We start from the raw sequence: 63,322 nt of genomic DNA on the forward strand, positions 1-63,322 counted from the left end.
GAAAAAGAATGTTGCCTCCGAAGAGACAAAGGATCTCTGTGGCAATAGGACTGTATTAGTCCATGTGAAAAATACTGCTGGAATTGATGATTTGAAAACAGGTGAGAGCACCATCGCAGCTTCGGAGACTGTGGAGCTCAAAGAGAAGAAAAAACGAAAAGTATCGGAGGCGCTGGTGAAAACGCAGGACGACCAGAGGGACCATGACAGCAGGCACAAGGGTTTCTGGCACAGATTGTTTCGTAGAAGGAAGACGTGTGACCTCGATCAATAAGAAGCTGCTGTGGGACCCGTCACTTCTATCGTCCAAAGCAGGAAGTTTGGGGGCGCTGGGGGTTGCGATACCCTGGCTGGAGAACCAGAAAGACAAGATAAAAAAAGAGAGAAAAAGAAAGACAAAGAAAAAATTATAGGAAGAAAGACAAAAAAAAGAGAGCAGCAGAAAAAAATAAACATTTACATGAGGGGGCTAGATGGGTGGGAGGGGGTGGGGGTTGTAATACCCTGGCTCCGAGGGTATAAAGATGGAGCACAGGTGGGGGGGGGGTCCATAGGTTGCACGATCACGCAGATCTTTAATCTCTCAGCACTCTTCATATTCTGCATGTGGTGAAGCAGAAAAAAAGAGAGAAAAAGAAAGACAAAGAAAAATTATAGGAAGAAAGACAAAAAAGAGAGCAGCAGAAAAAAAAATAAACATTTAAACCCATTTTACACTGTCTGTGTTTCTGATTCAACAGATTCCCAAGCGATCCAACAGCTCCATTGAGAGAAGTTTAATCGAACACTGTGACGTCGCCTGGTGGAACAGCCGGGGCGCCAACCTGGAGACAGGCCTGGCCACGCGAGCACCTGGTGGCCCGGCCTAAAAACATGTAATGATAGTGTTGGTGTTGATTTTACGGGTTAAAAATGTACTTAATTCAAGATTTTACTGTTAAAAAAAAGTATAGTTTAAAAACAAGGTTAACCTCAAAATTTCTATTAGAAAAAAATATTTCTATGATAAAATACTGGAAGCTGTGATTGCCAGAAGTATGAAAAATGTGGCCATTTTAATGTTTTAGCGTAATATTTTACCATACCATATTTCACATGATCAGCTTGATTTCTTTAATACAAAAGTTAATGAACAACACTCGAATATTTATGGAATTAAGCCAAATATAATTTGTTGGTCACCTGATGGCATTATTATTATTTTATTTTAATGTTTTCAGGGTTGATCCAAAACGAAAGTCCATTGAGATCTGCGGTATAAAGCAGATGAGCAGTTTGGAGATACATTTATAATTACTTTTTATCATGTTTTATCACTGATTTGTATTGACTTCTGCCGTTTGCGGCAGAAGAATAAGTTGATTAATAAAATTAAACCCGGGACCCAGTGTGTGTGTGTGTGTGTGTGTGTGTGTGTGTGTGTGTGCGCACGCCCCCCCTTTTTTTTTCTCAGCACCCCCTGGTGAAAATAAGTTCCCTCGGCTATGCTCATGGATGTTGTCACTAAAGCCTTACCTCCAAAATAAAGCGAAAATTATCATTTTTTTCTAAACTTTCACTCATGGATGGTCTTACTATAGCCTTACCTCCAAAGTAAAGTGAAAATTTATATATTTTTTTCAATTTTCACTCAGCCTTCCCTCCAGAATAAAATGAAAATTTTTCGCACAAAAAAAAAAGTTTTTTTTTTTTTTCAATTTTCACTCATGGATGGTCTTACTATAGCCTCACCTCCAAAATGAAGTTACAGTTATCAAAAATTAATTTTTCAGTTCTCACTCATTGATGGTCTTACGATAGCCTACCTCCAAAATTAATGGAAAATTATCAAACAAAAATGTTTTTTTTTTTCAAATTTCACTCTAGTATAGTTCTTACTATAGCCTTATCTCAAAAATAAAGCAATTTTTTTTTCTCAACTTTCACTTATGGATTTTTTACTATTAGCCTCACCTCTAAAATAAGGTGAAAATTTTCAAAAATTTTCTTTACTATTGCCTTCAATCCAGAATAAAGTGGAAATTATCCTTTTATTTTTTTTTCAATTTTTACTCATGGATGGTCTTACCCCCTTACCCCCAAAATGAAGTGACAATTTTCAAACACTTTTTTTTTTTTCCAATTTTCACTCATGGACATGGCCGCGGGAAGTAGGGGTGCGGAGGGTGCTGCAGCGCCCCCTCGCGAATGTAGCAAAAACTTCCATTAATTGAAAACTACATCGCTTAATTTTATTTTATAAATAATAATTAATTTAGCTATGTTTTCATGGCAACCTAAATTCAGTCACGCCGCACGGTGCCTCATACTCAGGGCCGGCTCTGGGCATAGGCGAACTAGGCGGCCGCCTAGGGCGCCACGTCCCGAGGGGGGCGCCGCGGTCGTACAAGGGGCGCCACGACGCTCTGTGTTCCGTGTGCCCCGCTGTGCAGCGGTCCGACGCACCGCGCTCCTCGTCCTCGGCGCTGCTCGGCACTGATCGGTATTGTTCGGCACCGCTCCTCAGCGCCCCCGCCCGCCCCCCCCCCCCCCCGCTCAACAAATGTCGGGACCGCTCGAAAAACACGCTCCCAAAGGGCGCTCATCTCGGGCTCGCCTAGGGCGCCTCTGAAGCCCGGGCCGGCCCTGGTAGGTTGGGAGCTCTGTCTCTCCCTCTCTCCCTCCCTCCCCCAGGATCCCTGAGGTTCGTCATCTGAGGTCTCCTGTATTGATCCACCTGCATCGAAGTGGAGCAGCGCTGAGTTGATTCAGAAAATCTATTTGTCTCTACTGTCTTTTTCAACTGGAATAGCAGAAAACCTCTGTGAAAGTGTCTAGAAATGACTATGTTGCTATTGGCGCTTTATAAAGCTGAACTGAGCTGAACTGTTGTGGATGAAAATTCTGCCAATTGTACTGGTGCCGCTGGTGGTACTGGTTCAACTGAGAATTCACAGTACCATGATGACCGAGGTCGTCGGTCAGCAGATAATATCTGCCGAACAGTGTCAGCAGATATTGTGTCTCTGGGACCACAACAAGAATGCACTGTCTGTGAGGCCAGGGGGAAATCTGGGTTTAAATAAATAGGAGTGAAGAGAGAGAGAATCCTCCTGTGCTCCTATTTTATACAATGTTCTCCAAACCTTCAGTGTGCACAGGGCCGCACACTGTGTGCATTGGAGGAGGTTATGGTCCTTCCCTTAGTTCAAAACCCATTTAAAAAAAAAAACAAACAAAAAAAAACTAAGCAAAATACAAAATATTACAAAGAGAAATTGGATCCAGAGGTGCTGCTCCAGTACAAAGCCCAGCTTGCACCAAATTTTTTGTTTTCTGAGTTGATGGATTCAAACTACCAACTCCAGTCGGTCGTATATTTCTGGGATGTCAGTTGCTGTCAGTCGTGTGTGGAGATCTTTGTCAGTGAGGGAATCCCCATCACTGCAGATTACTGACCGATTGCACCATCACCATCAGCGGCTCGCGTCCCAAACAAGGCAGAACTACACGGTGACACGGTGGGGGGGGGGACTCGTTCTTTAAAATTGATCACATTATCGTCTGCGTTCTCCTCATTTCATTCACTGTCAAACAGTCCTGCATAAGACACAACCAACATATACCTAAACGCATCGTCTGTTTTCCACAGTGTCCCTTCGTCTCTGTAATGACATGGCAGTCCTCGGATGTCCCCTGTTTTTCAATGGTTCGCTCCGTTGCTGTGGGCTGCTGTGTGGACACTCTCCGAGGTGAAGGAGTAAATGTAACGGGTCGATCCGAACAGACAAATAACGTCAAACCATCGAGTTCCATGTGAACCGTGACAACAGTCGCAATGGCCGGTTTAAGGAGGGTTAACGGGAAACTTTCTGGGATCAACCCTGCTGTCAGGTAATGTTTACATCGAGCTTCACCGGGAGAGGCGGTAGCTAACCTGGTGTTTCGGGTGTACTTGTCCCCGTGTTAACTGGTGTGCAGCCGCTTGTAGCTGCAGATGTGAATATCAGATTCAAACTTTTTTTTTTTTTTTTTTTGCAAATTCTGTTAAACGGCGTTCGCGAGACAGCTACGGATTTCAGTTTTTTTTCAAACAACGTCTGCTGTTCCGCACTGTAAAGGACGCCGGTCACAAATTCACAGGGAAACCAGTTAATTCGAAACACCGGCTAACATCAAGCAGAACCGCTCGTATCTAGCGCATTTAAGCCGTCTATTGGTCATTTCTGCTTTTGATAAAACAGGTTGAAGTTAGCAGGATTGTAGACGTGTCTCCCATAACGAGGCAGATATTATCCCCCTCCTCAGATAGTACAGGTGATGCTACCTGTGGTCTCATGAACGGCTGTGTCTGCGCAAATCTACCGACTGCGCAGCGCAAATAACAGATTCTCAGTGTGGTTAGGGAACATTCCACATGTGAAGTTGGCAAAATGCAAGCATAAACCTGTACAATAAATGGATTGCGACCACAGAGTGATCCGCGCAATCGGTGGATTGTGCAAACTCCCCAAAAGCGTTTCATGTGTTCATCCATCCAGTAAGAAACTGTTAGACGTAATATTTTTTAACAGACTCAGATGAAATCCAGTCTGCCATCAAACCTCCCGTATTAATGTGACTGCGGTGAATTACAGTTCTAACATCAGTGCTACATTTTTAATTCGATAATTTCATTCTGTCTAGATCAGTGGTGTCAAACATAAGGCATGTGGGCCAAAATCGGTCCGCCAGACACTCCAATCTGGCCAAACCACCAGGAAAATGGTAAAAATGTCATAGAAAACATGGGTTTTTTCAGAGCTGAGATCTCAGTGATGACTGGCTGCTGTCAAACGAGCCTCAAAGCCGAGCTGTCGGGGGAGTTTGGGAAAACACCCACAATGCAACAGTGTAAGGAGAAGTTTCAAGGATGCTTCACTGGATTTAACATCAGAAGCCTTCATTACGATTGGCTTTACGCTGAGATTGGAGTCCCTATTATGTAGTAATGGTTTGTTTTTGTGAAAACAGACATTTTTAATCAGTGCATCACAGGAAAGGAGAACTTTAAAGTTTTAACTTTCAGGTTTGGCGGTCCGGGGCTCAGGTTGGCGTTAGGCTGGACGCCCCTGCCGTGCGCGCTCTGTCCTCCTCTGTGGCTGAAGGACAGGCTAATCGTGCATCACAGGGTGATGAGTCCGCTTCACCAAACGCTCGTCTTGTGTCTCTGCCCTGCAGGAGGACGGCGTGCTTGAACCGGGTGGTGCGAGTCCACCGACCCCCACCGCTTTTAAAGTGACTGTGTGATTTCTGTTGCCCCTCAGTTGCTGCCGCCTGCGGCAGGTCCAGGCTCTCCTGTGCGGAGGTGGAACGTCCACTCCCGACGGCGTCCTCTGCTCTCTCGGTGCGTCTTCAGGTCAACCGCTTTGAGTCCAGTTGGACCTTGAAGTGTTGCTGATCGTCCCCTCTCCGTTTCAGGAATCGACAGCAGGTATAATGAAGGCTGCACCGAGCTGGCCAGGTATCTGTTCTACGGTTTGTACGAGCGCCGCCCGGTGAATCTGGAACACGTGCCGGAGGAGTTCCCAGAAGAAATGCTGGACGGTGAGATCCAATGGCAGCGTCATTGATCCAGGTCTCTGCTGAAGTGAGCGTTGTGTGGACTCTGACCGGTGACCTGTCCGCCCGCCAGACGTCATCCTGCTGATCAAGGCGGAGTGTGTCCACCTGTACTGCAACCCGCTGAACTACAGCTACCTGCTGCCCTACGTGTCGCACTGGAGGAACCTGCGTCTGTACTGCATGACGGAAGCGGAGGTGAGCCGTTCTTCCTCCTCGCCTCGCGTGAATGCGGATGTGGACGAAGTTCCTCAGCGCTGCGTTCCAGTGTGGAGGAGTCTGCGGAAGGACAGGTTCACATGTGAAGCATTCTGGGTTTTTTTCCCTACTCCTGCAGTATGAAGACGAGGAAGCAGCAGAAGAATTCAAAATCTCCAGTTTTGTGACGATGGTGCAAGATTGCTATCATATCGGAGTTCCCAACAGCGCCCAGGGTAAATATTCCGTTCCTGCTCTGCAGTCGACCCGTGAGCTTTAGAAATGCTTCTTGATTCATGCCTCCTGCTGCGAACCGTAACGACCCGTTCTCCCTTTTAGGACACTTTCAGAGGTTCGATATGTTCATGGTGGAAAAGTGGCCCCTCATTCAAGCCTTCGCTCTGGAGGGTATTGGGAGAGGAAGCTTTTTTACCATGAAATATAAGGTGAGTGTTGCCGACGCCGGCGGTCCTTCCCCCTCCGGCCTCACGCAGCGTTTTCTGGGCTTGGCTTTCGCAGCTCACGGACATGAGCGAGAAGCTGTGGCAGGTTTACAACCGGCTGGACCCCGTGTCCCTGGACCGGCTGCTGGCAGAGGTGAGACCCTCTCTGAGACCTGGTGAGGCACGCGACCTCGGCGGTGACCTCCGTACAGCCGGAGACACTCTCACAGTCTGGTGCAGGGGTGTTCAACCTGCGGCTCTGGAGCCCCATGTGGCTCTTCAGTCCCTCTGCAGCGGCTCCACGAAGCTTTTAAAAAATGTCTAGAATTTCTAAAAGAGCAACGTCAATACGGTCGGAAAAAGCCTACAAAACTGCTTAAAGCAGGTAAAATGGTTGAAACTGCTAACACTTCAAAATTGTCAACAAACAAATACTTGAAAATAGGAGCAAAACTGTTAAAATCAAGTACAAAAATAGATTAAATTTAACAAAGTGTTCACTATTCTGAACCCTAACTTCAGAAGATCTAGTTTTTGTTTGTGCATCAAATCTATACAGTATATGAAGCTTCATGTGCTGCGGTCGCCTCATTTTAAAGGTTAAATGTTCTTTATGGCTGCAGAACTACTGAAAGTCACTAAAAAGGCTCTTTTGGTCATAAAGGCTGCAGAACCCTGGACTGATGGCTTGTAATCAGCTCACTTGATTGATTCATTTATCGGGAGAAGTGTTGAAATGTGTCAGTCGAAGACGTTCACAACAACAAAGAACAACCCGTTTTTCTGTGAACGCGGCCAGTACGAGTGTCTGATGTCGTGTTCTAGGACTTGGTGAACTTTGAAAAGCAGTGGACCGGCTTTTTCTCCAGCATGGACCTGGAGAGCCACCTGTCCATCCTGGAGCTGTCCGAAGCTCAGGCCGGAGAGGTAAGAACGCCGCTTCCTCGAGCTCCGCCCACTGTCCAGCAAACCCCGGGCCACCATTCCCTGCTCTTCCCCCGCAGCCGTTCCGCTCGTACTACAGCCACGGACTCCTCTCCGCCAACATCACAGACAAGAGGTACGTTCGCCGCCGCCCGCCGCCTTTCAGAGTTAAAGACGGAACAAACTGACGCGTTCTCGCTCCAGCGCCAGCCGGACGCCCTTCGTGTTGTTCGGGAAACACTCGTCCTCGGACGACCTGCAGAGCTACTCCTTCAGCTTCCCGTCAGAGAGCCACCGGGTCCGCGGCACCGGGCCTGCCGGCTCCGCCGCCGCGCACATGGTGAGAAACGCCGCGGCGCCATCTGCTGGAGGCGTCCGGTACAACCGGCAGCGACGTCTGGACTTCCTGTTGCCGACCGGCTGTTTTTCAACCCCCTGCTCAGATCCTGCAGTGTGTGACCCCCAGAGGACCCCTGGCCTGCTCACGGACCTACTTCTTTGGGACGACACACACTCCGTACCTGGGTGAGTTGCTGTGGAGACTCTCCGGAGCGGTCGAGGCGTGTGGGAGGAGCTTATCCTCCCATCACCACCGGTCACATGACCACCGTATTTACCCAGTCTGCATTTCTCCCTCAGGAAATCGGAGCGCCGAGCGGGGGAGGGGTGAAGTCCTGTGAGTCCGCCGCCGTTTGTCTTGGAGCCTTTCGCTGTTTCCGGGCTGAAAGCTGCTTCTCTTCCAGGCTGCTGTCTCAGATCTACTCCGCCGCCGTTCAGGGCGTCCTGTCGGGAATCAAGTGCTACTCCTGCACCACCAGCGCCTCCAAGGTGAGGGCCACAGGATGTTTCCCAGCATGCACTGCGGCCCGCGCAGCTCCTCACCGAGGCGTTTTTTTTCTCTTTCCAGGCGAAGGATGTGGCGGAGAACACCTTCCTGCTGGCCCTGGAGCGGATGGATCTGAAGCAGTACCGTGGCGCTCTGAGGTCCGGCCGGTCCGCTCCGGCGGCTCCTCCTCCGGCGCCGCCGCTCCTCTCTGACGGCCTCTCCTCTCTCTCCAGGTCCAAGTGCGAGTTCAGCATCCAGGCGGTCAACAAGCAGAGGACGTAGGTGTCGTTCCGGTCCGCCGTGTCGCCGCGGGTCTGGACGAGACCGCCGCTCAGCTGATTCTCTCTCGGATCCTTCTGTGTGTTTTGCAGCTGGATTCCTCTGACGGACGAGAGCAGCCGTTACGTCGTGAAGACGGTGAGTCGGAGGCCGAGGCGCCGGACGCCGCCCGCCGTCCCCATACTCACGCTCTCCTCTCCCGTCAGGCGTCTCTGGTCGTCCACGACGTCCCCGACCTGCGGGGGAGCGGAGCCCTGGGCTCGGTGGTCTTCTCCGAGTCCTTCCTGGAGTCCAGCATCAACATCCTGCAGAGAGGTGACGTACTGGCGGGACCGGGTCCCCGGAGATCAGGTCTGCCGGAACAGCCAGACAGTGACGTCGTCCCGCCTCCCCCCTCTAGATGGCGCCGTGTCCTCGGACAGCTGCTACACCGTCCTGACGGCGAGCGTGCCCCGATACGCCTGCTGGCCGGTACCGTGACGCCCTCGCCGTCCTCCGTCCCGCTCGGAGCCGCCGAGCCGCCGAGTCTGAGCGTCTTCCTGTCTGTTTCAGATGGAGGCCGACGTGAAGCAGTCCGAGCAGGCGCAGCAGCTCGCCAAGGTCGGCACGGCGCCGCCACACACACCCTGTGTGTCTCTCTGACCTGACAGCCTGCTCTGTGTGTGTGTGTGTGTGTGTGTGTGTGTGTGTGTGTGTGTGTGTGTGTGTGTGTGTGTGTGTGTGTGTGTGTGGCAGAGAGAAGATGACACTTGTCTCGGGACGGTTCTGACCGCTGCTGACGCCGCGTACATGTTCTCCAGCAGCCAGCTCTCCACGCCGGAGGAAGGTCAAGCACACACACACACACACACACACACACACACACACACACACACACGGTTTGCTTTAAAGTGAGCGTCCATTCCAGGGAAGATGGTGTTCTTCTCCGAGGGGCTGCTGTTCGTCCACTCGCAGTACGGCAGCATCACTCTGTCCAGGCGTCACATCAGCAGCGTCCGCTTCTACGAGCAGGTGTGTGTGTGTGTGTGTGTGTGTGTGTGTGTGTGTCTGCGTCGGGATTATTGTGTTTTCTTTGAGCCAGTGCTCATTGAAATGTGGGGTTTGAGATTTGCACCGTGTCCCTGAGCTGCTGCTCTCTCTCCGGTGGTCAGGACGCCGGCGCCGTGGCCTCCCTCTTCGTGGAGTACGACGCCAGCCTGCTGCCCCACCTTCCCTTCCCGCTGCACAGCTCGGACCAGTGTCTGCTCTTTGGCCTCCAGCCGAGGTCCAGGAGCCTCCGGGCTTTCTACTCCAAGGTCAGTCCGTCCCCTGTCCTCTGAGGACGAGTCAACAGGACATGTAGACATGAGAAGGAGGCAGACCGGGTCTTTACTACGACCGAGTCAGATGTTCTCGTCAATAAACAACTTTGTGGTCCATTTATGAGCACAAATCGCAGAGCTTGATCGGCCTAAAGTGTTTTTATTAGATATTCCTCTGGCGGTTCTTCTCCTGGCAGGTTTTGTCGGTGTGGAAAAGTCCTGATTCAGGACTCCATCTGCAAATACTGGAGCAGAAACAGCTGACCTGGACCCAGAGGAGCATGTGAGGCTGATTTAGGGTCTTAATTTCAGCTGTGGTGCTTTCTGCTTTCTGCAGGAGGAGATTTCACTGAGTGTTGTTTTCTTCAGGCACACCAGGCTGCAGAAGCTCCACAGCAGCCAGGAGCCGCCGCTGGCCAAACGCAGAGGGAGCCTGAAAACCTCGTACTCCCAGCTGCCGGAGCAAGACATGTCAGTCCCGAGGAGGCGGTAAAACCGGAGCGCGTCCGATCGTGAAACCGTGCTGCCAGAACAGCAGTTCAGCGCGTCTGATTTACCGTCTTCATCAGTGCTGCGTTCGGCGCGGCGGTCTGACCTCCTGCAGCTTCATGATTCTGGCCCAAAGAAGCCACGCGTGCATGGTTCCCCCGACTATTACAGATTAACAGTGTTCTGCGGTTCTCCCAGAACCGTGACGAAGCTCTCAGACGCCGCCACGCTCCCCCCCCCCCCACCTCACCTCTGCATCCCACTCAGTCCGGCCTGCTCTGGAGCAGCGGTTCTGTGGACGGTGATGAGTCGGTCCGTCTCCTCGCTTCCCTCCAGGTTCCTTCAGCACTTCGCCTTGAGCAGCATCGGTCAGGAGCCCATTCTGTTCGACCACCTGGGGGCGCTGTTCCCCTCCGCCGAGCTGAAGAGGGACCCGCCCGCCGGCGGGGACAAGGTGAGGCCTCGCGGCTCCGGCCTGCCGTCCTGCGTCCCGGTGCCGGCCGGACGCTGAGGACCGCCGCGCTCTGTGTGTCCAGGTGGTCGTCAGCATCGTCAGCGGGCTCCCAGGGAGCCACCGGGACAACCTTCACCGGTTCCTGCTGCAGACGAGCGAGGACGGCGGGAGGTAAGCCCCCCGGTGTCGCCCCGATGCTGGAACCGGTGTGAAAAGCGGCTCAAGCGGCGGCGGTCGTCCTTCCCCGCAGGTGGGTGGTGTACGAGCCGGAGCCCGGCGGCTTCTCCGCCTCGCGCCTGCAGCAGTACCTGTCCGGCTTCCTGCAGCGCCAGAGGGGCGCCGGAGGGAAACCGCGGCTGCTGCTGCTGCCGCCCGGGTGAGAACCCCTCCGCGGCGCCCCGGACTCCGGGCTGGCTCTCGGCCTCACGCTGTCCCGCCCGCAGGTACACGGACGTCCTGGACGTGGTGCAGGCCGTGCTCTTCCACCCGGACCCGGTCCTCCAGGCGTGCTTCACCATCGGCGCCGTCACCGCCTGCGTGAACCCGCTGTCCGCCTGCATGGAGCACCGGTGAGCTTCACACGCCGCTCACAAGTCCGTCGTAACGCGGCGGGACGTGCACTCGACGTGCACCGACCGGGTTCCACAGCAGTTCGATCTGCGTCCGTCGACCCGGTTCCACTTTGTAGCCTCGTCTGAAAACGACCGCTGTTTCCAGCTGTTTCGGGCGTTCCAGGGCGTTTTCCAGCCCCTGTGAGGGTCTGTCTCTCTCTCTTTCTCTCTCTCTCTCTCTCTCTCTCTCTCTCTGTCTCTCTCTCTCTCTCTCTCTCTCTCTCTCTCCCTCCTCTCTCTCTCTCTCTCTCTGTCTCTCTCTCTCTCTCTCTCTCTCTCAGGTTTTGGGGACAGGGTTACATGACACTCTAAGCCATTAAAACTCAAGGCAGCGTCCCTCTTCCAGAGAGGATCAGCCCTACATTTAATCTCGCTCTCCTTTTGTTACAGGCTTTAGATGTAGCTTACCGGGCTTCTCACCGCGGCGGATTGACCGCGCCGCTCCGAACAACGTGACATAACACTGCGCCCTGTCCGCTGCTGTCCCGCTCACTCGTACCGGCGTGCGGATGATTTGAGTCTTCACAGGACGTTCATGCGTGTTGCATTAAACAGCCGCCAGGTCTTCAGGCTGCAGCCGAGCTTCAGTCATCAGTCTGGATCCTGAGCTGTGAACGCGACGGCGAGCGGCCGGGCAGACCCAGACGGGCCTTACATGGTCCCGCCGTGGAAAACGTGTAATAAGAGGCTTACTTTTCCATTCGAGGCGTCTTCATCGCCCCCCCTCCCCCCCGATCGGGTGGAGACCCACGGCCCTCTGCTATGGTGCTAATTGGGAGCAGTTAGTCCGGCTCAGGCCTGACCCGCCCGTCACCCCCTCCAGCAGAGCCCTTTAATCCCCCGGACCCACATGTGTGAGCGGCACCCCCCCTCCAGCGAAGCCCATCAGTCCGTCATGATCTGCTGTGTGACGGCACGCTAACATCACGCAGGAAGACAGGCTGTTTTTACCGAGCGTGATTCTAGAACAGGCACCTTTAAATAAATCAAAACGGATTTTAGTGCGTGCGTGTGTGTGTTTGGCCTCTGTTCTCAGGTGTGTTTGTTTTCTCTCTTCTGTCACTTCAGGTTTACCTTCCCGAAGCTGCTGGAGCAGTGCAGCCAAGGTAACTCCTGCCACATCCGAGACGCACTCCTCTGTCGATCCAGAGGAGGCGGAGCCTCAAACTCAGGAGTCACATCTCCATGTGAACTGTGGGAGGAACCCAGAGCACCTGGAGAACCTTTCCAGGCTCAGGCTCAGACTGGACTGTGACCCCCCCACCCTGCTCCCGGCTCGGGCGCCGCCTCCCCGTTTCCAGGACGCCATGTGGCGCTTTCAACAGCACAGTGTTGCTGAAGAACCGCCGCATGTCGTCAGTTCTAGTTTTATTGTAAAAAGTAGACTCATCACTCGTCTTTATTATAAAATGGAAATGATCAAATGAGTTTAAATGAAATCCTCGATCAGAACTGCAGCGGTTTGTAACTCACGTCTGACCGTGTTTCAGGTTCAGGCCGCTGGTGTTTCGCTTTGCCGTCACAGCCGTCGGGTCTTTGCTTTTGCAGTTTGTCATTATTTTCTACTCAAGCTAGTTGGTGAGTGAGCGAGTGAGCGAGTGAGTAGCTGCAGTGAGTCCAGTGGGTGGTCCAGAATGTATCGTTTCATTGCCTCAGTGCTCCGCCTCATGGTGCCAGCTGGTACTGCAGCACTCCTTCGCTCTGTGGAGTTCTGTACAGCGTCAGTGTTTCGTACTGTGACTCTAAATAACCAGGAATTGATTCTTTTTGTGAGCTGTGAATCATCAGGCTAAATATTTCGTTACTGCTTAAAAATGCCGGTGGAACCTGCTGCCAGTTTATTATTTCTCTTTAAAGGTTCCTGTAAATGACAGCATGAAGGATGATTTCAACCCAATCACTCAGTACGTCCAGCTGAAAAAACAGCTTTGTTCCGTCTTCATGTATGTTGTGTGTTGTTCAGTGAGCGTGCGAACAGGCGGCACCACCGCTGTGTAATCTGTCTCACAGCCGCTTCCAGTTCATATCGTTACAGTCAGCAGAGAGAGACTGTCGGTTCCACTCCCAGCCGGGGGACGGGCGCTGCAGGAGCTGGAGATCGGCGCCGGCGGCTTCACGTTGTGCAGAAAAGCGATCGCTTCGCTCCTGAAATCCTCGCTCTGTGTGTGTGTCTGCTCGGTGTCAGGTGTGGTGAGTGCGGTGGTGTTCACCGGGCTGACGGCGGACGAGAAGCACCCCCTCATGCAGCACGTCCAGCAGCTGGTACGCTCCGCCAACCCCACGGCCGCGTTCGTCCTGGCGGAGAAGGGAGCCGTCACCAGGTGGGCGCCGCAGAGTCGCGATCCGTGCCGCAGACAGTCGCTTACCTGCTTCCGTCTCTGCTCGAACCGGCGGCGGCGCGTCAGTCCGCCGGGACGAGATCGTCGCTGAGCGCCGGAGCTCACGGGGCTCCGCTCCGGCCGGATCGGTTTGATTGAATAGTTTTTGTGAATGAATGAACTTCCTGTGTGGACGAAGCCCGTCCCCCTCCAGGCGCTCACTCGTCCCTCTCTGTCCTCGCCGCAGGAGTGAAGACGTGTCTCTGATCCTGTCTGAGAGCAGCTTCAGCGAGCCGCAGATGCTCAGGGCTCGCTACGTCCTCTACCCCGGATGGTGAGACCTGCAGGACTCCGCCTGCGGCGGCGGCTCCATTTCCACCCCGCCGTTTAATCACCTCTCCGATGCTGGGGTGGGGTGGGGTTGGGGGGGTATCGGCTGCAGATTGCTGTAAAGCCCCTCGGGGCGTCTCGCGTTCCCTCACCTCCTGGCAGCACAGTAACAAGCTCCCAGCCTCGCGGTTGCCGTGACGACGGAGGGGGTGTGTTTCAGTCTGGCCCGGCGCCACGCCGCCCTCATGCCTCCGTGGTCAGCCGAACGTGAACCCTTCCTCCGGACTCTGCCGGTTCCATCCCAGCGTTTCACCGCCGCTCGAACCCGCGCCGGCCTTCTGATGGGAGTGTGTCCATCGACACTCCCACAGCTTCAGCAGATCACACACACACACACACACACACACACACACACACACACACACACACACACACACACACACACACACACACACACACACACTCTGGCCTGTTTCCTCCGAGCAGCTGGGAGAGTAAACAACCCTACTGCCAGAGACGAAACGGAGCTCGAGCGTTTGTCTTCCCGGGACGCAGCCTCCGTCTCGCCGTCTGCCTGACGCTGCCGTCCTGCGTTCCAGGTGCCGAGGGCGCTTCTCCTCCGGCGGCGGGCCGCCGCTGCTCGCCCAACGCCGCCTGGCTTTCAGCCGGCCCCTGGAGAGGAATCTGTTCGTCGCCCGCTGTAAAGGTGAGATGTAGAGGAGCCCCCCCCCCCCCCCCCCCCCCCCCCCCCCCCCCCCCCATGTGACAGGAGCTGCAGATATGAGCTGGCAGGATTTGGGGATGGTTACATAACCTGCCTTCCGTCCAAACACGGAGACAGCTGAGCTCTCTCAGTAATTATCAGCTTTCCCGTCAAATAATCGCTTCTCCCCAGAGACGCTGGTGCTGCGTCTTGCCGCCGGTCCTGCTCTTGGGGAATTTTGTTCATTTGCGTGATGATTGTCACACCCTGTGATTGGTCCGCCGGCGCCTTGCTCCTCACAGCCTGGTCTCTGGTCTTCGTTGCAGCGCTCCAGGCGTCGCTGCGTCCGAGCCCCTTCCGCGGAAACCTGTACAACGTCTGGGGGAAAGTCCGGTTCTCAGGTACTCTTCACCTTCTCCTCGTCCGCTTGAGAAAAGCATCGCTGAGCAGATCCGACCTGTTTCCCTGGAAGATGCTTGGTGTTGTTGTTGATGGGGGGGGGGGGGGGTTCCAGCTCAGAACTTCGTCACTTTCTCTTCCGGTTTGCTGTTGGCGGCTCTCGTTTTGTCTTTATCGTCTCTTTTATCATCACTTCCTTTTACGTTCTTCAGCTTTTCCTTGTGGCTCTCGTGCCTCTCTGTGTCTTTGCGTTGATTGATTCCTGGACTGATCCACACTGAGCCGTGAAAACATTCACACCTCGGCGGCGGCGCGGCGCCACACGGCGCGGCGCCGGCAGGTGTCGGGGTAGGTGTGAACTCCAGGTGACACCTTCATCCCACTCCTCCTCCTGGGACCCCTGCAGACTCGGACCGGCTGGTGGAGGTGAGCTACAACGCGGTGAGCGGCGCTCTGACCGCGGTCCCGGACCGGTGCCCCGCCCACGCCCGCGCCTCCTGCTCCCTGACCTTCGACGGCGTCGGCCTGACCGAAGACGGACTGAAGGACTGGCTGAGGCTGTGCGCCACGCAGGTCCGCCGCCCCTCCGGGACTCCAGCGGGACCCGAACCGAGCGAACCGCTGACGCTCCGTCTGCGTTCCTCTGTCTGCAGCCGCCGCCCAAGAAAAGCAGGAAGACGGAACAGACCCTGTCGCCGCAGGAAGTCCAGGCCGTACATGTGAGTTCAACCTCAGCAGGGCGATCTGCTGAGCGACGGCTTCCTGAGGCCTGCGATCAGTGACCTCTGACCTCTCTGTGCAGGAGAGCAGACACCTGGAGCCGCTGCCGCCCGGGTTCTTCTACAACGGCCAGCAGTACGTGGACGTGTTCGGAGAGAAGAGGAGCTTCCACCCCAGTATCCTTCAGAGCCCTGGAACCGGACCCGGACCCCAGGTTCTCCGGGTTCTCCTGTGGCTCTCCGGGTTCTCCTGTGGTTCTCCGGGTTCTCCTGTGGCTCTCCGGGTTCTCCTGTGGTTCTCCGGGTTCTCCTGTGGCTCTCCGGGTTCTCCTGTGGCTCTCCGGGTTCTCCTGTGGCTCTCCGGGTTCTCCTGTGGCTCTCCGGGTTCTCCTGTGGCTCTCCGGGTTCTCCTGTGGCTCTCCGGGTTCTCCTGTGGCTCTCCGGGTTCTCCTGTGGCTCTCCGGGTTCTCCTGTGGCTCTCCGGGTTCTCCTGTGGCTCTCCGGGTTCTCCTGTGGCTCTCCGGGTTCTCTCCAGCTGCGGTCGGTCGGGCTGCTGTTCTCCTTCACGGTTCTCCTGCAGACATGGAGGCGTTCGTCAGAGAGTACGTCAGCGACGCCAACCGGGAGATCGAGCGCTTCAACGCCGGGCTGGAGCTGCAGGACCAGCCCGACCTCTTCGACCCGTGACAGGAAGGGCGACGCCGTCTTCTGCAGCTCACGGGGGGTGGGGTGGGGGAGGGGGAGGGCACAGGGGTCACGGGGTCACACACTCACCTGTCCAGGGTTGAACTGTGTCGTTACGTCTGTCACGGTCCGGTTTAACACTCCGACCGCTTCGGTTTCATCCTCATCAAACGAGTCTGAGGCGAACGCCGTTAACGCCGCTAACGCCGTTAACGCCTCCATCTTTCAGCTCGGAGCGCCGGAGCCTCACAGTCCGGGGGAATTTCCAGGCCCGCTCCTGTTTCTGTTGATCGCCGCTGGCGAACGGACGCCTCTATTTGTGGGGCGGCGTGGCGAGCCGTGTGCTTCCGCCGGGCTCCCCGGCGGGGCTTTCTCCGGCACGGCTCCGCCCCCGCCGTCACCCGATCCCAGCCCCACCTGTCCGCCGCTCCGCCGGCTGTAAACACCGGGCGGGCCGCCGGCGAGCGCCGCCGCTCGTCACGTGGCCGCACACGCCGTCCCGCCGCTTTATTTTAAGTGGGCCTAACGGAGGTGCGACCCGACGGGCTTCACTTCCGCCGCCAGCTGCTCCAGTGGCGGCCTCATGAAGCAGGAAGAAGACGCACCGGGTCGTCTTCGTTGTAAAGCTGCCAGCTGATGAGACGCAGCCGACCGCGGCGCTTCGTCCCGTGTTTTCAGTCTGCCGGCGTGCTGTTTCGGGTGTAAACGCCCAGGAGCGAGGCTCGGCCGGCGCTCGCTGCAGTCCCACACTCCCGATCGCTGCTGTTGAGTGTCGTTTGGGTCTCAGACCCTCGCGGCGGCGTGTTGGCGTGTTGGGGGGGAGCGGTGAACCTCGCAGCCTGAAGCTGGAGGCTTCCTGAAACACCGCGCCGAGGGGGAGGGGGGCGGGGCTTATTCAGGTCCTCATAAACTAATTAGTGCTCGCCACTGAAACGAGCCGCGCCTGATGCCGGGCTCTGGTCTGAAGGGTATTTTTAGCGGCGTCTATTTGGGCTTCGCCGCTCAGCCCGGCATGCTGGCAGCGCCGCCAGCAGCCGCTCAAACCCAGAGAAGCAATTATTCTTTCCTCTCTCGCTGCGCAAACAAACCCCGGACGACCTCCCGGTCTGCGCCCAGTGGGACCGTCCCTGTCCGTCCCTGTCCGTCCCCCGTCCCCCCCGGACCCCAACAAGCCATCAGACCGCCCAGATCAGCAGCCAGCTCCCAGTTACTCGTCCCACTCCGTCTCTCTTACTCTATAAACCAAGTGCAATTGTTTGTGTGTGTGTTTTTATATATTCCTCTCACGTTATCCTCGGGTGGCTCTTTAAGGACGACGGTGAACTCGGTGTTTTGTGATCCGCGAGCTTAAAGCGCTCGAAGCTCACATAACGAGTCAGCACTCCGGGGTGAAATTAAATGGCCCCGCAGAAAAGTATTACCTCTGCTCACAAACCACTGATATAACAGAACACAAACAGATTACTGCGCCCTTTTTAACAAATGGCGGAGGGTAATATGTAACTGAAATCCTCCGGTAATAAAATGAGAACTCTTGTTTAAGCTGGATCCCGGCGCAGCGTTTCAGAGATGCGCTCTCTAAGCCGCCTGTCTGGAGCAGCAGTTGCCGCGGTCGTCACGTTACGCAACACTGCAGAGAGTTTCCTGACCGGCGGCGAGCCGCGCCTCGTCCACGTCCAGCAGCGGAGACGCGTCCCGACCAGACCAGGAGTCGTCCTTAAAGAGCAGGAGCCTCGTAACCTGCGTGCCGTCCACTGCTCTGCATGTCCTGTGAAAATGACGCCGCGGGGATTCTGACCGAATCGCCTTTCACCAAGACTGGTCCGGCACCGTGAGACCAACCAGACCTTCATCCCACATCTCTGCTGAGAATCTGAAAGGCCTCAAAGCGCCACATCCTATTTTTATAAGACTGTGAATTGAAGATTCTACATGCAAAACGGAACGTTTCCCGTCGAGGAAACTTAAGAAGAACAAACGGATGCAAAAAACAAAGCAGCAGCTCGATGACGTCGGGTTCCTCCGATCCAGCAGTGCCTTGGCTCCTCCCCTCCTCGGCTCGGGGAGGAGGCGCTGTCCTTCTACAGTGTTGGTGAAAGGAATCCGCGGAGTGTGTCTTTATCCGCCAGAGGGTGGCGGGGGCGGGGCCACACGGGGGCGGGCCGCTGGTGGGCTCGCCATCTTTCAGGTATCATACCCAGGGACCAAAAAGGGGAACGAAAGACCGACCGCTGCCGCTCTGATGCCCGTTTAGGCTCATTTCTGACAAGAATTAAGCACAAGTTTCTCCGAGGCGTCTCTCTGAGGCGTCTCCTCGAGGCGTCTCTCCGAGGCGTCTCTCCGTGGCATCTCCTCGAGGCGTCTCTCCGAGGCGTCTCCTCGAGGCGTCCTGTCCTGCTCTTGGCCCGGACGCTGAGGCAGGACGTCAGGGATCAGAGCTCGGTCCGATTCCAAGGGGAAGATTGAGTTAGTGACTAAAGCTGGGCGATCCCTCCTCGTTGCTCTCGGGACCCCGCAGGCGCCCCCCACTGGTCCGCCGCCGCCCTGCGCCCTGGCACGCCCGGCACTCGGCCGCCGTTAGCTGAGGTTATAGGACCAAAACAAAGTTTGGTGTTAATTGGTTTTCTGTTGATCTGCTGCACTGCGACGGCCTGGAAAAGTGGGTCTTTTTAATTTTTTTATGGTATTTTTGTGCATGTTGGGGGGAAAAGGCAGCATGGAAATGGATTAGAATTCCTCGGGCCTCAGGGGATTGGCGACGCTAATTGTTTGGGTTGTTCTGTCCGATCGGGGTGAAAAGGGAATCAGGAGCTCGCCGCCCACAGACGACCAGCAGAATTTGCTCAGGTGCGCTCGCTCCTTTCCAGGGTGAGATTACATATTCGCCTCATCAGATTTGTGTCTTGCAGAAGGGGAAGGAGGTGAAATTGTGGCTAATATCCGTCCGTCGCCACTGACTGTGAACAAAAAGCCAGAAAAAGCAGCGAAAAGCCTTGATTAAAGTTGGCAGGTGTTTGATGTCATGAAGGCAGAATTAGATCTGTGGAAAGAAGCAAAGGGCTCGTTTCTTCTCCCCCATCCACAGGCCGTCCGCATGACGGGATAAAAATAACTTCTTATGGTCTCTGTTGTGACGAGAAGCAACAACAGAAAAGGAGAAGTGAAACGGTAACTTCAAAGGTGCCAAACTGACTTCCACGTTCTGAGGGTCTTCGCACAAAGTGAGCAAAACTCAGATGCATTTGCACAAAACTACTTTAACTTCTGTTTTCCTCCTGTGACTGATGCTTTTCTGATCTAACTGTTGTATTTATTGCACCAACATAATGTATTAAATATTTATATGGCCATCCAGCGTCTCATCTTGTTTTAAATGGCAAATGAAGAAATGTGTGCTTCATGGTCTGTTCATAGACCGGCTGTTCCGCTCGGTTCTGGGCAGTTTTGGGTGATTTGGTCCCGATTAGTTACTAGTTACTCAGATGTATTGAAACTGACACATGAGCCGAGCTGTTAGCACTGAGGCCGACTCCTTCTGAACTTCAGATCAAGTCACATCAGCTCCAGGAAGATGCTCCACAATCTGGATGTCAGAGGAGGAGGATGCTCTACAATCTTTATTAGAACCCTCCGTGAATGAAGCAGATCTAAGATCCAGTGACGAGAAGCAGCAGGAAGCTGAGAGACGACCAGCCTGCCGATGGCTTTCATCAAGGTACGCTCTCATCGATGCTCCTCTGTGCTCGGTGTGTGTCTTCACGGTGTGTCGGTGCTCGGTGTGTGTCTTCACCGTGTGTCGGTGCTCGGTGTGTGTCTTCACCGTGTGTCGGTACTGAGTGTGTGTCTTCACGGTGACCCCGCTCTGATTGCAGTGGAAGTGTGTGTTGATGAATGAGTGTGAATTCATTCAGCCTTTTAAATGCTCCCCCGCTGAGGCGGACCGATCACTTTCACGATGTTTGTGTGTGTCTGCGAGAACACAAACAGTCACACTGAACAGCAGCTGAGAGAATGTGGCCGACGCGTCGCTCCGTTTCCCAGCGCTGTGTCTCTGAAAAGAAAGGAAAACTCTGTGTGTGTGTGTGTGTGTGTGTGTGTGTGTGTGTGTGTGTGTGTGTGTGTGTGTGTGTGTGTCCTTGTATTGTTGCCAGGCAGATACAGCCCTCCACATGGCTAACCTCTGACATCAGCGTTTCCTCGCCTCTCCTGCCACCATCGCGCCGCCAGTTTCTCCCCAGCGACTCAAGGCAAGACGACCCGCCCCGGTACTCTCAGCACGCTTCAAGCTTCAAGCACACTCTCACCATATCTCTCCCAGCATTAGCCCCCCCCCCCCCCCCCCCCCCCCCCACCCCCCCCCCCCCCCACCCGCCCTCCCGCCCCACTATTGTTGTATTTTTACCGGGGCTCGGAGCCGAGGCTATTTGTGGGCTATTTTGACAGCCGCATGTAAACACTCCTCACTCTCACTGGCGTCTGCCAAAGCCTGCTGCGTGGGCCCCGGCCACGACAACAATGGAGCTGTGTGCGCCACTTTTTCACTTTTACTCGACGGGATCCTGGGGTTTTATTGATGTAATCTGTTACAACTCGAGGGCTAATAAAGTGATGAGTTCAGTGTTTCGGCGGGATGGAGAGAACAGTATCGGTAACTCTGTCCCCAGATTAAACTGCAATGCAGAAGCAATGCAGCGTTATTGCAACAATATCATCATGTAGCGTGACTTGCAGAAGACTTTTTGGATAGTTTGTACCTCGACACCACAGTAATTCAGCATAGATATTCAGAGTTGTGCCACTTTGAGGAAAATAAGATTTTTGACTCTATTAAACCTAGAAATTAGTTCACTTTGCCCACTTCAAACCTGGAGTTGGGTAGATTTTCTGGATGATATTTACACTGCAAACACTCCAAATCTGAGCAAGTTTTTAAAACTTTTTTTTTTTTTTTTTTGTGAAAACGTCTCATTTTTCTTGATTCAAGATAAATTCACTTAAATATTATATTTCATCAAGATAGAAAGGCTTGATTTAAGAGAAATTGGCACTTTGAGATCTCTTTTTGAAATGAAAAGTGCATTATAAATAAAATGTATTATTATTAGAAATTCTCTGAAATCAGAAAATCTTCACTTGTTCTCTTGGAATGTCGTGAAAATCTTCTTGATTTCTGGAGCAGGTTTTTGTAGCGTTTTATTCGAGCTGGTTCAAGCTGATCCTTCAGCCTTGTCATCTGGACCAGTGCCTCCAAACCTGTGGTCCAGGATTACATCGGGGTCACAGGGGCTTTCTGGCTCTGAGGTGTCCCAATTAGAAATATCAGTGTCAAAGAAAACCATCTTGAGCAAATAGAGTCCTTTATATTTAAGGCTGCTCCGAAGCCGAAATGTTGACAAACTGGCAGCAGCCCAGCGCTGACCAGCATGTTTGACATGGTGAAGATGACTTGCTGAAGTGTAACTAAAAAAATGGGATTTCACTGTGCACAATATCCATCCATCCATCCACTACCGTCTGTCTGGGACCGGGTTCTGGGAGCAGCAGTCTAAGCATAGATTACCCAGACTTCCTGTCCCCAGACTCTTCATCCAGCTCTTCTTGGAGGATGCCGAGGCGTTCCCAGTCCAGCCCAGAGTCTCTACAGTGTCCTGGGACATGCCCGGAACACCTGCCCAGGGAGGCGTCCAGGAGGCGTCCTCAGCTGCTCCTCTGGATGTGGAGGAGTAGCGGCTCTACTCCGAGCTCCTCCCCGGTGACGTAGCTCCTCCCCCTGTCTCTAAGGTAGCGCCCAGCCGTCCTATGGAGGAAGCTCGTTTCAGCCGCTTGTATCCGGGATCTTGTCCTTTCGGTCGTGACCACAGGTGAGGGTGGGGACGTAGATTGTCCTGAGTGCAGGAGGGCACCGGCACCAGACCACTGGGGGGACTCTTCTGTAGGACTCAATCTGCTGATTTAACCACATTTGGGCAATTAGACGTTTGGAAATCACACAGAGTCTGATCGGACTGGACTCCTGCTGAAACTTTGCTCCTAGAAACTGTTTTCTCAACGTACTTTGGGCCACTTGGTTCTAGTTCAGCTTTGTTTAAACCCTGCAGCTCATCTGAGGATTGTTGTTGACCACGTCTGTCTCTGAAAGTCCAAACAAATCTGCAGCCAGACCAGGAAGGAGGCGCGACACGAAGAGTTGAGGCTGAAGGAGATTCAGTGCAGTGTCAGCAAGTGTACCTGACCTTGTGGACCTTAGATACATCGAATATCTTTCAGGCTGCTCCAGTTACCCAAGAACATCTCAGTCATGTAAAGTTATATTTATAACACTGTTTGGAGTGTATTTAATAGCTCGTCAGTACATCAACAACATAGCTGCATTCATCTCTCCAATAGCATGCAGTCCTGATAAATCAAAATAAAAAACTTGTCCAGTTAGACGTTGTCTTCACAGTATATTTTATTGCACACGCTTTGACAACCATCGTTACTGAAAATCAACATCGTAATAACGCAGAAAAAGCACTCTTAATCAGTGTGATACCACAGCTAAGCACCAGAGCTGAGCACCGTTGTCGAGCTCCAAAGGTTTTTCGTGTTAAATGCAACCTCCGTCAAATAATAGTTTTCAGACAACACCAACAAAAAAAGACATGTAGTATTGTTGTATTTATAGCTTCATTGCTGCAAAGTCCAGTCAGTCCCAGTGTCACAGTGACTTTCTGTTTGATACCGATGTGGGTAAACCTGAAAGAAATATGGCTCACAGTTTTGAGTTGTTTGCGGACACTCTGGATCCCGGCTCGATCGGTCCGTATCGGCGTCTCGGTGGCGTGGTCGCGACCTCACAGGTCCGCCTCCGGCTGCTTGATGTCGAAGGCCATCAGGACCGTCAAGTCACTGGACTCCTCGAAGGAGGCGGCCAGTTTCAGCTGCTGCAGGCCGCCGGCGCTGAACACCTCCCCCTCCCAGACCCGGCTCTTGTTGAGTTTCAGATCAGTTCGCGTCTCCCCCACCATGCTGACCCTGTGGGCCCCGGGAACCCGCACCCGGAAGCGGACCCAGGCCAGCGGCTCCAGCAGGCCCACCCGGGGCTCGAACAGCACGCAGCCTTTCCTCCAGGCGGAGTAGACGCAGGGGAACGGAGGCCCCGGACGCTCGCAGCTGTTCCTCAGAACAAAGTCACACATGGGGTTGAAGTCTCCTCCCGGGGCGGTCCTGGCGTAGAGGCCGAGCCGGTACACGCCGGCGTGGGGCAGGCTGGCGCTCACCGTCACCTTGCTGTCGGTGTACGTGCAGAACAGATGGCGCGAGAGCGGCATGGCGGCCATGCCGTCGTCCTGCCGGCTGAGCACGCTGTGAAGCTCCAGGTCCCGCTGGTTGTGGAAGGTGATGTTGCACTTGCCCTGCTGGGTGCTCAACACTGCCGCCGTGTGGCTGAATTTGGACAAACCCGCCTCCGAGGTCCTGGTCCCCGGTCCGCACACCGAGCCCAGGTTCGGAGGGAACAGCTCGTCCGGGCCGACCACCTTCCCCTTGCAGTGCAGCAGGAAGTTAGCGGCGTTCTGAAACTTGGCGTCTGCCTTCTCGTAGTCCCGCACGAACACGGACAGCCGGTAGAAGCCGCGCAGCGGGCACAGGACGTGGCAGGTCAGGGCGTCCGGCTGGATCTGGGTCGCCACGCAGCGCTTGGCCACGGCGGCCTCCATCTCCGGCTGGACCAGTTCGCAGAGCGCCAGCAGAGGCCTGGAGGTTTTCAGCACCAAGTTGAAGGCGCCCTGGTCCACCTCGGCCACCTCGCTGCCCTGGCTGCTGCCGGCGATGCCCAGCGACGCCGCGAACGGCTGCAAGCCCCACGACAGGAAGGGGTTCTCCGGGATGTCCTCCATGGCTCTGGGCGTGGGACACTCCACGGTGAAGGAGCAGACCCAGAACAGCGGCGTGGCGGCGCCCTCGGGCCCGGCGAACACCTTGACGTCGTACGTGCCGCTGGCCGGCGGGAGCAGCTGCAGCTTCATGCTGCGATGGGAGACGGTCAGCAGGCCGGACGAGCAGTTCCCCGACTCCCTCTGCTCCGAGGAGCCGCTGTGCAGAAGGTCCTGGTGCTGCGTCATCTCGTAGGTGAAGGTCGTCGGTCTGGTGAAGCCGATGGACACCGTGGCCTCTCCGTTATCTGGGAGGGACGGCAGAAGAGTTGGTTTAAAGATCAGTTCTCTTCAACTAATAAGAGGAAAAAATATTCAAGGAGGCTGGCTAGGCTAAGATCAGACATCAAATGATTTTGGATGAAACTGGTTGGTCTTTGGTGAATGAAACAATGTTTTATCGTGCCACGTTTATCACTGATCACCATGATCCAGTGAGGATCGTATTCACAGCTGGAGAGCTGCTGCCTCGTTTTCCGTGTTTACGAGCCGACAGTTTAGATTCACTGTTCGCCGAAGTTTTCGGACTGGCTCCTGTTTTCCTCCCTGTCCTGAACGGACTCATTGTCTCTTCAACAGGAATGTGACATTAACAAGAGCATGTATTCACTACCTGTGACGATAATCACACAGATGTTAACTGCTCTTCGCAGTTTGGACGTTTAACTTGGTTCAACATATTTCTCTTTTAGGAAGCGTTATCATCCAGACTATAGAGCATCTTCCTCCCTCTAACATCCAGACTATAGAGCATCTTCCTCCGCTAACATCCAGACTATAGAGCATCTTCCTCCACTAACTGATGGAACTTCAGATCAACCTAATGAGTGAATCGTGTCCTTTGTGGCAGAGAATTGTCGGTATAAAAATTCAGTTACTTTCATACATAGTTGTGTTTTTTTTCATCCAAGAATTTTAGTCTGGCTCCAATTTTCAGCAACGTTCACCAAAAATTTGCTGAAAAATGTTCTAAAAACACTGAAGACGGTGTTGGTCCAGAACCTGGAACAAGTGGAAGGACGTGTGGATGGACCTGTGAGGATGTGGCAGTGGTGAGGCTGAATCAGTCGAAGTCCCATGGTGAAGAAGACTGACGTCTTGAAGACCCTCCTCTCGAAGTCCTCCAGGCCGATGGGCGCATCCAGCAGCTGCCATTTCTCCTCGTCGGGGAAGTGCGAGTCGATGAACTCCTCTGGGTCCGTCAGGAAGTAGAAATCGTCGAACCTTGAGGCGACAGATGGAGCGAGCAGACTGGCGTGAGACTCCGCTCGCTGCTGGTTCCAGGAGTTTTAAAATAAACCTGGAGCAGCGACTCGCCGCCAGACCAAAGCAGCCCAGTCACTCACAGGATTTCCTGCTGGATGGCGGCGGGTCAGAACTGCTGTTCGTACCTTTTGACGAAGCTCTCGTGCTCCATGTCGACCCTGCCGGCGCCCCAGCAGGCGTCCAGCAGGAACCACTGCCCCCCCAGCAGCACGGCGTTCCACAGGTGATCCGATTTCACGTTCTTCAGGCTCTGGCCCTGACGGTACCCGATGCCCTTACTGTGGCCCGGCACCTCCTGACACTCGATGCCCACCTCTCTGCAAACACACACACTCATCACCTTTTGTTTTATATCCCTGTCCTCAAAGCAGAGGTCGCTGCGTGTGTGTGTGCATGTGTGTGTGTCCACTGGACACGTTATTCTGCTGAAAATGGCCGCCCTGAACTCAGAAGGGACCAAGGCTGCAATAACACTGCATAGTTTTGAGTGAGTGATGCAGGAAGGGGAATATAAAGAGCTCTCCCTGAGCTGGAGTGTTTACCGCTGTCTGTCAGGATGAAGGATTTAAAGAAGTATGCGCCGCCATTTGGGCTCATTTTGTGCTTTATATTCGTGTCGCTACACAATAAATAGCTGCCGAGGCACAACGGCGCAGTGGTATGAGCATTTTCCTCACAGTCGTTGGTTTTCGGCTCATTTTAGAGAGCCGTACAAGCTGTGAATCATTTCCATTTGATATTCTTGTATTACCAATGGCCGGCGCGCAATGAACACTGCAACCTCAGCTCTTCTCAGGCTGTTTTCCAAAGCAGCTGACAGTAATTTCCAGCAAAAATGGCCCCATTAGGCAACTGTAGGGTCCCTGCATGCACCAAACGGAGGACGGAGCCGGCAGTCGAGTGATGAATGAGGAAAACAAATCAGATGAAGGTTTTGGGCGAAGTCTGTGGACAGACTGCAGTGAGGCGCTGTCTTTTACCCTCCGCTGGTCCATCTTTTCCCATTTCTGATGAATTATTTTGACCCCGGGTCAGAATCCTTACCCCGATTAAAGCTACTGCACCCGAAGATTGGACAGAAACATCCGATAAATGTGCCCTCAAAGAGCTGTGGCACTGTGAGAGAGGATTACGGGGCGTTATTTTTGATGCGATGTGTCGCTCGTTTCTCGGATGGCCTTTAAATTTTTACGTCGCCCCTCTTCCACCTTCATCTCCAGCGAAAAAGAAGTTTTCAGAAGAAAAATTAAAATAAGCTGTGGCGTTTTCGATGCTTGGAGCCACTGAAAATGCAACTTTTTGAGATTCTGTTTCCATGGAAACGGGAGGAAAACACAACTTTTCTGAAACGCTGTTCCTGGTCCGGGTCCTAGTCCAGATTCTCCTGGTCCTGGTCTCGGTCCAGATTGGTTTTTCCTGTGTTTCTGCCATTTCCATGGAGACAGGCGTCGTTTTCAAAATGGTGGCAGCATCAGATGCAGTTTTCCGTCCCGGTTTGCCTACCTGCACATCTCCGAGCAGAGGTTGGAGTAGCTGCAGCAGACGCCTCGCCCGGCCGCGATCACCTCCTCCGACGAGCTCAGCTTCTCCGAGCGGCCCAGGTACCCGCTCACGTCGTACTCTGCCAAGACAAGACGTTCCTTCTCGTCACGTTCTCGTGGCCTCGATCGGGACCGTCGCTCACCGTCACAACCCGACCAACCCACCGATGTTGTCGCACAGCCAGACCCAGATGGCGCGGAGCTTCTCCAGCTCGCTCCGGGCGCCCTGCGTGATGCTCTGCACGATGCTCTTCACGTCGTACACTCGCTTCTCCTTCAGCTGCAGAAACACACCCAGAGAGACGGGCTGTCGGTGAGGCAGTCCTCAAGCTAATGAACCATCCGGAGCGGCGCTCTGTGTCTGCAGCATCACACTCTCCCTCGTCTTACAGCTGATTTCACAAACAAAGTTTCCCTTCATGCTCCGACATGTGAGTCCTGTTTGAGACGGTTTTCCAGCAGTTCATGTAATTATTCCTTCTCTGCAGTGAGACCTTGAGCTGTGAATGGGTGATTCAGTTTTCCTTGGCAGACGGAGCAGGTCTGGACTCAAGCTGAAGAATTAAGGGTAAAACAAGTGAAAACACAAGCAGTTTCTCTGTAGTTTTACACCCGTTTGTGGCGTAAAGCTGGCAGAAGTACTCAGATCCTTTATTTAAAAAGAGACTTTGGTCAAGAGAAAGTAAAAATATTGATTCCACTTCTGTACTTCTTGAGTAAGAAAGTGCAGGTTTCAAAAAGTAAACATGATATTTCAACTTTTTTGGTGGTTGTGGGATTTCATTCATATTACGTAACTATTGTGACAGTAATCCCATGTCACTGTGAACAGAGCCGCTTAATCCATAGATTAAAAACTGCTATTAACATGATTGTACTCCGTAGTGATTCCTTCTCTTGAGCTCTGAATCGTCCTTGCGGATGTTAAAAGGATCGATCCAGTCTGTGGAGAAGGTTCAGGAATTCATGTTTAAATGCAGTGAAGCAGGAAACCCTGCAGAGAGTCTGGATCAGTTCCTGACCTGGGCTCCGGCTCGGACCACGAAGGAGTCCAGCCTGTGGAACGGCTCGGCGCCGGCCAGCAGGTCTTTCCGTCGCTTCCTCTTCCCGGTCTGGGCGCCGCCCGCCGGGGCCCTCGGTCCCGGGTGGACCTTCTGCGGAAGCGGCCTCTGCTCGTCCGCCTCCTTCCTCACGGCGCTCTTCTTCACCACGGTGATGGTCCTCGCCGCGCTCTCGGACGACAGCTGTCTCTTCGCCGCGGGCCGCTGGTCCTCGCTCTCCACCGTCAGCCGGTCGAGCACGGTTCTCCTGGAGATCGCGGCCTTCTGGGGGGCTTCGGTACTCACCAGGAGCTGGACGGGGACCCGGTCCCCGCCCGGACCGGGCGTCTGGCTCTCCTGGGCCTGTTTGTCATGATGCGCGGCGGCGCCGGTCTGCTTTAAGACGGGGGTCTCCTGGACCTGCTGGACCTGCAGGGTCTTCACCTGCACCTCATCCCGCTGAGCGAGTCGAGCGCCGCAGGCGAACGGGAAGGAGAACTTCTGAATCGCGACTTCAGCCGACATTATGCCGGATGCATGGCGTCCTACCCGGAGACAGAGCAGAGGAAGTTTAAAAGACAGACGTTTTCTTTGAGGTATTTTTAGCTTAATCCTTTGAGCAGGTAGGTCTGCAGGAACGAGCTCCGCCTGAGACGAGACTCAAGACTTCTGAGGGAAGATCCACCGCACCGCTACGCCAGCGCCACCGAGGAAGGAAGGGAGCAGGAAGTTTATTCTACACGCCAGGTTCCATGTCAGGCGGCGACAAACTGGTGATCAAGTCACGTCTATTCATACATGTACATGAACGCAGAGGCTGGAATCGTCCGTCGCTGCCTGGAGCATAAAGACAGTCACACACTCGGGTGTATTAATACCGCCTCAGATCTTCCACTCCTGTACCTGCCGACTGACGGCTGCATTCATCGCCTCTCAAAAATAAGCGGCGAGCGGTGAGTGACGCGCTAATCTGCTGAGAAACGGCTGAAAGCGGCGGCGGCGGCAGGTTGGCACGGCCGCCGTCCTTCACCGTGCGATCGGGCCGCGGGAAGAGTATCTGCCCGGCTCAAGTGTCCCTCAACAGGCCATCGGAGCGCCGCGGCTCGCCGTGACCTTTGGCCTTCCTGGAGTGCGTCCCGAGGACGCCGAAACCCCCCCGACCCTGCTTCACATCGACGGCAATCCAAACAAAAGCATGATGTCTGCTCCAGAGGAGCTGGAAAACAAATCAAACTTCCGCTAAACCGCCTGAAGTTCTGGATTCAGGCTCAAGACTCGCTCAGGCGATCCCGCTTCAGCAGCTCTGACTGTGTTCACGTGAAGCGAAGCCTCGACTCACCCTGAGAGGATCTGAAGGCCTGCTGGAGGTCTGGACGTGTCCACTGAGGGGTCTCTGGACCCCCGCCGCAGGGGGAGGCTTTTATAGGCTCCCGGTGGCCTGGCAGGACAGGCCCCAGAATAACAGGCCTAAAAATACTACAAAGCAGCTCGGCCAGCCAATGGAGAGCAGTGTGTGTGTGTGTGTGTGTGTGTGTGTGTGTTCGGCTACAGATGTGTTTCTGCCGATCAGTGTGTGAATGTGTGTGTCGGGTTGTCCTGCTGGCAGATTTCCATGAAGATGGTGCAAGCGCCCTTCTCTGTGGTGTGGCCGTTTGTTTGGGGGGGGGGGCTGGCGGGGGGGGGGGGGGGGGGGGGGGTGAGGGGGGGGTGCGGGGGGGGGGGGGAGTACGTGCCCGGTGCGAGGGCAAGGAGGGGTCTGTGTTGGTTTAAAACCTGCCAAAGTAAAGGACGCAAATGTTTACGAGGGGGCCGTTCAGCCCTGCTCCTGACACACACACACACACACACACACACACACACACACACATTTTCAGACTCCTGCGTTCAGAAGAAGTCTATAACACATGAAATTTCACATTAAAAGTTAGATCTGTTTAGTTAATTGAAGTATCACTGCGTTAATAGACAGATTTTTTTCTACTTCCTCCCAGAATAAACTAGAATGTCGTTACACTGAGAGGGCAGAAGTGATTTATTTGTCTTGATTCTATAGATTTCAAAACTGGAAGTTTTTTTCGTTGCTAACTTTTAGAGTTAATGATAATCTGGCTTTTATTCATCTATAGAGCTCAATGATCAGGGCTCACACCCCAGTGATGCTACATGCTACATGCTAAAGGGTTTCAGGGCTCACACCCCAGTGATGCTACATGCTACATGCTAAAGGGTTTCAGGGCTCACACCCCAGTGATGCTACATGCTACATGCTAAAGGGTTTCAGGGCTCACACCCCAGTGATGCTACATGCTAAACAGTACACACAGCGCGGTGTGTAGATCGACGCTGGGTGCTGCGCTGTGTGGAGGTACACTGGAGGTTTGAGGACTGCTGGAGGTGACGTAGCGTCACCGCAGAGGCTGCCGGGGGTGATTTCCTGCGTAGCCTTCTTGTATTGTTTGCATGCGGAGTCTGAATTAGGCTTTCTGGCATTTGATTGGTTCTCTGCATCAGCATGTAGCTAAACCTTAGTGCTCATACTTGAACTCGTGGCGAACTGGTATTTCCTCAGTGTGGTCTGAACTGAAAACACTGGTGAGAGAGTTTCAATTCGCTTCTTTTGTGGAAGCCAGCAGTTCATTTCGTGGCGGTTGGATGAATCGGCAGAGCAGAGATTTCCAGGAGGGAGAACAGTGATGGAGTGCGGCGTATCGTCTCCTATATGGACCGCATACGCTTTGAACTCTTAAAGCCGAACCACCGTTTTTCCTTTCAAGTACGTCTTCAGGCTGTTTTCATGCTGAGGAAGCTGCGAGCATCAAGGCTTTTCTCACCTTCGACTCATCTTCACTGAGCGCAGGTAAATCCAGGCGAGAGAGCGATACGGCGGCGTCGGCCGATCGCCGTGACCGCAGACACGACGGCGTTACGCAACCCCGCCATATGTCGGTGTTGATGTGGAGGAGTGGGCCCGGCGGAGGGACAGCCACCTCTGCTGGTGGTGACACCCCCCCTTCCCCTCACCCTGAGCCAGATGACTGGAACTGGAGAGTGATAATGCCATCTGGAACAGCTGTCAGCAAGGAAACTCACTCGGGCTTATTAGGCAGAGCAGGAGGGGGTGGAGGGGGTGGAGGGGGTCCTCTGCTGCTCAAAGAGAGGTGAGACTCGTGGAGACCTGCCAGAGGAAATCACTGCAGGCTGGAAAGCAGGAATTTTCATCTGCTTCCAGCCCCTGCTGAAGTTCTCTCCTCGTGGGTTTCAGTGCCTTGATCTCGTCCTCTGGATGCAGATGGGCCGGTCGGGAACCGAGCGGAGGGATGAAATCCACAGCTGCCGTTTAATTGGCTTCAGATCAGCTGATCCACGGAGAAGTGAAAGTGAGGAGGAATGAAGTGGAATCGGACCTGCGAGCAGCGGGAGGTGTGGAGAGGTCGTCGAGTTCGGGTTGACTCCAGGCTTCAAAAACATTTTCGCTCAGATCTCACAGATCAGCTGGGTTCATATTCCTCAAGCGTGTTTTGGCCGGTGGCTGTTCTGTGATCAATCAGTCGACCAAAAGCCTCGAAAATCTGCTCTGTAGTTCGACTGATCAGCCACAACATTACAACCATCCTTCCTTCTGGCAGGTCCAAGATGGACGGTTAATTCAGCGAATCCTCCAGATGCTGGATGTGGAGCCTCGGCTGAATGACTGAGGTTCTCTAGACTGCTGTGCTTTTATTAGAAATAAAGGCTGCTGCTTTAAAGGTGCTTTAGGCAGGATTTTGCTAGTCAATGCTAATTTTTCTGTGTTTTCTTTGGATTAAATGTTAGAGTATCCATTGATAATCCTTTAGGAGTGTAGCATCACTGCTCTACCGCGAGGGCGCAGCGTTTCCATCTGTCTCTGTTCTGAGCTGAAAAGGAATCTCGACAGCTCCAGGTATCTTTGACCAATCAGAAGAGCTCATGAGGCTCTAACCGTGATTGGTCGAGGGGCGTTCGTTGCACATTATTGTGGGAGGGGCTTAACTTGTGTAAGGGCGTGATGTCAGAGAAAACATGACAGGATTGGCTGTGCTGGGTTTCAAATCGCCATCTTAGATGGGTCAAATCGCCATCTTGCTTAGGTAACCCTAAGCAAGATGGCGGAGATGCCGAATCCTGCCTACAGCACCTTTAACTGCTTTTAAGGTAGATCAATGAGACTCAGCAGCAGCTGACGGACATCTGAAATAATTCAAAAGTGCCACTTGGTGCAAATGTCTCATTTCAAGGAAACAGGAATCAGGTTCCCCTGTCAGCTGCTGACGGACTTCCTGTTCTGCTGCAGCTGCTCAAGCTGAAGTTGTCCTGTTATCACAGAGTTTGTCTTCTGGAAGGGACCGGGCAGCTCTGATACCTGGTCCAGCTGTTTTGGCTCATTTCGAACCCGATCCCGGTCCAGACTACTGGATCAGAGCCTCCCTGCTTCCAGCAGGAGCCGCAGCTTCCGGATGTTCTGAGGTCCAGCTCAACACGACGGAGACCTCATTCTCCTCTCACTGGTCTTATTCTTATGGCTGACGGCTGCGAGCTGGGACGTGTCCGGTGGTCTCCGCCCGTCTCACTTGTCTTCAGTCGGATCAGGGCGGAGCGAGCGGCGCCGGCTGCAGATGAAGTTCAGCTTCTTCTGTTTGTGCTATTTATAGCTGATAAAAGCTGGTTGAGTCTTTGCTGCACGGCGTCGACGCAGCAGCTGGAGCAACAACAATCCCGTCCATTAAGACCAAAGACTCCCTCACTGGACCGGAGTTTCTCTGGACACGAGGTAGAAACCATCACCGGATCTGATCTGATAAAAAAAAAGAGCATCTCATCTGAATCTGCTGGGCTTGAAATAATTAAACACTTGTAAATATCCCATTTTTGAAATGACTTGGTAATACCAGCATTAGAACTGGATTATCCGGACAGCTTGCCTCTAAAAATACATTTAATAACGGCTGGGTTTTGCTTTGGGAGCTCAACAATAAACAGGCCGCTTTTAGAAAGTGCAGGCGGAGAAAGCAGAGTTCGACTGGAGGAAGCAGGGAGGAGAGTTTTACCGCGATCTGAACCCGTCTGAGCCGGAAATAATCAGCCGTTTGACAGAAAACCGGCAGTCAGCTGCTGGGATTCAAACCACATTCCCCTCATCGGCTCGACTCTTCATTTACGCAGAAATCAATCTGACAGCAAACGTATCGACTGAATCCTCAGGATTTGATAAACAGCCCCTGTTTCTGTCGGCAGGTTGGGGAAGTGGACTTGGGGTCAGAGGATCACAGGTTTGATTCTCACGGCAGGTCAGCAGGTCACTGTGGCTCCCTGAGCATGACCTTTGACCCCATTTTCAGTCCACACTGACATTTTCAAACATTTGCCGAAATAAACCAACTGAGACGAGTGAATGATAAAGCCTGAATTTATTCTTCTGTTTATTCATCGACCGATTTATTTTTCATTACTTTGGATTACTGCTGTAACAACACATCATCAGGGGGCAGCGCTAGCCAGGCTCACCACCTGAACCAGCTCATCACTTTGCCTCAACTGATGATTTTGTCCAACTTGGTTTAATATTTGCAGAGTCAGCCGAACCGTTAAAACCAAATTACACAAACTTTAACTTTTTTTAATAAATGTTATTGATGTATAACTTGATTATATATATATATATAATCAGAAGTGTCAGAAAAGTTACCACAGGGAGAACTGGCTTGTGGCGGCCAAGCGTTCATAGCGACGTCACTTTTTGATCCTTCGATGTCGGCTCTTCCTGTCATTGTGAAGCAGAATTCACCAAGCGTTGGATTGTTCTCCACTAATAGGGAACGTGAGCTGGGGTTAGACCGTCGTGAGACAGGTTAGTTTTACCCTACTGATGATGTGTTGTTGCAATAGTAATCCTGCTATATGTGTGTGTGTGTGTGTGTGTGTGTGTGTGTGTGTGTATATGTTTGTATATCATTATTTTTTAAAGGATATTGTAATCACAGTGTCGTCAATAATGCTTGGTCTTTTTTCAAGCCCTCAGTATTTATCCATTACTATGTTGTTAAAAATAATTTTATCTTTAGCTGAGTTGTACTGTTTACTGTTTTTGTGTAAACTGTTTGCAATAATGCTGTTTAATTCTTCTTATCATCATTATTGTTGTTGTTGTTGTATTATTATTATTTTTATTATTATTATTGTTATTATTATTATTATTATTAGTAGTAGTAGTAGTAGTAGTAGTGGTAGTAGTATTAGTATTATATCCATTGTATTTTTTATTGACCTTCGTTATTTCTTATAACAAAATATTAAATATTTAATTAAATCTTTTATGTTCCGGGTGTACATTATAATGTTCTCACGTAAGTCTGTGTGCGTGCGCGCGCGCGCGCGTCTCCGCAGCCCTATAAAACATTTCCCCTCAAAAATTCTAGTATTTTTATTGTTTAATTAAAAAAGGAGCGATGCCGAACAATACCGATCAGTGCCGAGCAGCGCCGAGGACGAGGAGCGCGGTGCGTCGGACCGCTGCACAGCGGGGCACACGGAACACAGAGCGTCGTGGCGCCCCTTGTACGACCGCGGCGCCCCCCTCGGGACGTGGCGCCCTAGGCTCATACTGTATGAGGCACCGTGCGGCGTGACTGAATTTAGGTTGCCATGAAAACATAGCTAAATTAATTATTATTTATAAAATAAAATTAAGCGATGTAGTTTTCAATTAATGGAAGTTTTTGCTACATTCGCGAGGGGGCGCTGCAGCACCCTCCGCACCCCTACTTCCCGCGGCCATGTCCATGAGTGAAAATTGGAAAAAAAAAAAAAGTGTTTGAAAATTGTCACTTCATTTTGGGGGTAAGGGGGTAAGACCATCCATGAGTAAAAATTGAAAAAAAAATAAAAGGATAATTTCCACTTTATTCTGGATTGAAGGCAATAGTAAAGAAAATTTTTGAAAATTTTCACCTTATTTTAGAGGTGAGGCTAATAGTAAAAAATCCATAAGTGAAAGTTGAGAAAAAAAAATTGCTTTATTTTTGAGATAAGGCTATAGTAAGAACTATACTAGAGTGAAATTTGAAAAAAAAAAAATTTTTGTTTGATAATTTTCCATTAATTTTGGAGGTAGGCTATCGTAAGACCATCAATGAGTGAGAACTGAAAAATTAAGTTTTGATAACTGTAACTTCATTTTGGAGGTGAGGCTATAGTAAGACCATCCATGAGTGAAAATTGAAAAAAAAAAAAAAACTTTTTTTTTTGTGCGAAAAATTTTCATTTTATTCTGGAGGGAAGGCTGAGTGAAAATTGAAAAAAATATATAAATTTTCACTTTACTTTGGAGGTAAGGCTATAGTAAGACCATCCATGAGTGAAAGTTTAGAAAAAAATGATAATTTTCGCTTTATTTTGGAGGTAAGGCTTTAGTGACAACATCCATGAGCATAGCCGAGGGAACTTATTTTCACCAGGGGGTGCTGAGAAAAAAAAAGGGGGGCGTGCGCACACACACACACACACACACACACACACACACACACACACACACACACACACACACACACACACACACTGGGTCCCGGGTTTAATTTTATTAATCAACTTATTCTTCTGCCGCAAACGGCAGAAGTCAATACAAATCAGTGATAAAACGTGATAAAAAGTAATTATAAATGTATCTCCAAACTGCTCATCTGCTTTATACCGCAGATCTCAATGGACTTTCGTTTTGGATCAACCCTGAAAACATTAAAATAAAATAATAATAATGCCATCAGGTGACCAACAAATTATATTTGGCTTAATTCCATAAATATTCGAGTGTTGTTCATTAACTTTTGTATTAAAGAAATCAAGCTGATCATGTGAAATATGGTATGGTAAAATATTACGCTAAAACATTAAAATGGCCACATTTTTCATACTTCTGGCAATCACAGCTTCCAGTATTTTATCATAGAAATATTTTTTTCTAATAGAAATTTTGAGGTTAACCTTGTTTTTAAACTATACTTTTTTTTAACAGTAAAATCTTGAATTAAGTACATTTTTAACCCGTAAAAGCAACACCAACACTATCATTACATGTTTTTAGGCCGGGCCACCAGGTGCTCGCGTGGCCAGGCCTGTCTCCAGGTTGGTGCCCCGGCTGTTCCGCCAGGCGACGTCACAGTGTTTGATTAAACTTCTCTCAATGGAGCTGTTGGATCGCTTGGGAATCTGTTGAATCAGAAACACAGACAGTGTAAAATGGGTTTAAATGTTTATTTTTTTTTCTGCTGCTCTCTTTTTTTGTCTTTCTTCCTATAATTTTTCTTTGTCTTTCTTTTTCTCTCTTTTTTTCTGCTTCACCACATGCAGAATATGAAGAGTGCTGAGAGATTAAAGATCTGCGTGATCGTGCAACCTATGGACCCCCCCCCCACCTGTGCTCCATCTTTATACCCTCGGAGCCAGGGTATTACAACCCCCACCCCCTCCCACCCATCTAGCCCCCTCATGTAAATGTTTATTTTTTTTCTGCTGCTCTCTTTTTTTTGTCTTTCTTCCTATAATTTTTTCTTTGTCTTTCTTTTTCTCTCTTTTTTTATCTTGTCTTTCTGGTTCTCCAGCCAGGGTATCGCAACCCCCAGCGCCCCCAAACTTCCTGCTTTGGACGATAGAAGTGACGGGTCCCACAGCAGCTTCTCATTGATCGAGGTCACACGTCTTCCTTCTACGAAACAATCTGTGCCAGAAACCCTTGTGCCTGCTGTCATGGTCCCTCTGGTCGTCCTGCGTTTTCACCAGCGCCTCCGATACTTTTCGTTTTTTCTTCTCTTTGAGCTCCACAGTCTCCGAAGCTGCGATGGTGCTCTCACCTGTTTTCAAATCATCAATTCCAGCAGTATTTTTCACATGGACTAATACAGTCCTATTGCCACAGAGATCCTTTGTCTCTTCGGAGGCAACATTCTTTTTCTCCACATGCTCTGCCTTCTTCTCTCTGCTGTGTTTGTTTTTGCCAAAATGCCTCCAGAAGCCTCTTTTTTTCTTTTTCTTGGCCAGGACTGTCTCTAATAAAACTCTGTTGGCCTCCTCTAATCTGATCTTCTCAGCCTGGAGGGAGTCCCTCTCGTTCTGGAGGGACATTTGATCAGCCAACGAGGCCTTCTTCTCTTCCTCCATCCTCTTTCTCTCCTTCACCTCCTGCTCCAGCTTCTCTTCAAGAGCTCCGAGCCTCATTGTCCACTCCTCCTCTTTTTGGAGCTCCAGCTGTGCTCTGTCTGCCAGCAGTGCAGACGTGTTCTGGAGCATTTGATAGAGTCTCCCATTTTCTGTCACATAACTAGACATAGTATGGTCTGAGTCTCTAATCTTCCCCTTCAGCTCGGTCACTTCTCTTTCCAGGTCTGTGATGTGCTGCTGGTGGCTGAGGCTGTCTGCCTCAGCTCTGGTCGTCTTCTCCTTCTGCTCCTGCAACAGTGCAGCCATCCTGTCGAGTTCTTCCTTCACTGACTCGTCTGGTGTCTCTGGTTGTTGGGTCTGAACTTCCGGAACCTCCACAGATTTCTGTGTCCTCTCCCTCTGTTCATTTTTCATCTGCAGAATCGTCATCTCGCGGTCTTTCACTGTCGCGATGAGCTCATCGATATGAGCGCGCATGTCTAAAATTTCAGGAGGAATTCCTTCATTCCAGCGACGTTTTTCTGAAAATCTTCCTCCACCGCGAGCTCGCTGGTTTTCTGCCTTTACATAGGGTCTCCCATTTTCTGTCATATTACTAGACACTATATGGTCCGAGTCCCTAATCTTCTCCTTCAGTTCAGTCTCTTCTCTTTGCAGGTCTCTGCTGTGCTGCTGGCTGAGGCTGGCTGCCTCTGCTCTGGTCGTCTTCTCCTGCTCCGGCAACACTGCAGTCAACCTGTGGTCTTCCTCCACTGACTTGTCTGAGCTGTGTTGACTCTCCTGCTGTTCCGTCTGAACTTCAGGAACATCCACAGATTTCTGCGTGCTCTCCCTCAGTTCATTCTTCAACTGCAGAATCGTCATTTCGCGGTCTTTCAGTGTCACGAGAAGCTCGTCGATATGAGCGCGCATGTCTGAAAACTCAGGAGGGTTTCCTTTATACCAGCGGCTGTTTTTGGTAAATCTTCCTCCACCCCGACGACCCTGTTTTTCTGCCAGTCTCCCATTTTCTGTCATATAACTGGACACAATATGGCCTGAGTCTGTAATCCTCCCCTTCAGTTCGGTCACGTCTCTTTGCAGGTCTCTGCTGTGCTGCTGGCTGAGGCTGGCTGCCTCTGCCCTGCCCGTCTTTTCTTTCTGCTCCGGCAACACTGCAGTCAACCTGTGGTCTTCCTCCACTGACTTGTCTGAGCTGTGTTGACTCTCCTGCTGTTTCCTCTGAACTTCAGGAACATCCACAGATTTCTGCGTGCTCTCCCTCAGTTCATTCTTCAACTGCAGAATCGTCATTTCGCGGTCTTTCAGTGTCGCGAGGAGCTCGTCGATATGAGCGCGCATGCTTAAAAGTTCCGGAGGAATTCCTTCAAACCCGCGAGGGTTCTTGGTAAATTTTCCTCTACCTTTCGGATGCCGATATTCTGTCATATCTCAAGCGTGTTTCTCAAACAAAATGGAACTGTTGGATTCTTTTGGATTCTAACTCTTCTCTGCTCTCTGTCGCTCGCTGCTTCGCTCTCTGTCGCTCTGCTCGCTGCTTCTCCGGTGACTCGATACAAGAGTGACAACAGAGTCCAACACCGCTGGGTAAACAGTAGACATGAAAGCTAAAGACATCATCAAAGTCAGCTGAGAGCACTTCCATCGCCATGGTAACGGTTGCTAGGTTCCGCTGTGGTCGTCTCTAGCTCATGCTGCTTCTCCTGGCACAATCCTCTTGGGGTTGTGTTTTTTTACTGTCCAGCTGCACTGTGATTGTGTCTATGTAATCTGCCTTTTGTGAATAAAAACTGATACATAAATTAAATTCATGCTGTTAGTAATTTTTTTCCATTTCAAAGACATTCCAACTTTTTGTTTGCAAATTCAATATTTCACCTTAAATTGCAGAAACTGACAAGTTTTAATTAGATCTTTTCCAGTTTATTTTCAGCTTCATGTGAATTTTATTTTACAAATTTTGACTCAAGTTAGACTTGAGTTTGACTCAGTATTCAGCATTTATTCGAACACTTTATCTGAACATTATTTCCATGTCTTCACTTATCTGCAACACTGCTAATTTTTAATAGTCCTTTTTCTAATTTACACCAAAAGCTTTCCAGTGAAAACGCATCAATTTAGCGTTTTCGTTTCAGAAAAGTTTCACATTTATGCTGCAATATTGTGAGAAACGACAGAAACACTGAAAATGATGCAGTTTTCATGTTGGGCTACTAGCTGGAGCTGTTAGCCATTTTTGTAATGAAACCACACACACACACACACACACACACACACACACACAGAACAGGACACTGTAAACATTAAAATGGCGACTCAACCCATCATTTTGACTTTATCTGCAGCACTTGAAGACTTTTGGGAACATTTCATTTCCACCTTCCATCCTTCATCTCACCATTTCACGTTCACTTTCAACACTCTGGTGCTGTTTTGCATTTGATTTTATTAGTCCGGCCAGTTTCTGACTCTCTGGGATTAAAAGTCACTCGATTCAACCTTCTTTTTCAACGACGTGTTCTGCATTACTGACTCACAGTTCTGCAACAGTCTGCAGACCGTGAGCTGCTACAGTCTATTTTGTTAGATGAACGTGTTTAATCATTTCTGGTATTGATGGCGTTAATAGCAGGATTTCCTATGAAAACATCTTGTAAACATGTTCAAAAGTTGCATTGATTCATCAAAAACCTTTAACAGAGTAAACTGTCGCCTCTTTGCACATCTGCTCCGCCTGCCTCCCCAGCTCTAGAAGCTCACTCTGAGTAAAGGAACTATATAAAGTAGCGTTAAGGTGTTGCAGGAGGCTTAAATCGTCTCACAGCCAGGTAGAAAAGTCATCGATCTTAATCAGAAAGGTGGTTTTCTTTACATTAGAGTAGCCTGAATGTAGCTCCATCCTAAACGACTAAATTCCATGAAGTCCTGAGATTTCGTACTTTGGTCTATTTGTATTGTGTAGAAAATATGCAGAGAACTGATGCGAAAATAAACATAATAAAGACTGTAAAGGCTATTTTCTAAGTAGAAACTACTTTTCTGGGGGTTATTATAGCTTCCTCTAGACATTTCCATTAATGCTGAGGAGCGGTGCCGAACAATACCGATCAGTGCTGAGCAGCGCCGAGGACGAGGAGCGCGGTGCGTCGGACCGCTGCACAGCGGGGCACACGGAACACAGAGCGTCGTGGCGCCCCTTGTACGACCGCGGCGCCCCCCTCGGGACGTGGCGCCCTAGGCGGCCGCCTAGTTCGCCTATGCCTAGAGCCGGCCCTGCCTGCAGGTCAGACTCTTCATCCTCACCTTCCTCCCTATGATGTAACTCAGCTCAGGCTCTCACGTGAGCGTGTCCGGCTGAGCGGAAACAGCTGAGACGTGAGTCACGTGCTTCCCAGTGTGTGACTGTAGTGTTTGGTCTTCATGAAGAGCGTCCTGTTGGTCCACGTGCAAGATCCCTCATTTGCATTCATTAGTTGTTTTTTCTTTTGCTGCCAATCAGCCAATAAGAGGCGCAGATCAGCAGAAGCAGAGAGGTCAGCCTCCTCTGTCTCTGATCCATGGTTTGACTGAAGCAAAGCGAACCTCTCCCTCCTCCGGTCAGGTTTCCTTCAACTGTCTTCATGTTGATGTTTCGCTGCTAATTGTTGAATTTATTCAAATATTGATGATGGTGGAAAATGTTTCCATGGAAAGGTTGTTACTGCACCGCTGAACCGGTTTCAGCAAGACGCTGTTGAGTCTGTGGCTCCTGGACTGAAGTGGTTTGCTCTGTGTGGCACAGTGGTGAAGTGGTTCGCTCTGTCAGCTCACAGCAGGGTCCCAGGTTCAAGACCTGCTAATGAGGACGAGAAATCAGAGGTTCGTCTCTAAAGGAGGAAATGAGGACAGTGAGCAGATTGCTGCAGATGAGCAGAGCTTCAGGCCTCCAACCCGTCCTGGATCCCGGTCTGGATCCCGGTCTGGATCCTGTTCTGGATCCTGTTCTGGATCCCAGCCTGCTGGGAGACCAGGACCGGATCCAGGTGGATCAACAGAGCAATCGGGGCTGAAACACGAGGAAACAAGCTGGTGTCAGTCCAACAAACAGAGAAATGTCTTCCTGGTCTCTCTGGAGCAGAGACAGCAGTGCAGATGGGTCCTGGTTCAGGTCCTGGTTCAGGTCCTGGTTCAGGTCCTGGTTCAGGTCCTGGTTCAGGCCCTGGTTCAGGTCCTGGTTCAGGTCCTGTTCTTCTTGTAGCATCATTGAGTTTTTTTTTTTTTTTTTTTTTTTTTGCATTTTAACAGTCTTTAACATTTTTTACTTGAAGAATTGAATCACACCAGCATCATGTTCTCCTGTCTTTCTTCGGTTCTCTTGTCGTTTATCGGTTCTCTTGTCGTTCGGTGGTTCCCTGCTGCAGGTGACTCTGTGTTCTTTAATCAATCATTGTCGGAGAGCTGAAGGAGTTTCAATCTTCAGTCACATTGTTGAAAACTGATGGAGGAAATGAAATATTTCTGAATGAAATCCTGCTTCAGTTGCTGCTAAATATTCTTAATTAATGCCGAGTTTTGACCGTTCTGAATGTTACTGCTTGATTCCCACTGTGGATCAGTGGTTTGCTCTCCAGCCTCACAACAGAAACCCTCCAGTTTGATTCTCTCTGGGGATTCAACTCTTTATTTTTATGACTTTAACGTCTGAATTAAATGGCGAGGTTGATTTAAAACCAACGGAAGGAGACGGTTGAGTGAAAGAGTTGTGCGGAGCGATGAGCTGAATTCTGCGTGCGGCGCTGCTCAGCGTTTCCGTCAGCAGAGGAACTCGGGTGTTTTTAATTGGAGCAGCGCAGCGTTGGCCTCCTGAACCCCGCTCCGCCTTATCTTGACTTTTTAATTGGCCGTTATACGACGGGAGCTTTGTAGTCCGGAATCCTCCCAAGTTAAAAAAGATCTGTATTCCTCTGACCTTGAGTGTCCACACACACACACACACACACACACACACACACACACACACACACACACACACAGACACACACACACACACAGACACACACACACACACACACACACTCACACACATCTGGCGTGCGTTGTGTAACTGTCAGTCTTAACCAGGATTAGCACTTCCCTCTTCCCGATGCCATTTGGCTGGCACTCTGCTGCCGGCCGGAGAGCGAACTCGCTGTTTGGCGTCCGGAGGGACCGGAGCGCCGCTCCGCCATGCTGTTAACGCCGCGCTCGACACGCCGACCCACCCCGGAGGATTCGGCCGTGACCCTCTTAGTCCCGCACAGGTCACGTTCCGGGGGAAAACCTGGACGGGGTTAAGACCATATGTGTGTCTTCTGGTCGGATACATTGAGGACGGAGAGCTGACCACGGCTCCACGCCGCTCCGCTTCAGGTCCTTTAAAATACAGAGTTCTCAACATCATGGAGCCAAATTCATGCTTTTTTCCTTCATGAGAGGCCAGATGGCCTTTATAGAAAGAAAACTACCTGCTAAATTAAGGTTTAAAGAATGAAAATCTGTTTTTCTGGAGTGAAGCAGTGTTTTTCTTCTCCTGAATGAATCCAGTCTGAACCCAGAGATTAGGCCTGGGCGATAAAACGATAGCGATAATTATCGAAATATAATTTTTGTCAATAGAAATAATTAAAACGTTCGATAAAAGTCGATAGATTTAAACTGTAATTACACCACCCAAACACCAGAGAAAGGGGGGCGCTAATGCGACATGAACGCTAGTTTTCGACCAACATTCAAGCGAAGAAGAAGGTGAGGAGGACCAGAGCGGCTCGCACAGAGCATGAAAGCTAAAGGACAACACCACAGCCAAAATGAGCGATGATGACACGGAGGATTACACCGAGCCGACCCACTCAAAGCATGCTGAAAGAATCGTAGACAAGAGAGGCCCCTCATCTTCAGTTGTTTGGTGGTATTTTGATTTTAGCCTAGCGATGCCGAGCAGTGCGCTGCTCACACGGAGCGTCGAAGCGGCACAGAGCGGGGCGGCACTGCTGCTCGGCGGCGCTCACTCGTAGCAGAGCGCCCAGCTCAATCGATTGAGCGCAACTGCTAATGTTAGCCGCAAACGCGGAGCTGTTACTACATTGTTTTTCATGTCTGTTGTCCGGGCGCTGCAGAATTTAGCGAGGGCGGGGCGCCTAGACTGAAAAGATCTAACGGAAACCCTGAGTGTTGAGCCCAAGCAGCAACAAACCCTCATTACAGCATTTTTTTCGGGCACCGTGCAATGTTCTGCATTTTAACTTTTAATTTTGTGCAATGTTCCTCATATTTGTGAAATGCTGTGTAGTAGTTTGTCATGTTCTGACATTAAAGACTGGTTAAATTACAAAAGCAGCATCTGGTTTTGTCAACTTTCACTCATGGTCAAGAATCAGCCGTCAAATTTGAAAGAAAAAATGATTTGACAATTATCGTGATAATTATCGATATCGACTGATAAGAAAATTTATATCGTGATAACATTTTTTGTCATATCGCCCAGGCCTACCAGAGATCAGGAGAGACCGAGCCGGATCGGGAATGTCCGAGTCTGTTCTGGACAGGATTATTCACTCGACGACGGTTTGATTCCTCCATGCTGTTAAGGCTGCGTTTCCACGACGACGTGTTGAAAACCATGTGGTTCTCACGTGGTCCACTAGCTGGTGCTGTTGGTGGAGAACACGGAGAACAATTCAGTCTGAAGATTGAAAGACAAGACGAACAGCTGGAACCCGGAGCATTAACAACAGTCTCAATGTCACGTTGTTCATGTAACTTTTATTGAACTCGAGCCGACCTAAACAAAAGTCTAATCATTGACATCAAATGGACGGCGGCGTGAAGAGAGCGAAGGGAAGGTTCTCAGTGTGTGTGTGTGTTCTCAGCAGGGTCTCATTCACATTGCATACTTTGAAAACGCTGGAGGTGCAACAAGCAGATGCTGGTTCCTCTTTTATTTATTTCTTCTTCGAGATTCATAAAATATACAAACTATGAAGGATTGATTCCACGAGCGAGGCTCAGGAGTCCCGACGGATGGATAGAAGGACGGCCATGGCGTTGGTCTGAAGAGATCCTCATGTTCTCACCGTGGACGGTCTGGGTCTGGGTCTGGGTCTGGGTCTGGGTCTCAGACTCGCCTCGCCTCCCTCGATGAAGCAGACGTTCACAGCCTGTGGAGCCTGTTCAAGAAACTTTATTGTCATCCCATTTCACATTAACATGTTTGTGGCAGGAAAAGGGGTACTCAGGTCCCGGGTCAGAAGCCTAATTCTAGGAGTAACTCAAGGGATACTAATAATAATAAGGATAAAAAATAAAAAATAAATAATAAAAGTATTTGCAGACAGTGTTACAGCAGCAGTGACCTGGTGTAGTGCTCAGTGATAGCAGGGTCTCTCTCGTGCGGAGTCGGAGCCTCCAGAGCTCGACTGGAGCTCAGCAGTCTAACAGCTTCAGGACAGAAGCTGTTCCTGAGTCTGGTGGTTCTGCTCTGCTCCTCAGCTCCTTCCTGAGGGGAGGGGCTGAAACAGGCTGTGTGCTGGATGAGTGGTGTCTTTGAAGATGCGGAGAGCCCCCCCCCCTGCAACGTGAAGAGTAGAGGTCCGAGGTGGTGGGCAGGCTGCTCCCAGCAGGTCTTTGTGCAGCCTTCACCACCCTCTGCAGAGTCTTCCTCTCAGCAGCGGTCAGCTGCCACACGGTGATGCAGCTGCTGAGGACGCTCTCCACCGCACAGCGGTAGAAGCTCTTCAGGACCGGGATCCCCAGCCCAGACCTCCACAGCTTCCTGAGGAAGTAGAGTCGCTGGTGGGCTTTCCTGACCAGACAGGAAGTGTTCATCCTCCAGGTGAGGTCCCTGGATATGTGCACACCCAGGTACCTGTAGCTGGAGACCGTCTCCATGGCTGCTCCACCGATGTGCAGGGGAGGGAGGGGGCGCTTGTCCTTCCTGAAGTCCAACACCATCTCCTTGGTCTTCTTCACATTGATGCAGAGGTTGTTGTCTCCACACCACTGCACCAGCTGCTCCACCTCCTCTCTGGAGTTGGACTCATCGTTGTCGGAGATCCATCCCACTACTGCTGTGTCGTCCGCAAACTTCACAATGCGACAGCCGGAGTGTCGCCGAGCAATCGTACGTCAGCAGAGTGACCAGCAGGGGGCTCAGCACAGCCTGGGGGGAGCCGGTGCTGAGGCTGACGGAGGAGGAGGTGGTGCTCTGGATCCTGACGGTCTGAGGTCTGTTGGTCTGGAAGTCCAGGACCCAGTTCCCCAGTGTGGATCTCGGCCCAAGGAAGGAAAGCTTCTGCACCAGAGTCTGTTGGATGATGGTGTTGAAGGCTGAGGAGAAGTCCAGGAAGAGCAAACGGACGTAGGAGTTGTTGCTCTCCCAGTGGGTGGGGGCTGTGTGGACCACTGAGGAGACGGCGTCCAGTGGAGCGGTTTCTCCTGTATTGACGGGGGTCCACAGTGACGTCGATGGAGTCCTTGATGTGGGTCATGACGAGCCTCTCGAAGCACTTCATGACGATCGGGGTCAGGGCAACCGGTCGATTCAGGCCTGTCACTGTGGAGAACTTGGGGACAGGGACAGTTGTGGCAGTCTTTAGGCAGGTGGGGACAGAGGACAGAGACAGTGAGGTGTTGAAAATGTCTGCCAGCACCTCAGACAGCTGGTGGGTCAGTCCCTCAGTACCCCTGGATGTTGTCAGGGCCTGCAGCCTTGCGGGAGTTGATACCCAGAAGCGTCTTCCTTGCGTCTGCTGCGGTCACACTGAGGGGTGTGTGGTCAGGTGAAGATGTGAGTCTGGTGCTGGGGGGGGGGGGGGGGGGGGGGGGGGGGGGGGTTCGGATTGTCAAAGCGAGAGTAGAACCTGTTTAGTGCATCTGGCAAGGAGGGGTCTCTGGGGCATTGTGCATTCCTGGCCTTGTAGTCTGTAATACACTTAATACCCCTCCACATACGCCGTGGGTCGTTGGTGGCGAAGTGGCCCTGGATTTTCTGGGCGTTATGGGGCTTTGGCCCTTGCGATGCCTGCAGTCAGTTGTCTTCTCGCCACTCTAAGTGCTGATGCCTCACCTGAACGCAGCATCCCTGGCCTTCAGCAGAGCTCTCACCGCCGCATTCAGCCAGGGTTTCTGGTTTGAATAGCAGGTGATTTTCTTGGTGGTCGTATATCATCAGCACATTTAGAGATGAAGCCGAGGACGGAGGAGGTGTCTTCCTCCAGGTCCGCCTCTCCCTCATAAGTTGCTGCCTCCCTGAAGACTTGCCAGTCTGTGCATCAATCAGTAAATCAATCTGTATGTCCGTATTTATATATTAATTCACAAAAATAAGACCATACCTTTTCAAATGTTTTAATTGTATTTCTGAAGATTAGGGTCAATTAACCATCTGAGGTCTCGCTGAGACATGAAGCCTGCTGTGACCTCTGACCTCTGTTGCTCTTTTGCTCTCATTTGACCTCTACAGCAGATCCAGACCTGAAGGCCTCTGGAAGCTATGAAATCAGAATCTGGAGGAATTCTTCGATAAGCTCCTCCCAAACAGGAAGCAGCTTCTGGAAGGAGGCGGGGCTTCCCAATTCTGTTAGTGAGTTCGAGCCAGAGGAGCCGCACATTCCCACCGATCTCACCGACCAAATAATGGTGCTTAACTGATTGTCTGAACTGGACAGTGCGGCGCCCCCTACGGGCAGCAGAAAGGACTCAGTGGAGTCAAACCACCACAGATGTGATCCTGAGGGAAGACAGAACGACTAATGCCGGGCGGACACTGTGCGATTTTATAAATCTGACTGTCGGGGAAATGCTCCCACTGCACGATTGGGTTCGTCACTCGTACTCTCTCTGACCCGACGACGTGCACTCATACTGTACGACTGCTGTCGGACAAGATTATTGACAACCACGGCGTCAGTCGGCGTGTGACGGCACGACGTGCTCGAGTGTGAACAACGAAAGACCAAGGTTCCGCGTTCCGATGACAACCACAGCGTGCATGACAACAAGACGGCGAGCAGGCAGCAAGTTGCTGCAGCTGTGTGCGCCGTCTTCTGCGCTGAAACTGGAAAAAAAAGAAAAGGATTTGGGTACGTGAATGGCTGAGGAGACGTGGTCATTATGGGATGTCCATCCTTCATCAGGAGCTTGAGGTAACGTTCATGTAAACTATATATTGTTTTACTGTAGCTATGATAGTTTCACGTTAGCATTAGCAATTAGCATTAGCATGGAGCCGCACTGAGCCAGCCAATGTTGCTGTAAACACTATACTGCCTCGGCGAATTCCTCATCTGTAGCCGATAACGTTATGATGAATATAGTGAGCTCCGCCGGCGTCTTCTGCACAGGTGCGAACGTAGAATGGTGACGTAACGCCACTCACGCTGTACGGGCTCCGGCGAGAAATTCTGACATGCCAGAAGTTTGATCGGGAGGTCACAGCATTAGCGTTAGAACGTAGCAGCAATTAATCCTTCCTCGTGAGCGTTCTCACACTGTACGGCTCACGGCCTCCCGACCGGACGTCCCGACGCTACGATGTTTCCACGGTGACGCAGCGCGGTCTGCGACGGCAAAATCGTGGTGAAATCCCCTCGAAATCGCACAGTGTCATTACTGAAACTGCAGCTTCGTAGGTTGACCTTGACCGACATCCAGACATCCACTTAGCTTCTCTGTCTTTTTTTTTTTTTTTTTTTTTTGCTGTTTATTTTTCTTTTTGCTGTCCAGAAATGGAAAAAAACCCGTCTTTGATAAGATTGTGTTTTCCCCGTATTAAGAAAACACAGCGAAACCGTATCACCTGACGGCGTTGGGGAGATGTTCGGCGTTTTCTGTTTGGTCGGACTGAAGGATTAAAGGATGGTTTTGGGATTAAGGGTCTTACCGGGGTCCTGGTTCGGTCAGTTCAGCAGAATTTAATCAGATTGATTGAAAAGTTGACAGAGCGGCGGCTGAGTGTGTGTGTGTGTGTGTGTGTGTGTGTGTGTGTGTGTGTGTGTGTGTGTGTGTGTGTGTGTGATTCCATGACTCATCTTGTTGTTGTTCTCGCTCGCGGCGCTCGGCCAGCGTCTGAAAGTCTGGAGCCGGGCGGCGGACAGGAAGTCCCGCCCAGAGCCACGCGCCGTCTTCCTGCTGCTCACCGTTTCGCGCTGCGTTCAGGTTCTGCTGCAGAGACGCTCCTGAACACGCAGCTGAAGCCCGGTCCAGTCAGATGTGCTGACGACGATGAAACCATGAGAGTCACACAGGAGTCAGACGTTAATCTGTGACCACATAAATACCAGAAGGAAATGATTCATAAAGTGATCCAAACAAGGTTTTCTGTGTTTTAGTTCAATATGATCATTATTAGCATTAAATTAGCATCAACTTATGAAGTATGAATTGCATTTTTATTATATTCATTATTTTAGATGATGATGGTAAATCACACTGACACAATCAAAATAAATTCATAGAAACATTTGTTTTAATATATTTCATTTGGGGTTATATAATGATGCAGGTTAATTGCAATTTATAAAATGATTTGTATTAAAATATCAAGAAAAAAGGTGAAAATATGTGAGAGCATTGACCTTAATGACAAGGTTTTTATTCACAGCAACATAAGAAATATAGAATAATCACAATAAATGAAAGTATTGTAAGGAATGAACAAGTTTCTGTAACGTGATATTAAAATTATTACAAAATAATCCCAAAGTCATCTTAAAAACTACCTTTGGTTCAGTTAAACTTCGAAATCCAAAAAAATGTTTTAATGAAGCATGCTCTGCTGCAACCGTAGGTGATTTGATATATCTAATTTTATTCTAATAGTTTAAAATGACATTTGACATATTTGAAGCATCTGTAATCTTAATTTTTTACATTAATAGATATTTATCAATATAAACGTTTTTGTAAAGAATAAATCCGTTTGATGCTAATTGATTAAAATGGTTCATTTCAAAGCTGAAAAATTATTAAATCTGTGTTTAATTAATTTTCTCTACCATGAAAGTAAATATTGATCATATTGGTTTTTCCACATCTTGTTACTCTGAAGAGGCTCAATGATCATTTCGCTGCGTCAGCACTGGAGAGGGCAAACCGGGGGTCAAAGGTCGCCGTGGCTGTTGGTCACTTCTGAAAAAAGAAGCTTCAGCTGGAAACTGAGTGAAGAAGAAAGAAGATGAGCTGCCAGCAGAGGGCAGTGTGTGTGTGTGTGTGTGTGTGTGTGTGTGTGTGTGTGTGTGTGTGTGTGTGTGTGTGTGTGTGTGTGTGTGTGTGTGTGTGTGTGTGTGTGTGCTCATGTGTAGCGATGCTGCTGGTATTAACTAAGAAAAAGAAACCACTCAGTCTGTGATATTCTACTTTATAGCTACGACTCTAAAACTACCAGGACCAGGAGGATCTGGACTGGATCCAGGAGGATCTAGACTGGATCCAGGACCAGTGATTCCTCGGTCTCCATGGCGACAGAGTAAAGGTGTTTTCAGAAAGTTGTTTCCCTCCGTTTCCATGGAGATTTAGTGTTTTCATAAAGTTTCCCCCTCAGAGCTGTTTCCAGTGGTCCTGAGCTCTGTTGCCGTGGAAACGAACCCCAGAGCGCTGGAAGCTGGTGGTCTGGTCCCGGTGGTCCGCCGCTGTGCAGGGGGGTCCGGGTGGTCCCCGTGGTCCAGTCCCGGTGGCCCGCCGCCCTCAGCTTGTCCTGTCACCAGGCGCTGGTTCGGATGTCATCCAGGCGTCAGGACGTCTTGCTGTGTTTCCCTGCTGGGTCACATGACGGCTCGGCTCGTCTCGCCTCGCCTCGCCTCGCCTCGTCCCGTCCCGTCCCGTCCCGTCCCGTCCCGTCCCGTCCCGTCCCGTCTCTCAGACAGAATCCAGCTTCAGCCCTGAAACAGCTTGGATGTTGTAGAAAGTCCTGAAGCTCCGCTGATCGACTCACTGAGGATTTAACATCATTAACCTTTGTTTTCACACATTTCCAGATTAAATCTCCGTTAATCCTAATCCTCCTGATCACGTTGTGATTTCAGGACTTATTCCTCCTCGGTTCAGCTTTCAGGAGGGATTTGTAATTAAAACACTTTTGTTCTTTTGATATTAACGTTTTATATCTGATCATTTTACAATAATCCATTTTCTTTTCTCTCGGTTTTTTTCTTAAAACATCACCGGTTTTATTCATTATTAAAACATTTTGTCTGATAGGGACTGAAAAAAATATTAAACATTTTCAAAATTAAATTTGAATGAAAAGAAAATGAAAGTATGATTTTAATGATCTTTAATGGAAAGTAAATCCAGGCGCTGTTTGCACCGTAGTGTTTTTAGGTGAAAATCAGCACCAACTAGTGGCCCGACAGGAGAACTGCGTGGTTCCCGCTGTTTCTGCCGTTACCGTGGAAACGCGGCTCCAGGGAAAATGCAGAAACCCAGTTTTCACCTGAAACAAGTGAATTTGTTCTGTTTGATCAACATTCTGCTCATCTTTTCATTTTTATTTTTATTTTAAAATCATTTCTTCATTAAATTTGTTTGATAGAATTTTTGGCTTCTTTAACTTAAATCACTCATCTTCATCGTTTCCTTTTAATTCACTGAACTGAACCTGTTAATGATTGATTGATTGATTGATTGATTAGAATATTTAATTTCTTTTTTAATGATTGTTAATCTACTTCTTATTTTTGTCACAATTCATTAGTTTCTTTTCCTTGATAATGTTTATATTTACTCACTATCGAAATACTTTCTTTTTCACTGATCTCCAGCTGTTATCAGAATATTCTGATGAGTTTTTATTTCTCTGCTTGACCTGTTTGCTCATTATTTGGCTATAATTTAAAAAAGTATTCCTGTTCAAGGCATACATTAATTCTCAGTGTGTGTGTGTGTGTGTGTGTTAATCTGTCATGAAGCACTACTCTGGAGCTCATTTGTTTTATCTGTATATAAATAAGTGCTGCGTCCATCAGAGGGACGGGGGGACGGAGACTTTTGTGCGTCGGTGGGATTAGACGGTTCTCGGTGAGATTAGCAGATTTAGCGGCGGATTCCGTCGTGTAATCTCTCGCCGGTCTGCCGGCGGCCGGGGAGGTCGCCGCTGATCAGAAATGGCGTTTCCGTGCTTGTTCTTGTTGTCGGAGAGCGTCGCCGTCGTAAACGGCCGTAATCTGCCGCGCCGCTTTCAGGAGAACGAGCCGCGAGGAAGACGGAGAGAACGGAGTGGCCGGCGGACGCATCCCAGCATGCCCGGCGGTGTGATCCCAACAGCCGGGCTTATTGATCAGAGGATGCTCTGCAGCGGCTCTGACCATCAACTGGTTTTATTCCAGTGTTGACATGATGGCGAAGCACGCACACACACACACACACACACACACACACACAGGAAGAACATGCAAACTCTAAATACCTGAAATGTATTTCTCGTGTTCGTGTGTGTGTGTGTGTGTGTGTGTGTGTGTGTGTGTGTGTGTGTGTGGAGTGACCAGGACCGGTAAATGGAGCCATAATGACCTTTAGATTTACACGTGTGTTGCAGATGTGCGTCATGAAAATGTTTTTCTGAAAATAAAAACATTTTGTCTGGAAAATGACTCCGGTCTCAACGTGAAGCTGGTTTTAACGACGCGTTCAGTGAAATGTTGCGTTTTCATCCATGTTCTCTTGGATTTTTTTAACATTTGCTTGGTGGTTTGACCGGATCGCCGCCTCAAGTGGGCCAGTTTTGGTCCACGGGCCTTATGTTACGATCCGTCGCAGCACAGAGCCGCTGCTGTTCGAGTCCTGGTCGTGTGTGTGTGTGTGTGTGTGTGTGTTACATTTCCCTCCGCCGTTGTTTGCCTCGGAGAACATAATCAAGTTGTTCTCCTTCAAATTAAATCTGTAGCTAGTTTGTGACCTGAAATATGCCCCCATCCCCTCGGCAATACTTACAGCTCCGAGCCGGAACGCCGCTGCACGCACACACACACACACACACACAGAGTGCGGGAGGCTCCCGCAGTGTGTGTGTGTGTGTGTGTGTGCAGCAGGGAACCAAGAACCAGCTGCTCCCCTCTTCCTCCACGTCTTCCTCCTCTTCATCGTCTTCCTCCCTCCGTTACCTTCATCTCTCGTTTTATTTCTGAATGTTATGACTCTCTCCGTGCCAGCAGAAACAACAAAGAGCAAACACACACACACACACACACACACACACACACACACAAGCTGACAGCCATAGCAGCTTCTAGACACACACAGGGAGACAAAACAGACGCCCACACAGAGACGGAGAGACACGACAGACGCCTCCACACACAGACAGCGAGCCGAACCAGCCCACACACACACACACACACACACACACACACACACAGAGGAGCTAATGAAGGTTGTTCCCCGTCAGGCGGCGGCGCAGGATTCCCTCTCTGATTGATGACTCACGGAGGCGATGGCTGTGGCGGTGTGTGTCGTGGTGTGTGTTGTGATGTGTGTCGCGGTGTGTGTGTGTGCATGTGTGTGTCTTGCAGTGTTTCCTCCTTCTACCTGCTCCTCGTCAGAAGCGGGGTCGTCGGGCTTTAAAGTCATCAGGCGAGAAGTATTAACGGAGCAGAGACGTGTTGGCATCCTAATGAGTGGAACGCCACATCCCGACATCTGGCACAAGGACAAAGAGGACACCACACACACCGTGCACACACACACACACACACACCTTCCACGCACACGCCGTGCACACGCCGCAGCCGCGCGGTCCGGCACTACACCAGACTACAGATCAGCTCTCGCAGGCCTGCGCTCAACGTGACTGCAGAACGCCACACAGCGCAGGTTCCACGTTCCTCCTCCACCGTCCCAGTCCAGTGTTCCTCAAAGATCCCTGCAGAGGAGCAGAGCGGCGAGCATGTCAAAGGTTGAGTGTGTGTGTGTGTGTGTGTGTGTCTGCACCAACACAACAGGCTGTTAGCTTCCTGCTAGCTCTTCCAGCACGAAGTGAGGAATCCTGATCAGACAGATTTTAAGTTTGAATCCTTCTCGTCACTCTGGAGTCAAAGCCAGTCCAGTCACATCGACTCGTTTACATAAAGAGACGTTCAGTCCCAACAGGTCAACATCTGTTCTCAGGATTTCTTCAAGAACATTTCACTTTATTGACTTTTTCCTTGACTTCCAAGAGCTGTTGGTTTTTTTTTTTTATCTCATCAGTTCATAACATCAGATTATAGAGCATCTTCCTCCTCTAATGTCCAGACTATAGAGCAGGGGTCGGCAGCCTTTTTGTCATGGAGTGCCAGTTTAAAATGTTCTCATCAGTTTGTGCCATTATCAACTAAAACACAAGTTAACACAAAATACAAAAAGATTTCCAACATAGCTGGAAATGTATTCCATTCAGATAAAGCACATACAATCATATCTTTAAAAATATTTTTTCTACTAACTCCAAAAAGTGTTTTCATAAACTTTGTGCTTTGTGAGCCGCGTGCCGATGTTTCAAATTAACTGGTGCCCGTGTTAACTTGTGACCAATAGATGACTGAGACTTGTACTCGTTCTAGCGAACGTCGGTTTTCTACAGTTACAGTGAGTGTATACGTTCAGTCTTTTGTGAGTCTTACTTTAACAACTGCTCTTATCAGCAGGTGTTTACACAGAATTCCGCCGTCACTCGTTAACACGGGAACCAGTTAATCCATAACACCGTCCGAGCGACACTCGTATTCTGCCATGGAGCTCTTTGAACAACTCGCTGGTGTGTGATTTGCTTCCATCTCGCCTCTCCAGTGTTTTTTCTCTCGGGGTTTTTATTAAAAAAGTGTTTTTCAACCACCGTCGTGTTCTTCTGCTTGTTTTTTTACTGTCCTGCTTCCCGTTTACTGCGCACGTCGTCACGTACAGCGGCGCGCATGCTGAACAAATAATCCCCAGTTTTATACTGCTCCGCTGTCAGGCGGCGTTTATATGAGACACGGAGCGGATTATCGATCGGTGTACACCACCTCGTACAATCTGCTCCGAAATACAATCCTCTCTGAGTGAAGCCGATCCACTCGGGGGTTTACATGGCACATCCGCTCTGCCCTATAAGCCATTATATGGGGCGCATGTAAACGTGCCCAGTGTTAATGCCAGGCCAAGGGTTGCCGACCCCTGCTATAGAGCATCTTCCTCCTCTAATATCCAGACTATAGAGCATCTTCCTCTTCTAATATCCAGACTATAGAGCATCTTCCTCCTCTAACATCAGACTATAGAGCATCTTCCTCCTCCAACGTCCAGATTATAGAGCATCTTCCTCCTCTAACATCAGACTATAGAGCATCTTCCTCCTCTAACATCAGACTATAGAGCATCTTCCTCCTCTAACATCAGACTATAGAGCATCTTCCTCCTCTAGCTTCAGATGAACTTCTTGAACCGGTGGTGAACTGAACTGTGGAAACTTTCCCCTCTTGTCATCATCCGAACAGATCAAACATTTATTTCCTCGACTCTTTGCTCCGTTTCTTTTGTGAGGCTCCAGGTTTTTTGTGTATAAGAACAGAATAGAAATACTTTATTAATCCCAGAGGGAAATTCTTCAAAGTAAGTGTTTGCTCCGTCACATGAAGTTTTTCTCTCTGAACTGTTGAGTTTTTCCTGAAATCAGGTGTTGACCTGGTTTGTTTGCGCTGCGACTTGCTTGTCCTCTTCGCCTGTTGCCTCAGGCTGTTTAGTCAAGGTGTTTTCCACACACACTCCGGTCATCTCTGTGTTTGCTGTTTGTTGCCTTCGGCTGAGTTTCAGGACATCTTTTGAACGTTGTGTTTGTCAGTGACCACAATGGAAGAAAGGCACGTTCCCACTTGTGGCACTTCACGTTCTTTGTGTGTTTTCTGGTTGTTTTGTGCGTCTTTTGTTTCATTGTCCAGTTTTGTTGCTGTAAGTTTCCTCGGAGCGGCTTCAGTGTTGAAGTGACTCCTCGGACTCTTCTGGGTTTGCTGGTTGGGTTGAACTCTTTCATGTGCCTCAGCCTCGGGGGGGGGGTCTGAACTCTGTCTGGGCACCGGATTGTTCCTCCTGGATCCAAGGTTACACTATCAGTGGAACCAGTCCAGGACCTGGAGTAGACTTTCCCGTGGAGGCTGAGGAGTGTGACCCCTCTATAGCTGGAGCACATCATCTGGTCCCCCTTCTTAAATAGGGGGACCACCACCCCGGTCTGCCGGTCCAGAGGCACCGTCCCTGTCTGCCGCATGATGTTGCAGAGACGAGTCAACCAAGACAGTCCCTGGACATCCAGAGACGAAAGGTACTCGGGGCGAATCTCATCCTCCGCCGGGGCCTTGAGACCGAGGAGCTTCACAACCACCTCAGTGACTTCAGTTTGGATGGAGGATGAGTCCATCTCTGAGATCAGTCCACCTCTGAGACCTCAGTCCCCCTCTGAGACCTCAGCCCACCTCTGGTACCTCAGTACACCTCTGGTCCACCTCTGAGACCTCAGTCCACCTCTGGTACCTCAGTCCACCTCTGAGACCTCAGTCCACCTCTGAGACCTCAGTCCACCTCTGGTACCTCAGTCCACCTCTGAGACCTCAGTCCCCCTCTGAGACCTCAGTCCACCTCTGGTACCTCAGTCCACCTCTGAGACCTCAGTCCTCCTCTGAGACCTCAGTCCACCTCTGGTACCTCAGTCCTCCTCTGAGACCTCAGTCCACCTCTGGTACCTCAGTCCTCCTCTGAGACCTCAGTCCACCTCTGAGACCTCAGTCCTCCTCTGAGACCTCAGTCCACCTCTGGTACCTCAGTCCACCTCTGAGACCTCAGTCCACCTCTGAGACCTCAGTCCCCCTCTGAGACCTCAGTCCACCTCTGAGACCTCAGTCCACCTCTGGTACCTCAGTCCTCCTCTGAGACCTCAGTCCCCCTCTGAGACCTCAGTCCACCTCTGAGACCTCAGTCCACCTCTGGTACCTCAGTCCTCCTCTGAGACCTCAGTCCTCCTCTGAGACCTCAGTCCACCTCTGGTACCTCAGTCCTCCTCTGAGACCTCAGTCCACCTCTGGTACCTCAGTCCTCCTCTGAGACCTCAGTCCACCTCTGGTACCTCAGTCCACCTCTGGTACCTCAGTCCTCCTCTGAGACCTCAGTCCACCTCTGGTACCTCAGTCCTCCTCTGAGACCTCAGTCCACCTCTGGTACCTCAGTCCACCTCTGGTACCTCAGTCCTCCTCTGAGACCTCAGTCCACCTCTGGTACCTCAGTCCTCCTCTGAGACCTCAGTCCACCTCTGGTACCTCAGTCCACCTCTGGTACCTCAGTCCTCCTCTGAGACCTCAGTCCACCTCTGGTACCTCAGTCCTCCTCTGAGACCTCAGTCCACCTCTGGTACCTCAGTCCACCTCTGGTACCTCAGTCCTCCTCTGAGACCTCAGTCCACCTCTGGTACCTCAGTCCTCCTCTGAGACCTCAGTCCACCTCTGGTACCTCAGTCCACCTCTGGTACCTCAGTCCTCCTCTGAGACCTCAGTCCACCTCTGGTACCTCAGTCCTCCTCTGAGACCTCAGTCCTCCTCTGAGACCTCAGTCCACCTCTGGTACCTCAGTCCTCCTCTGAGACCTCAGTCCTCCTCTGGTACCTCAGTCCACCTCTGAGACCTCAGCTTCTACTTCCTCCACTGAAGACGTGGCGCCGGGATGGAGGGGGTCCTGGAAGTCTTCCTTCCAGCTTCCGGTGATATCCCCAGTCGAGGTCAGCAGCTCTCCTCCTCCACCGTTAAGTGTTGGCTTACAAGTAGGAGGTGTTAAACACTGCCCCCACAGGCCATCGGAGGTATTAAATACTCATCTATTCTTTTACATTTAAATTAATTAGCGTCGTCTGTTTTTACTGTTTGTATGAATCAGCTCAGACTTTGTCAGAAATGCTGAAGGTGGTTTGAGGCTGGAGACGTTTTCTCACCTGGCTCGACAGGACTTCTATTTGTAGACTTTATGAAAAGATCATTTCTATGTTGCACCTGTAATTTTGACTTTGTGGCCTATCAGATAGCGTTCATATTTAGTTTTTGTTGTTGCTATTGTCAGATTTGTTTGCTCTAGTATATTTATTACATTCCTAAACAACACGTCCAGCTCCTCATGCTTGGAAGGAGCTCGAGGCTCCATCGTGGCTTCAAGCAGACCTGCAGCAGATTGTTCTCAGGTCCACATGTGGATGCTGAATCCTCCTTTAAATCTTGCAGTTTTTGCGCGACGCCGCTCGCCGTGCTTGTCTGTGTGTGTTCTGACGGGGCTCAAAGCAGCTTGAATCAGGTCAGCTTCACGCGGCCGTTGGTCTTAAAAGACGTTTTCCTCCTCGCCGAAGTGGCTTCATCTGGAATCAGCCGGCTCGTCTCATGGATTTTATGTCATTTTATTTATCGATATGAATTTGTGATTTATCAGCCGTTACATGGGGGTTTCAGGAAGTGGAGCCCGAGCAGCAGCCTGGCATCATAAGATAAATCTGAGAGTAGTTGAAAGCGTGGCGTGTGAAGGGTTAATGATCAAAAGCGAGACAGCAGGATGATCTGCAGCGCCGTGCGCCATGCCCTTTCTCTGAAGCCTGGCACGCCGCTGCTATTCTGGAATGAAGTGAACTGTTGACAATTGGCATTTTATTAAGACTGACTAAGACCGCTTCCGGCGATCACCTTAAACACAAACAGCGCTCTAATCAGTCCAGACTGCCGCTGAAAACCACATCAGCTGCAGCACCGGCAGCGTCTGGAGGCCGAGAGCCAGCTGTGACCAGAGGAAGTTACTGCTCCCACAGAGTATCCCTCAAAAGTAACTCCACCGCATGGATAGACTACAGGTGTCAAACATGAGGCACGGGGGCCAAAACCGGCCTGCATGGAGCCAATTAGGTTTTTTGTGAAGATATAAACTTTTTCGTCATGTCGCGTTTCGTTCATTCGGTTGATTTTCATGACTGTCACTCCGGCTCGGTGACCTCGGTGACCTCGGAGACCTCGGGGACCTCGGGGACCTCGGAGACCTCGGGGACCTCGGTGACCTCGGGGACCTCGGGGACCTCGGTGACCTCGGAGACCTCTCCATCACACAGTGGTTGAATTGATTTTGATTTATCGCGGTTCTTTCATGTTTTTCTGTCATTTTGAATTTGCACAGCATGAATGCGTCACGGATGGAAATGTCATTTATTCCAGTTCACTCAGTGTTTTTGCGATTCGCTCATGTGGAGATCGTGGTGACAATTAACAGCTTTCATTTGAGGAACTGTACCGTCACAGTATAAACAGCATTTTGAATTATGTAGTATAAATGGGCTCTTTCTTCCAGGAGCTTCTTTCTGCTCTTCATATCTCCAGAAAAGCTGTGATTACTGGAATATTTCACCTGGTTGATGGAAAATTCCTCCCTTTAACTTTGTAACCTCCTGATATTTGTTCAGTTCTTGACTGTGAATCAACAGAGTGAAGTAGGTTCGGCTTACAAAGAGTTCAAGGTCACTGAGTGGATGTGAGCCTCGCGCTCGAACATCCCTCAGCAGTCGGCGTTAAACATCCGGCCCGTCGTCTTGATGCTGAGGCTTCAAATGAAAATGGAACATGAAAATGTAGCATCTTGGGTTTTCGTTTTCACGACTACGGTACTTGGAGTCACTAGAGAGGCAACTTGTTGAAAATGATCGGTCTCCATGGAAACGGGGGGAAAACACAACACTGCTGCACGGCCGCAGTGAACAGTAGTTCTGCACATGCTCAGTAGATGAGACTGACGGAAACGTTCTCCTCCAGAGAGTCATGAATCCCGGTCCATGTTCTCCTGGTCCTGGTCCTGGTCTCAGTCCAGGTTCCGCTGGTCTGGGTGGTGTTAGAGTTGACAGTCACCATAACAACAACAATCCAACTCGGTGTTCTGTCCGTATGAATGTCTGTGTTCTCAATCGTTTGTGTTTCGAGTGTTTTGTTTTATGTGATTTCATTACTGGAACAAACCCAACAGCACCAACTAGTGGCCCAACATGAGAACCACATGGTTTTCAGTGTTTCTGCCGTTTCCATGGAAATGGATGATTTCTGATTGTTGTTGTGGAAACGTTCCTGAAGCAGAAACGGGAGGACGTGGACCGCCATGCAAATGGTTTCTCAGCTGCTGATCGGAGCTGACGGAGACCGGACCGAATCCGGTCTGAAGCTTCTGAAAGCGCCTCGAAGCTTCATCTGCGCCGCCGCTTCCCTCCATTTCCACTGCGTCGAGCTTAATTTGACACCTTCCCCCGTCACCCGAGGTTCACCCAGCAGCTCCACCTTAATGAGATTTGACTTCTCTGACAAAGACGGAGGCAAATGTAAATCCCGGCCTGTGGCTCCAGGCGCCTACAGGTGGAGACGCGTCCGCGCTGACATTTAGCAAGACGCCGGCCGCTCGGCGGCGGAGGCCGGCGCGGCCGCCGCTCCACCTGGGCCGCCTGCCCGGGCGGTGGAGAGAACCCTGGAATCCTCCTGTGGGGAAAAGCGCCGCGGCTCACCGAGTGACGCATTTACCCTCGCAGTGAGTAACAGTTCTTATGCAAAGCAGAGCCGGCGGCCGCGCCGCACGCCGGGATGTTATATTTGCAGGCTTATGCAAATGACTGACCTTTCACAGAGCATTTACATCAGGGTGAGAAATTAACTTCTTGATCCAATGGCTGCCGTGCCTGTTAGATTTATACATTTTACCAAACCGTTGATAACATTACAGCCAGTAACTCCAGCGCTCCATCAGAGGAGTCACTGTTTCATCAAACATGCTGGAAATTCTGTGAGCAGGAAGTGATTAAAGGTGCTGTAGGCAGGATTTTGCTAGTCAATGCTAATTTTTCTGTGTTTTCTTTGGATTAAATGTTAGAGTATCCGTTGATAATCCTTTAGGAGTGTAGCATAATTGCTCTACCGCGAGGGCGCAGCGTTTCCATCTGTCTCTGTTCTGAGCTGAAAAGGAATCTTGACAGCTCCAGGTATCTTTGACCAATCAGAAGAGCCCCTGAGGCTCTAACCGTGATTGGGGCGTTCGTTGCGCGTTCTTGTGGGAGGGGCTTAACTTGCGTAAGGACGTGATGTCAGAGAAAACAGGACCGGATTGGCTGTGCTGGGTTTCAAATCGCTATCTTAGATGTGATCTGTGATGGTGTTAAAAATGTTTATATGAAGTTTCCAAGCTGTATACTGAGGCTGGCTTTTCTTTTCATCCTTTCTTGATGGGGTATCAAGGTCAAGGAGATGATCTGAGTTAACCGTGGATTAATTATTGGTACTGAATTCAGTACTTTTAGGTGGTGAGTGAATTACACCGGCTCTACCGAGAACCGATTCATGTAAAAGCAGACGGTACCACGTTTTGGTACCGATTTTCCGAGCCGAACCTGAACACAGCATTGCAGCCGTCAGTAGCTAGCATGTCAGCAAAGCAATCGTGGAGAGAAAGTGCTTGAAACACGACGCAGATCCGCTCTCTGTGGTGGAAAACTTCTAATCCAGAAGCTCCTGGTTCAGAACCGGATCGCTCTCCGGGCTGTGGAGAGACCAGCCTCAGGTCTACGGCTACAACTCCTGCATTCAGCACTGACTGTTAGCATGCTAGCATCACTTAGCACGCTAGCGGACATTAGCACGGTAGCATGTGTTAGCCAGCAGCAGCAAATTAACATTTATTATCACATAAACACACAAAAGTACCAGAAACTGAGGCGAGTCCTGGTACCGATTCCCAGGCAGAGGGAAGGGAAACGCAGCAGCCGGTAACGACGGCGTGATTTGATGCAGTCGTTCTGAACTGAAGGGAAACGTTCAGTCGTATCGGTTCCTCCATAGTGGCGGTTCTCTCAGATCCTGACCTGGTCTGAAGGGACCCGGCCTGCTGCCGGTCACCCTGTCGTCACAGTGAGTGAAGTTTGTTGCAGCGACGCCGTTTCTTTGATCTGAATGATGGCGTTGAGACTGCACTTCCTCCTGTGTAGCACAGACATGATTAGATAATAATCTGTGTTGCGCGGTTAATCTGGCGGACGTGGCGCTCTGAATCATCCAGTCACATGTTGTGCAGACGGAGCCGGGTTGCATCTCCTCATGCAACACTGGAGATTCTGGCAGCTGGATGCAGAAGCGTCAGCACGAATCTGAACCCGGGAACTGTCACTTGGTCTCGGGGCGCTCCGCCGTCAGGCAGCGGGTTCGATGCCAGGTAGCAGCACGCACGGCGTTCCCGCCGCCACCGCCGCCATTGTCTTCCTCACTCTCTGATTTTGAAACATCACGTTGGTTCACGTTACGGCAGAACTCCACATGTCAGATGTGCTCAGTTTGGACCGGCTGGGAATAGCTTTGACGCTTTATGCAGCGAGCGATGCTTCAGAGAGAATGTGCAGAGGCAGAGAGAGGAAGTGGATAAAGAAGCAGCTTCCATCGCGGCCAGATGTTCCTCCCAAGCTGCACGATATTGATTTTCCAATTATCCCGAACATATCTCCCATCCGTGGACGGCTAATGTTTCTAAGGCCTCATTAAAGGGTGAAGAAGTTCTAATCACTTTCAGCATGAAAAATTGTGGGATTTGACTCATAGTTCTGTTTTTACCGTGATCAGCCGAAACATTATGACCGCCAGCAGGTGAAGAACTGGTCATGATGAGAGGGAGAAACGAGGCGCCGGGTGACAGGAGTTCAACACAGACTGGAGCAGAACTACTGCTGCTGGTGTTCCTGTACCGCAGAGAACTGCAGGGGACTGCAAGGAACCACGGAGAACCGCAGAGAACCGCAGGGGACTGCAAGGAACCACGGAGAACCACAGAGAACCGCAGGGGACTGCAAGGAACCACGGAGAACCGCAGAGAACCGCAGGGGACTGCAAGGAACCACGGAGAACCACAGAGAACCGCAGGGGACTGCAAGGAACCACGGAGAACTGCACGGAACCGCAGGGGACTGCTAACAGCCTCATGGATGCAGATGGAGGCTGAGCACCAGAGCAGACCAGGTCCCGGTGCCGGGTTACCTTGTCCAGATCGTCATGTTTCAATCCACTGGAGCATCTGTGGGATGTGCAGGACCCCCACAATTCCACCATGAGGAGCCAGACTGCCAGAACCCCCGTATCTTGACTTCAGGCTCAGAGCTGCAGCGGAGTCTGTGGTGTCAGTCTGGACCTTCTTCATGTTGGTCATAATGTTACGGCTGATCAGTGGGTCCATTTCATGACACACACCAATAAACTCACCAATGAACAGACGCTGAAACGGGCCGAACGTGGTAAATCTGTCTGGACTCGTCCGTCTCGTTTTGTACGATGAATGAAACCACTCGGGAGTTAGAGGGAAGTGGAAACGGTCGTGAGCCGGCTGTGTCTGATCTCAGGACGGCTCACGTTCTCGCCGCGTCTCCTCGTTCCTCCGGCGGACATACGGGAGCGACGGCGGGCGGGATCGCCTCCCGTTGAGGATGGCGGCCGGCTCTGGAGAGGACATGTTGCGTGTCGGCGGTTCTGCGTTGTGCCGAGGAGGCGTGTCCCGACACGAGGCCGGGATGGAGCGGCGCGGTGAGGAGGAGGGGGGGGAGGGGCACTAGGACCCAGCGGCGGGGCGGTGAGGAGGCTGGCAGAGCGGGGCTGAGTCACTGCATGTGTCTGAGCGGCAGTCAGAAGCAGAGCAGCGCAGCCCGGAGCAGAGGTGGCCTCGCACTCATCAGCGCCGGATAACGACCATGATGGGTTGACTGGGGGGAGGCGGCCGCAGAGAGGAAGTGTGCACCGCCACCGCTCGCTCAGCATGGAGACCAACAAAGTTCTGCATTTCGTGCCTTCAGGTAAGTGGACGGGCGCCGCTCACGACTCGGAGAACCCGGGAGAACCCGGGAGAACCCGGGGTTCCCTGCCTCATGAAACCCGAGAGCGCGGCGCTGGGCTGTGTTCCTCCTCTTCCACTTCCAGTGTGACGGAGGACAGATGTTTTCCTGCCCGTCTCGCGTCCACTCTGCGCTGTGGACTGAGGAATGTGGCAGTGACAGAAATCCTGTTTTTATTTTCCCTTTTCGGAGGAGGTGGGGTCGCTCAGCCCGCTCCGCCGCCACACATGCAGATGTTTTCCTGTACGTGTGCTCGGCTCTTTTTC

The 63,322-nt window shown here is 50.9% G+C and overlaps 3 protein-coding genes and 1 long non-coding RNA gene across 5 annotated transcripts in view; 2 read left to right on the forward strand and 2 right to left on the reverse strand.

Annotated features, from left to right (window-relative positions):
* Window positions 1-3,722: 3,722 nt before the first annotated feature.
* Window positions 3,723-19,402, forward strand: dnaaf9 (dynein axonemal assembly factor 9). Its single transcript, XM_030116260.1, has 37 exons — window positions 3,723-3,873; window positions 5,286-5,365; window positions 5,440-5,565; window positions 5,654-5,778; window positions 5,918-6,014; window positions 6,118-6,224; window positions 6,298-6,375; window positions 7,047-7,148; window positions 7,226-7,281; window positions 7,350-7,485; window positions 7,589-7,670; window positions 7,785-7,821; window positions 7,889-7,973; window positions 8,053-8,129; window positions 8,205-8,249; window positions 8,343-8,388; window positions 8,457-8,565; window positions 8,651-8,721; window positions 8,803-8,850; window positions 8,986-9,076; window positions 9,158-9,261; window positions 9,402-9,545; window positions 9,749-9,834; window positions 9,921-10,022; window positions 10,377-10,494; window positions 10,577-10,665; window positions 10,745-10,870; window positions 10,938-11,063; window positions 12,174-12,211; window positions 13,291-13,426; window positions 13,671-13,757; window positions 14,353-14,459; window positions 14,783-14,857; window positions 15,262-15,428; window positions 15,509-15,574; window positions 15,658-15,751; window positions 16,155-19,402. Exons 1-37 carry the CDS (start codon window positions 3,818-3,820, stop codon window positions 16,259-16,261), a joined length of 3,426 nt encoding a protein of 1,141 aa, XP_029972120.1. The 5' UTR covers window positions 3,723-3,817; the 3' UTR covers window positions 16,262-19,402.
* A 3,295-nt stretch (window positions 19,403-22,697) lies between these two features.
* ky (kyphoscoliosis peptidase) lies at window positions 22,698-29,393 on the reverse strand. The gene is made up of 7 exons (XM_030116263.1): window positions 29,361-29,393; window positions 28,004-28,566; window positions 27,147-27,261; window positions 26,944-27,061; window positions 25,566-25,757; window positions 25,208-25,398; window positions 22,698-24,422 (listed from the first exon to the last, which is right to left on the reverse strand). Exons 2-7 carry the CDS (start codon window positions 28,544-28,546, stop codon window positions 23,095-23,097), a joined length of 2,487 nt encoding a protein of 828 aa, XP_029972123.1. The 5' UTR covers window positions 28,547-28,566; window positions 29,361-29,393; the 3' UTR covers window positions 22,698-23,094.
* Window positions 29,394-52,641: 23,248 nt separating this feature from the next.
* LOC115406318 (uncharacterized) overlaps window positions 52,642-63,322 on the reverse strand; it is an 11,917-nt gene continuing 1,236 nt past the window's right edge. Inside the window, exon 3 of the long non-coding RNA XR_003933520.1 lies at window positions 52,642-53,063. This is a non-coding gene — a long non-coding RNA (uncharacterized LOC115406318). The remainder of the gene's footprint in view (window positions 53,064-63,322) is intronic.
* Window positions 62,841-63,322, forward strand: part of slc4a11 (solute carrier family 4 member 11) — a 95,939-nt gene continuing 95,457 nt past the window's right edge. For both annotated transcript variants that reach the window (XM_030116261.1, XM_030116262.1), the window contains exon 1: window positions 62,841-63,017. In XM_030116261.1, coding sequence (XP_029972121.1) covers window positions 62,981-63,017 — 37 coding nt within the window. In that variant the 5' untranslated portion in view covers window positions 62,841-62,980. The remainder of the gene's footprint in view (window positions 63,018-63,322) is intronic.

Source organism: Salarias fasciatus, chromosome 19 (assembly GCF_902148845.1).
Source record: "Salarias fasciatus chromosome 19, fSalaFa1.1, whole genome shotgun sequence".
In the NCBI taxonomy this organism is placed as follows: domain Eukaryota; kingdom Metazoa; phylum Chordata; class Actinopteri; order Blenniiformes; family Blenniidae; genus Salarias; species Salarias fasciatus.

Excerpts from the sequence above, each read along its gene's own strand:
- ky (XM_030116263.1), bottom strand. The coding sequence starts at position 28,546 with ATGTCGGCTGAAGTCGCGATTCAGAAGTTCTCCTTCCCGTTCGCCTGC. Across the intron at positions 27,262-28,003 it reads TGGTCCGAGCCGGAGCCCAG|CTGAAGGAGAAGCGAGTGTA; the intron begins GTCAGGAACTGA and ends GTGTTTCTGCAG. Across the intron at positions 24,423-25,207 it reads CCACTGCCACATCCTCACAG|ATAACGGAGAGGCCACGGTG; the intron begins GTCCATCCACAC and ends CGTCCCTCCCAG.
- dnaaf9 (XM_030116260.1), top strand. The coding sequence starts at position 3,818 with ATGGCCGGTTTAAGGAGGGTTAACGGGAAACTTTCTGGGATCAACCCT. Across the intron at positions 5,366-5,439 it reads CGGCGTCCTCTGCTCTCTCG|GAATCGACAGCAGGTATAAT; the intron begins GTGCGTCTTCAG and ends TCTCCGTTTCAG. Across the intron at positions 15,429-15,508 it reads TGAGGCTGTGCGCCACGCAG|CCGCCGCCCAAGAAAAGCAG; the intron begins GTCCGCCGCCCC and ends CTCTGTCTGCAG.